Genomic DNA, 72,089 nt, shown 5'->3' on the forward strand with positions numbered 1-72,089 from the left:
TCAGAGGACTCTTTTCTTCTTCCGTTGCAAGTTAATGTATTTCATAACTGCGACTTTCACTACTTCGGACCTAATATCTGGATCTCCAATATTTCGAAGACGATGCAGTTTTTGCTCTTAATAAATACAAGACACTTGGCACTGAGTGACACAGTATCTGGGTAGCCAGCTTCTAGTTTACAGCTTTACTTGTCTCTGAACTCAATTTCAGTTTAATCTTCTTTACATCTGTTATTGGTGGTGGCAACATTCCCTCCTGCTACGCCCATAACTTTGCTCGGCAAGTTCTGATTTCTAGCCCAATAACGTCTTCCTATTCTACCTGTCACTCCTTCATTCAACCCTGTCTTACCTATATGTCTGTCTCACAGTGATTCAATCTTCCTGAGGCGTTCTCACTTTATCAATTCTTTCTTCACGTACCAACTCTCAAATTGTAGTCATTTCTGAAACCCAAATATTTTGCACTCACGAGATCTTTGTATTAACATTATCTAATTCATTTCAGCTTACCACTTATATAAGTGAAAGGCTTCCATGGTTTCTTTCCCGATTCGGGCCCAATCATTTTCCCATAAGATTTTCATTTATTTTGTCATCATGCTTCATATTCTTAAGGTCATCAAGTTGGTCGATCTATTGATATTACTAACCCCAGTTCTCCTGCCACCAAAATGGCCACCGACAAACTAAAAGCAATAAACTGTCATATTACCTATTCAACTGCTCAAGATGTAATAATGCGGGGTGACATACTGAAAACAGCATGGAATGGCAAGTGTACGCGTGGGCTAATAATAATAATAAAAAAAGTGCTGCAATTTTTCCTAAGAACAACACGGCTTGAGAGAGAGAGAGAGAGAGAGAGATGAGAAGAGAGAGAGGGACGGAGAGGGAGAGAGAGAAGAGAGAGAGTAAGGAGATCGAGGAGAGAGAGAGAGAGTAATGGATAACAGCATTCCTATAAAATTTTTCGAGCTATTTGGCACATGCCTAGTAAATCAAGAGGCTGCATACTATGAACAACTTGATACAATGACTTCAATATAATGACTTGTGGCTTGATTTACAACGAAGCACCTGACGCATTAACTCTAGTAATTAATGCCAAAGCAGTCGTAACATATGAATTACCTCGGGTTTCAAACTTCAGAGGGCGAACGGGATAAAAGTCAGGCTATTCGTAGAGTCTAAAAGACGGGATGATCTGCTTTGAAACAAACACTAATACGAAATTACGACGATGCATGAGAGAGAGAGAGAGAGAGAGAGAGAGAGAGAGAGAGAGAGAGAGAGAGAGTACAACAGCAGCCTCAGAGTCCTTTCCTTGAAAACAACATCGTCGCGTTTTGCACCACTCTTGGAATTTCTCTCGGACAGGGCGTCAACACATGTCTCAAGTTCTTATTCAAATTAGCACAGCTCTAATTTGATGTTACATGAGCGGAAAACAGTCGTCGATTCCAATTTCCGACGTTCAATTAGACCCTCTGTTTGATGAAGATTTTAAGTTCTGGACAATATCAGATTCCCGAGCGAAAATCAAGCAACGTCAAAAAGAATGGAATTGTATATCAGACTCCTGGACGGTGAGAAACGTAACTAGTTTCAAAATGGATAGGTTACAGATACTAAAAAAAGAAAGAAAAAATAAAGACATGACACTTATCTTCATCCAGATGAAACAGGGTTAAATGAAAAATTCAAAATATAAATTTCAAGGTTAGTGACCACTCCGTCACTATACCAGATGATCATACTAATAAAATAATAAGTTGAACACACCCACGCGGCCAGTAAGTGTACTACAGCAATTACGAAAAGCAATACTATCAACACGATAGATACACAGTGAACCATACGGCAAGGTCCTGCATATGACCAACCGTAGATTATCAATTCCTGACAGTGTTTCTATGCCATCTCCTACGACACAATGTCATCACCTACGTCACAAAGATACGATTACATCAAGTGGTCCGAACTTTGTAAAAAAAAAAAATAAATAATATTCACAAAAAGCAAGAGAATTGGAAGTTTTAAAGATTCAAATAGGTATTAGAGGCATAACTCAATGTGCACGATCTCATGGTCTAAATATGTAAGCATCAATCTGTAACTTAGAGCATGAGTTTACACAAACGATGACTCTACACACACATACACACACACACACATACACACATAAATACACACACACACATACACACATATATACTATATATATATATAATATATATATATATATATATATATATGTATATATATATATTATATGAGTATACAGTGTTAAAAAAAAAATTTTTAAGATATACAAGAGGAATTACAGCTTATACGTGGATCTGACCCGGGTCAGGATTCAAACCGCGGCATTTGGTTCAGATATACAACGATATATAGTCGATGACCGTCATATATATATATATATATATATATATATATATATATATATATATATATATATATATATATAATGCCTGTCTCTTACTGTACTTCTACCAACGTCATTATCACCCAAAATATATTTCAAGAGAAATTAGACAAGACTCAAAGTTTCTCCCCGATAAATTATATAAGTCTCCAAGTTAAAGGTCGATCTCACGATTCGACATGCGGCGGTTTAATTGTAACTCGATCTGGCACGTCAAATGCAGAACCAGAATCCGATTTGACACCATAAATTTTAACGACCAATTCGAAATCTAATCGATTCCACACGGGTGAACTTCTATGAAGTAAATCCTCACTCCATTCGGATAGAGCCTCTCTCTCTCTCTCTCTAAACATAGAAACAGTCGAAGATATCTAAGCTACAACCCGATCCTTTTCCTGAGCCATATTTTCCTCTTTCCCTCTACTCCCAGTTTTTTCCTTGCTCCAAAAGTGTCAATTACAAAGGATATAATTAAATAAAAAGGTTCGTCCAAGCCTTCCTGGTCCTCTCTCTCTCTCTCTCTCTCTCTCTCTCTCTCTCTCTAAAACATCATCCAGACAAAACAGAAGAGATAATTGACGGAGTACAGAAAGTAGACCAGCAATCATCTCCCAAAATCACACACAAAGAAAGAGAGAGAGAGAGAGAGAGAGAGAGAGAGAGAGAGAGAGAGAGAGAGAGAGAGAATGGGGGGGGGGGGGGGGGGGGGGAATGTCGCGATGACCAAGGGTGTAATGTACAGCTTCCTCCGTCCTCTTCGAAGGGAAGGGAGGAACATGGGAAGAGGGAGAGAGTGATAAGGAGGGGTTGGAGGGGGAGGGGGGGAGGTCAGATGACTTTAAGGGGGACCGCCCGGGGCCTAGATCAGAGGAAGTAAAGTGAAGTGGAGGGAAGAAGGGGTGTACCAGGACTAAGAGGTAGGGAGAGGGGGGAGGCAGATAGAAAGGAAGAGAGGATGTAATGACAGAGAGAGAAGAGGGAAGGAGGCGATAAAGGATATGGATGTAAAGGAATGAACCCTTATAGGCCAGACTACTGACACCCTCAACAGTCCTGCAATGGCTTTGCTTCCAGACGATCTTCCTGTAGGCTGACTGATTGATTGACAGCTATCTGGCGTGGCATATACGAGGGTCACTGACACTTGATTTCCTTCCGAAGGGGACCTCATTCTCCATGTATTATTATTAATATTGTTATTATTCAGAAGATGAACCCAATTCATATGGAACAAGCCCACAGGGGACATTGATTCGAAATTCAAGCTGCCAAAGAATATGATGCTCATTCGAAAGATGTAATAGAAGGCAGGATTGGTGATTTTTTTATTAAAAAAAAAAAAATTATAATTTTAAATTAGTGGTTTATTTGATTTTTTATTTATTCGATTTTATTTATCAGTTTTTTTTGTTAGACGTTTTTTCAATCCTCTTTTCCCTCAAAATGTATTTTATGACAGAATTACTGTTGATTTATCTTTTAGGTTTCCAGTTTTGGTCGAAAGATGTAAAACAGAAGGCAGTGTGTGTTTTTTTTTAATTTTTTTTTATTTAAAAATAAAAAAATAAAAAAATTGAGATTTATTTGATTTTCTATTTATTTGATTTTTTACTTTTTTTATTTAGAAGTTTTTTCAATACTTTTTTTCTTCAAAATTATTTTATGACGAATTACTATAGATTTATTTTTTAGGTTTCCAGTTCTGGCATAAAGTATGTACTTGCAAGTTTTTTACATCAAAATAAATAGATGGAGCACATTTATGCTCAAGTTTTTAGTAACCTCCAACCCATATTTTTCAATTTGATTGCTTTAAAAAAAAAATAAAAAAATTAAAAAATCAGGATTTTTTAAACGAAAAAATCACGATTTTTTAAATGAAAAAATCAATGATTTCATCATTGATCAAACAGTTTCATTTAATCATTGCCAACCCTGATACAGAAAGAGATCAGTTATAAGAAAAACAGACAAATTAACAAATTTATGAATAAACTAAAATAAAAAATGTGCAGAAACGAAACCAAAAGCTGATAACTGGGGAAAGACACTATTCACAAAAGCTACTTGGGAGAATATGACAAATACACAATGAAAAGAGTAAGGTTCTCTCGTCGCAGATGCCTGGGGGAGACTACACAGGTCCACACAAGGCATCGTATATGCCTCAAAACACCTTGTTCCACTTTACGGGCAGCCCAAGAGTAAGGGCCAGTGCTGGCAAAATTAAAAATACATCAAAATTTTAATATCGAAAACTCACTAGAACACATCTAAAATTGAAATGCTTTTACTATACACGAGTCCTGACAGTATATATGGAGATCGTTATTAAATATCTGATTTTTGTGAGAGAACATAAGGGAATAAATAATTCGTGAAAAAATCTGTATGAACTTGAGCAAAATTATTTACGAAATAACCAATATGAATTTTTTTTTTCCCACCAATTTGAGAACGCAGACATTGCAAACAAAGGAAATCTTATTCCAGGAAATAATAAAACAATAAAAACTTCTATCCGACAGAAAACAAAGGACAAAAGATAAGCACGACGGAATTGCGAACCATGTTATCTAAATCCACGACTCGCCTCGCACGTCATACATGAGCTGCCGGAATTCACTTGGGCAGATGCCCAGCTGTCCAGTCCACAGAAACCCTAAAAGAACGACAGCCGGAACCTTCCTCCTGTCAGGGGGAAGGAATACATGGCGGACGGGGGAATACCCTTATTGCAACAGAGAGAGAGAGAGAGAGAGTAGTCCCATCTTTACGTTTTTTAATTTTGTTTTTAAAATGCTTGAGAGAGAGAGAGAGAGAGAGAGAGAGAGAGAGAGAGAGAGAGAGAGAGAGAGAGAGAGAGTCCTCATCTTTACGTTTTTTAATTTTGTTTTTAAAATGCTTGAGAGAGAGAGAGAGAGAGAGAGAGAGAGGAGAAGAGATGAAGAGAGAGAGAGAGAGAGAGTTAGCTACATTTTGTTATTTAATTTGTTTTAAAATGCTGAGAGAGAGAGAGAGAGAGAAGAGAGAGGGAGGAAGAGGAGGAGAGAAGAGAGCGAGAGAGAGAGAGAGAGTAGAGAAGAAAGAGAGAGAGAGAGAGTAGTCCTCATCTTTATGTTATTTAATTTTGTTTTTAAAATGCCTGAGAGAGAGAGAGAGAGAGAGAGAGAGAGGAGAGGAGAGAGAGAGAGAGAGATCAGTCTTGGTTATATTTGCTCTCCAGCTCCTGAATATCAAGGATCTATTTCCTTTGCCTTGCAGCTCCTCCCCTTTTGAAGGAATCTTGGAAAGAGATTTTCTCAAGGATGGAAGGAATATGGAAATATGGCCAAAAGGCCAAGCGCTGGGACCAATGACGTCATTCAGCACTGAAAGGGAAATTGAGAGAGAAATGATTTTATATGTAACAGGAAGGAAACCTCGCAGTTAAACTAAGAAACAATTGTAAGGAGAGGTTGGAAAGTTAGATAGAAAAAATGGAATAAGAACGGAGGAATGAAAAGTTGATAAAAGGAATTACAGCTAGGGGCAAAGGGACGCTTCAAAGAACTTTAAGTAATGCCCACAGTAGACCGTATGAGATCCACTGACGGCACTTTCTCAAGCTTGGATAATTGTAGGTTTCCAACGTTCCTTTCTCTTAATTATGTCTTGGTTGACTGACTGGAAAAACCGTGCAGGCTGCAGCTATCTGCGGATGAGTCATCCCAGGTCCCAGGTACCAAGTTCATTCGCCTCAGGCAGGGTACTGACCCTATAACCAATTTTCAATGAGGTTGTACTCAAGGTGCACCCATGGTCGAAATTTATTATACTTCGACCATGGGCGCACATATATGGACGTCGTGCCATGACTTCCCACGGTGTTATAGGTTTAAAATTCAATACTCAAGAACGAGTATCTTTGTATTTATTATTCATTATTTATTTACTCATTTTTCGGAGCTTTTAAAATTACTAGGTTGTCTTACATGCTAGGCAGCCAATGGAAAATATATAGATTTTTTACTATTGTATTGAATGTAACACGTTATTATAATGTGTAAAATGTAATTACAGGAACTTGTTGATGGCGTATGGTTAAATTGGTTTTGTTTTAGTTTTAGTACAATATATGTGTAATTGAAATTCATTTAGTTTGTATAAGAGATTGTACAAAATCTACTGTACTTAATTTTGTAATTTGGACCAAATACTCTTTTGTAAAATTCATATTATTTTGTATTGTGGTCAATAAAGATATCTATCAATCTATCTTTCGACAAAAAACAAAAATATCTGCAACTGGCAAAACATGAAAGACCTCTTCCCCCATCAATGGGGTATTTCCATCTTCAAACGGACCATCAGAGAGAGAGAGAGAGAGAGAGAGAGAGAGAGAGAGAGAGAGAGAGAGAGAGAGAGAGAGAGACCTCATGTCTGTCAGGAATGCCATTAATTAATCCTGGTCCTATGACAGGAGCAAGCACAAATGATTGTGTCTAGCGAAGCCTAATGAGACTCCCCTGGGAAAATACAATTGTTACAGGAGGGTCAGAATATGGTCAAGCTCCTACAATGACCCCTAATCAGTGTGTACGAGAAATAATTTATTCAGGCGTACCGTACGTAAATCCATTTACCGCGCATCTCTTTATTCATCTTCTATACTCTCTGGGTATTAAAAAAAAATGAAGCACGAACAAAATTGCAAGCACAATTCCAAGCCACAATGTAGCATTTTTTTTCTGCCATCTAAATCCATTAAAAAAAAAAACACACACTAAAATGCCACTAAAGGGGGTCGTGGGAACAGAAAAAAACTATTCAAGACAGTTCAGGGAGAATAAAAAGGCTACTTATAACAGTTCTGAGAAAAGCAAAGGCTACTTAATACAGATCTGAGAAAAGAGAAAGGCTACTTGATAAAGTTCTGAGCAATGAAAAAGCGATTTAATACAGTTGCGAGAAGAAAAAAGTTACTTAAGACAGCTCTGAGAAAAGATAAAGTTTACTCAAGACAGTTCTGAGAAAAAGGCTACTTGAGACAGTTCTGAGAAAAGAAAAAGGCTACTTAAGACAGATCTGAAAAACGAAAAAGTTACAAATACAGTTAGGGAAAGAAAAAAGCTACTTAAGATAGTTCTGAGAAAAGAAAAACGCTATTTATGACAGTCCTGGGAATAATGTTAATTAAGACAGTTTTGAGGGTAGAAAAAAAGCCACTTGAGACAGTTCTGGAAAACGGAAAAAAGCTACTTAAGACAGTTCTATGAGAAGAAAAAAACTACTTATTAGGTTTTGAGAAAAGGAAAGAAAAACAAATTATCTAAACTTTCAAATGAAATCGGTGCCAACCTCCCCAGCGTCTACTCGCCCCTACCCCAAAACCTCGCCCCAATTTAGTGGTTATCAGAAAAGAGAGTAGGGCGCCCTTTCCGCCACTTTCCATTCCAGAATGCATTCTCTCTATTCCTGCTTCATAATGGCGACCCTTCAAGGTCATCCAGGTCAGTTCACCTCCCGTTCCACATCCCGCAGATACCTGTATGAATATCTCGGTCATCGAACATTTTTTGTGCATCTGGGTCACGTGATAGCAAAATCCTTTCCGAAAGCAGAAATCCCCTTCTCGGGATTTGAGGAGGAGGAGGAGGAGGAGGAGGAGGAGGTAGGAGGAGGAGGAGGAGGAGGAGGATGATCCGTACCTGAGTCAATGTCGAGGATTTCGTCCCTGCATTCGTCCTCGTGGTCAGAGGAAATGGATCGGAGGAGATTGTGAACATCGTCCTCGTCAGACTCACGCTCTCGCTTCTCTGCAAGGCGCGACCCCGGGCCTTCTTCCTGCAAAGACGAAAAACATTACAGTTACATATGTACACACACACACACACACACACACACACACACACATATATATATATATATATATATATATATATATATATATATATATAATATATATATATACCGTTAATTACAGCAGATCATGACAACAACTTCACAAATGTTTCCTAACCATGTCAAGAATGCAAATAAAAAACAAACAGGCACTCCTTCACTTCTTTACTGAGAGAGAATTATTAAAAATCTTTCTGCAACAGAACCATAATATCCACATGATAAGTTATCACATTAATGAAAATCTCGTTTCAGGTAGGCGAATTCAAAACAAGCATTTACAGAAATCAAAACATGTCAACAAAATAAATTTCAAAGTCATTTTTCTGACAATTTCGGAGTAATTTTGCAGAGTAAAGACATTGGTCGTCTCACTTCAGGACGATTAGGCTAATTTAAAATAAACGTTTACAAACAGATATCAGCAAATAAATCTCAAAGTATTTTATCAGCTGAAAACAGACCTTCGTTAAGGCAGTCTCAAGGGACAGCCAACCTGCTCCAAGGATTACTTGACGCAGTCGGCAAGCTTTATCCTATAGACTATAGGCCTAGAAGCCCAAGTTTTTCTTAAGCCTGTCCAGAGCCTTTCCAAGTTCAACGGTGAAATATCCATTACCTATCACATTCAGTGGCAAAAATTTTCTGGATGGAGAGAGAGAGAGAGAGAGAGAGAGAGAGAGAGAGAGAGAGAGAGAGAGAGAGAGAGAGAGCTGATAAGTAAATCAACCAAACAGCAGCTGACTTCGATTTAGTTAACTTGGCTAACCAGTAACCAATAACATTTCGCATCTTAAGCATTGTAGGCTACGAACAAAATCTTAAAATATGTTTCAAGTGAAAGCTATCACATATTATAAGCTCGTTACGGCGTTGTTAGCAAGATTATACCGATTAATGTTTGATATTCCACAAGAACGGGTTCAGGGACCTCAACTGTTTTCCTCTTTTACTGACGAATGATTACTGGCCTTCCAAACAAGAACCCAAAACTGTAACCCTTACAGCAATTGAAGTGAATTGAAAATGAGGCAAAACTACGACTTAATTGATCAGTTGATCTTTCACTTTCTTCCTTTTCCTCAGGACTTCAAAAATAAAAGTTCAGGCTGCTGATCTCTCAAAGTGTTGCCGCTTCACGATTCATACTGCACACGGGTACCTATGTGCTGAAATCATCTTAAAAACTTTCAGATACTAGGCATTACAAATAACAAATGGCTTTCCTTTCCTCAGGACTCGAAAAATACAAATCTAATGATATCATATCAGTGTCAAAAGGGCCGGATCTTTCCTCCAAAATTAACTATACTGTTTTTTTTTCATCTGTCCATCCGCCTGTGGTGTTTTTGTATGGTAACACTGCGTCCCGGGCTTTAGATAGTTACGCTATTTGTAAGTTTTAGGTAAATAAAAGGATATCTGGGTGTACATTTGCAACTGAAAAGTGTTTTAATAATTTACTGTATGCGAATTACACCGTTAATATAGTATTCGAAATTGGATATTATTATAATCGTTGAATGTAAGCTGAATGTAACTAGTATCTAAAGCCCGGGACGCAGTGTTACCATACAAAAACACCACAGGCGGATGGACAGATGGAAAAAAACAGAGTAGAATACTTATCATCACTGAGTGAACTGGAGGTTTTCATCTTTACAGCGGTAAGACAATCGTGTTTTGGACCCTCACCACGAAGCATGGATGAGCTCTATTCGAGCTGAACTTACTTATTGTCTCCTACCGTGGTGCTTGTGTTTGCCAGGAACCAGTGCGTACTACTCGCTTTGCAGAGCACCACCACCTCCGGTTCATTCTAACGAGGTGCTACGTTGCCACACTTCCAAATACCAGATGTTTTTCTTATCTTTCACTGTTGAACGGTTTTCCTTCCTAGCGGTTATCGACGACATTTTGAGACCGGAAAAACAACATTACAATTGACTTATATGAAAGCTTACGTACTTCACATATTTATTCTTCTGGTGGTTCAATCATAGCTTTTTCTCTTTTCCCCTCAGATGGATATTAGACATTCTATACTCCCAGGATCTTGATCTGCAAGTCAGTGGCCTTTTAGGCTTATTCTACGCGCAGTTTCCTTTTAGGATAACACTAATAATAATAATAGTAATTCACTCCGGCATTTCAAACTTTATATGTGACTATGCCTCGATAGAAAAATAATATTAAATGAATAAATATACGAATATAAAAGAAATAAACTAAAACAAAAGCTATCTCAAAAAATAGAAAAAAATCGTATTAAGACAGAAAATATGTCCTACCTTATCCAGTATTATACAAGCTCAATGAATGGCCTCCTAACCCTTACGACCTAGTATAATTAAGAAAAAGCCACCACCACCACTGACATCATTAAGCCTACGGCCAAAGTAAGAAGAATCCATAGCTATTCATATTTTCTCGAGGATCTCACTTAAAACACCAAGTACGGAGGCCTGGAGCAACAGAAACGCCCAACTCGACTGAAGAGACGAGGTATATATAGGAAGAAGCAATAACGAAGAGAGTTGGGGGGGCTGAGAAGGAAATACAACGACGTAAAAGGAAACGAAGAGGAGGGAGCGAGGAATGTTAAGTTACAAAGGAAGATCATTAATAAGGAGAAAGAAACCTCGTCTAAGACATTAAGGCAACGTTAGACTTAATTAAATTCCAATCATGCTGCGTGAATCGGCTTTCCCATAATCAAGCTGATATCACATCACGAGGCCTACTATCCGTCTGCCTCGTGGAGACTAAGACTCCTCTCTCTCTCTCTCTCTCTCTCTCTCTCTCTCTATCTCTCTCTCTTCCTTCTCTCATATATATATATATATATATATATATATATATATATATATATATATATATATATATGTATGTTATGGCCGTTTCGCCGTCATTCCTTCCTTTTTCTGCTCTCCAATAAGTTATTATTTATTTTTTGTATATAAATATATATATAGATATATATATATATATATATATATATATATATATATATATATATATATTCATATATATATATACATATATATATATACATATATATCTAATAAAAGGAGCCCATAAAAACACCAAAATGTAGAGAGAAAAGTACTATATTTCAGAGACTGCTGTCTCTCTCTTCAGGTATATGAATGAGAAAAGTTTACAGAAAAGGTGGTATTTACCAAGAGATTCGTCCACAAGTAAGCCAATTTAGGTCACCCCCGCTGATAATCTTCCTTTAAATCTTCTTAAGCGTTGGTTGAATGAACACTGCGTCGACGATGTCGGATGTGACCAATCTTACCATCGGATTTACAAGGTAAATCACTTCCCCAGAGATTAATACAACACAAACGGTCAGTTAGGTATGGACAACAGAACTCGGCTATTTTCAATCATATAAATGAACATAACCATAGAATAAACTGGAATAGTCACGTGTAATTTATAGCAGCAACTGCCGGTACAAGAGTCAAATGATGGAATCGGCCTTAATAAAAGAGAAACAGGTTAATGAACATCTCAAAAGGGAATTGGACATCCGACATCGTCGACGCAGTGTTCATTCAACCAACGCTTAAGAAGATTAAAGGAAGATTATCAGCGGGGTGACCTAAATTGGCTTACTTGTGGACGAATCTCTTGTATAAATACCACCTTTTCTGTAAACTTTTCTCATTCATATAGCTGAAGAGAGAGACAGCAGTCTCTGAAATATAGTAACTTTTCATCTCTACATTTTTGGTGTTTTTACTAGGCTCCTTTTATTAGATGGAATTCTGTTGTTACATGAACACTTTTACCAGTCATACAGTATATATAATACATATATCTATACATATAGATACACACATATATGTATATGTATATATATACATATTTCTTATCTTTCCCCTTTTTTACTTTAGATTTTGTGCATAGTTTAAATTTTTTTTTGTACTTTTTAAATTTTCATGTGCAATTCAATGAATTATGTATTTTGCTTATAGTATTATTATTTGCAGACTGAGGATGTGCTGACGTCACCACGAAAGGTCTATTTCTAAAAGTAACTATGACCCTTGTCCTGTTGATTTGTGTTGGGGGCTTTCTGTGCTGTTGTTATCTTGAAGATTTCCTGACGAATATATATTATATATATATATATATATATATATATATATAAAATTATATTATATATATATATATAATGTATGTAAAGATAAATGCCACGAAAGGAAAAATATTTTTCCTTCGTGGCATTTATCTTTATTTATGGATTTATCACGTTCCTAACTTTCGTGATTCTGTTATACATATATGTATGTATGTATGTGTGTGTGTGTTTGTGTGTGTTATATACATTTAAGGCATGTTATTGCCTTTTCATCATGACATCCCTAAAGGTGCGTTCACACGGTCGAACAATGTCCGACGGACAAACATTGTTACCATATCATAGGCGAAGCAGAATGACGTCATAAGCGTTGAAACGATGGAAGTAGATCTGGCAACATACAAGGATACCAGATGAGGTTGTGTACCATTGTTTTTACTCTGCTCACAAGGCAAAGACCGGCAGACAATTGTTAATTGGTATTAATGTTTGTCCGTCGGACATTGTTCGACCGTGTGAACGCACCTTAACAATGACTTTTAAGGAGCACGTAGGATTATCCACAGATAAAATCTCTATATAGAAAGGATCCCAAGAAAACAAGAATGGAATTGTAAGAACGAGGTGAGAGGTAATAATGCAGAGTCAAAGCTTGGTGGAGTTTCAACTAAATAAAAAAATAAGCCTAACAGTCAGAGGTGTTGATCTTAGAAAAATAAACAAGGACTGAATGTTTTTCACTCGAAATATTTCTACGTTGCAGAGATGAATGAATACAGGCAAAGCCATTCGGAAAAGACGAAGCCTCGCTAGAGCAGTGTATAACCGAGGGCAAAAAATCTCGAAATGATACTACTACATATCCAAATATGACTGCTGACAACGAATTTCAGCTTCAAGAAACGTTCAAGATCAGAGTTGATAGATGAAAGGGAGAGATTACGGACTGATAGGAAACACCATAAAGATTGGGGAAAAGGGGAGGGTGGGGGGGGGGAGGGGGTACCACAAGACATACAGCGCTGAATAATCGACAACAGAAAAGACAGACTTACCGAAGTTATTGAAAGACTACAGATACAGAAAATGAAAAAAAAAAAAAAAAAAATCAAGAGAAAGGTCAATGAGTTTAAAAGTGTCTACACGTGAAGCTAGAAGTGAAGAAATATACAATATTATGCACAACGTTACTTGCTGAAACACTCTAAAGCGTCTGAAACTATCGAAACCCCTGGCCAACTTCCCAGGGAGCGGTAGTTTTTCCTGACGGAGAGGTGAATCTCTACCCACCTCGATATAATGATCCCTTCCATTTATTTTCTATTTTGTCGTGCGCTGTGTTATTACACCGGGGATTTACATTGCCAGTTCCCTTGGAATAAAACTCGTCCTCCATATTTCTTCCAATCTACTCCATTTCAAACCTCTGCCCAATTTCCATATGGAAAAATAATGGTTAGGCCTACAGTCCACACGATTCTTCCTCCCGACCTATTCCACACTATCGATTTTCCCCTGCTAAAACCCGAGTATAGTACTGCCACTTAGGTCTAAATGCCAGAGCTAAACATTGGATACATCGTTATTTTCAAGCACAACAAATGCTTTGAATAATCAAACACACAAGCACGAATCCACCACACCGTTGTGACATATTCATATATACATACATATATACGTATTTTATATATAAAAATAAATAAATGTTTATATATATATATATGTGTGTGTGCGCGTGTGTGTGTGTAATATCACAATAACACGTGATGTTTATATGCAGGGTTGATATAGTGTTTCACTTTCATGTACGTACCCTAGTAAGGAAGCTGAATAGCAACAAAATCAATAGAAAGTTACTTTCATCTGGATATGCAACGATAAAATACGTTTGATAACAATGAAACACAGATAGCGTAGGCCAGCGTAACACAATTAGACGTCCAATATAAGGTTATGGAAATCGCTATAAATAAAGTTAGAAGAGAGAGAGAGAGAGAGAGAGAGAGAGAGAGAGAGAGAGAGAGAGAGAGAGAGAGAGAGAGAATGAATCTAATTCATTCATATCGTACACATCAAACTGTCATCTAGTCTTTCAGAATGGAAACACGTATTGGTGCATCCGTGAGCGATAAAATAACTAATTTCAAATAACAGACTATATATTATATATATATATTATATATATATTATATATATATATATAGATATATATATCATATATATATATATATATATATATATATATATATATACATATATTATATATCTATATTGTAATAACGATGGTGACGCCGAGAAAAAAAAGGAAAGAAAAAAAAAAAAGACCCATCTCACCTAGATGCTCTTAGAATCCGTATGATATTTTCATACTTAGGAGGCCGGTGGGGGCGTAAGAGCCTGAAAGCATCGGTCCGTTTGACGTATATCCGGTCCATCCCTTCCGACAGAGAAACGGCCTCCGAATTCTCTCCGCCCTTCTTCTGTTCCTCCTCTCGCATATCGTCGAGGTCATCGTCGGTGTCGACGTACTCGTAGACGTACCCTTGGGCGTCCTCGTCGGAGAGATGATCAGGAGCATCGCCATTTGCATTATCCTCACTTTCGTGTTTCCTTCCCTTCTCGGGGGCGTCTCCGTCCGTCACTTTCTTCCCGACGAAGGTGAAATCGGTGCTCCCGAAGACCTCGGCTTTGGACAAGTTCTCAAACACTTCGTTCTCGAAGTCGCTGACGGCGGAACAACCGCCGCCGCTTACGTCGTCAACGGCGACGGAACTTCCAGGCACGCCCAAGACTGAATCCGAACAACTGACGAATCCTTCGTCCCCGCCCTCGGAGCTTCCAGCGGTGAGGACCCGGCTGGAATGGGACTGGATGCTATCTAAGTCGCCACCTCGAAGGGGGATCGTCGCCAAAGCAATACCGGAATCACCGAGGTTCCTCAGAACTTGACCCTTGTCGAGATCCTTCTTCCCTGCGCCACTAACGTCTTCCGAGCTGGGGGATCTCATCCCGGCCACCAATGAATTGGCAACAACGAGAACGCCACTTTTCACGTCCTTACAATCGTTGTCCGTCATGTTTGCGAAGAACTGGAATTCACCTGTGCTGTCTACAGTCACTGTAATAATAATGGCTACACACAAAAATTCACAGCATTCCTGGTTCTTCGATCTGTAGGTGCGACATATAGTACTGTACCACGGAAATGATCAACGCCCCTCCGACTATTTTGGAGGTATTTTTTTTAGTTACTCCCACAACAGACTACTTCAATATTCACACTACATCATATGCACCAAGATTGGGAACGCCACCAGAAATGTATGTCTTTTTACAAAAGACAGTTCTATTGGTGGTCTTAAAGTGAAAAATTATCAGATGATCTGGACCATTTAACTTGAAGGTAATTATTTTCCCGATGATTTCATACAGCGTTTCTTAATTTATGTGTACCTATGATTACACAGTATATATATGCGCTCTCGAAAATAAATTAACAAAAACAGCCGGTTTTATAGTGATGTGCGTGTTTCTTTTCTGTGTCTATATCTTAGTTCCAAACCTTGCAAGAACCTCAGTTACCAACAAAACATCACGAAGAGGGAGACACTCCTATCTCTGCTACTGCGAAATTAATTGTTGTTTCTTGTAAGTTTAGCAAATCTAAGCCCTCTTCTAACTTGTCTTCGTTGAACAGGTCTCATACAAAGAGACGGAAAGTCATGGAAAAACACTCCCATGAAGTTCTCTCAGCATCATGAAACAGCCGGCAATTTTCATATCTCGGATGACTGGATACGACCAAGGTCACCAGCAATCTTTTCACTTCACGTAGCTCATCAAGATTTTCCAATGAGCGAGTATTAATATCTTCACGATAAGCACGAGTGACTCATCTGACGAAATGTTATCAACAGCTGATTAGATTAACGTTAGCAAATCCCACATTGGTCACCGGTATTCAGGGCAACTCAAACCAGGTATCAGCTCATCCAAAGCTATCACTCGGAGGCCTCTCACGACTCAGGGAAAGGTCTCCCTGAAATAGAGGTTAAAATCACCAACAACAAATGCTCAGATCTCGAAAACAAGTCTAAAGCCTCACACCTTTGCTCGAAGCACGGCAGCAACTGCGAGCATTGTGCGGGAGACACCTCTACACTGACGGCGTCGTGCTCGCCACACGGCGACTACACACGTAAACCCTGGTTGATAAAACCTCCTGTGATAAGAACATTCTCCTTCATTTCCTGAGTAAACGATGAGGCAACCGACAAACACTCTATGAGTCGAGAGGCTCATTCTATCGCGTAGAAATTCCAGGATATTTCTGGTCCTGTTTCCGCTCCACATAGGGGCGCAGACGTCAGATGGATGATGTCACGCGCCAGGTTACGAATCATGAATAGAGGCGTTCATGAACAAAATCCAAACTTCGCGCAAGAAACTCATTTTCATAAACATGAAACCAGTTGACCGTAAACATAGGAAGTTACTATTTGCACTGTTGTATATTGGGGAAAATTTAGCAGAAAATTACAAACAATCATTCAAAAACAGAAAAAACAACTTGTTTATTTTGCACACAACCTTTCATGGCAGAACTGCTGCACTAAAAATAACAACATGAAGTACGGCATAAACACGTCAACTCGTAGCTAAGTAAAATAAACAGGCCTAGCGGTTGGTCTGCATCTCTACCTGACAACACTCTTGAAGCCAAATAAAGCAGAGGAACTAAATGAAAGCTCTAAAATCACTCGACATCATCTCCGATGTAGAAAAGAAGCAGTGGAAACACTACATCAATTGCTTACTAGAGCATAGCCTGTAAAAAAAATCGTTACATGTTTGAAGACAAAAACGAAAAGAAGAAAAAAAAAAAGAAAAAGTTTTTCTTCACCCAACAAGAGATGCCGGACCTAAACATCTATAGAACAAAAACCGCCTGTACAGTACACATCAATAATAATTACTGAGCCCGAAGCCGCACACCCGAAGCAAACAAAATACTATATAAACACGAGGCATAAATTCCCTGAGCCCCACTGCCATCTGCGTTAACACCACCGACCATAATCGATAGGCCCAGAACCCCACCTATACAGGCCAGAACATCACGGGCTAACACAGACGTAGTCTTATATATTTATTCAATTTTTTTTAAGAGAGGACCAGAGTGGTGAGCAACAAAGAACACGTATTTAAAACTGGCCTGAAGAAAAAGAGAGAAGATTTAATCCCGGCGAAGCGACAGAATATAGGAAAACAGCTGAGTCACGGAGGTACTGGCAGAGAAAAAGTCAACAAACAATAAAGGAAAAATTCACCGGCTAGAAACAACATCCTTTTGAAGGGGGTGAATCCAGCAGGTGTTGTTGCTCTTCCAGGTTTCCATCCGGCATTCCTGGGTGGTCACCCATCCAATCACTGACCAAATCTATCCACTGCGCACACAATAACTAGTTCTTACATAGAGTATTTATCTACAATACTGTTACCTATATTTAAAAAAAATGTTTGTAATTGTACGACTATAGTAGATTCACATCAACCGTGCATCTGATGTCTAGGCCAGTCCCTTACGACGCTCCTGATTGGCTGTTGAAAAGCCAATCACAGGGCTGGAAACTCTCAGTCTCTCTTGAGAGTTCACATAGGCAGGATGTATGTTCCACCTCCCTTGAGGGGTACTTTTGAAAGACGTATCCCTCAGGAGAAGTGGAACATACATCCAACCCATGTGAACTCTCGAGAGAGACAGAGAGTTTCCAGCCCTGTGATTGGCTTGTCATCAGCCAATCAGGAGCGTCGTAAGGGACTGGCCTAGACATCAGATGCACGGTTGATGTGAATCCACTATAGCCAACATGTTACTGTTGAAGCTTATGAATTACAACTTGAAATTCGATAAGACGATGTAAAAGCATAACTAGGCCTAATCCATCAACTATTGACAATATCAAGAAAGTTTCGAGGCAAATGACGTCTCCGGAACCGTAGCGCCAAAATCGATTCCACCAGGAGCGAAAGAGGGATAGGCTGATCTACAGAAGAATAGAGGGAACGTCAGGTTCTTTGATGTAGCCCTGTCCACATCGACTGAACGCTTTGTATTGCAATGAAAAGCATTAAAACGTAAACATGCACACATGGTCGTCAGAAATGAAAGAGAAGCCTACTTTCTTTCATTAAAAGACTCGTCTATTGTGCGTTCGCTTTTATATAATAAAAGTATTTAAGAAAAAAACAAGCACAATCCTGAACAAGCACAATCCTGAACAGTCCGGTGGTATAGATATAAATGAAAGAAATGTGAGCTACAATCAACAAAAACTGGACTAGGAAAATAATTGGTCATTTCTACCAGACCGACTACAGTAGTCCTTCAAAGGCATACATTCACTTCCATTTCGGCACATTGTCAGAAATATTGTAATCAGATCAACGGGCACAATTAATCACTAAGAGTACAGCTCTTGTATCAATATGCTTTTAGATTCATTCTCTTTTATCATCATAATTAACATCAACAACTCAAAAATATAAACTACACGTTCGTGCACTCTCCGTAAAACCTGCGGCAACACTGAATGAATAAAACATTTAATACTTGGGATGAGCAGAGCGCAAGTTTTCGAACACCACCAATTTCAGTTTTAAATAGTCTTTAAACTGCAACATTCTGCTGTGTTTTCAGATTTTCATTTGATAATTTACCTAATTATTTTTTCAAATGAACTCAATAGTGACAAAGATGATTTCATTTAAACATGTCAATATAAGTCACCAAATATTTCATTCACAAGATTTTTGGCCTCTTTTCATGAGAGAGAGAGAGAGAGAGAGAGAGAGAGAGAGAGAGAGAGAGAGAGAGAGAGAGAGAGAGAGAGATATTAACAGCTGCATCCATCATTTTCGTAGCAAAAGCAAAATCAAATATATCCAGAAGTCTATGCACTTTCTGCTTAATTGGTTGGAGCACCTGTGCCAGTAGACTATTTGGGATGGCTGGGAGATTCCAGGTGTTGCTTCGTTTATAGTATAGCTACTTAGGCTTGGTGGTGATCGTGTAGCCCTGAGCTGTGCCACAGACACTGTGTAAAGACATTTCACAGCCTCAGGTCACAATTCTTTCGCTAAAGGGCAAACTGTAATGTAAGATATTTTCCTTCATTTCTCACCAGAAACGACACCTATACCCTGTTTTTTTTTTTTTCATCTGTCCATCCGCCTGTGGTGTTTTTGTATGATAACACTGCGTCTCGGGCTTTAGATATTTACAATCAACGATTATAATAATATCCTATTTCGAATATTAACGGTGTAATTCGCATACAGTAAATTATTAAAACACTTTTCAGTTACAAATGTACACCCAGGTATCCTTTTATTTACCTAAAACTTACAATTAGCGTAACTATCTAAAGCCCGGGATGCAGTGTTACCATACAAAAACACCACAGGCGGATGGACAGATGAAAAAAAAAAAACAGTATAATTATTCACACAATTCTGTTCCGTCTAACTTACACTTATGAGCACTATGTAGTCTATAATAACGTATTAATAGTTTGATGAAAATAATATTTTTTTTATTAACCAAGTTGTTTAGTTCAGAAAACTTTTCTTTATCTTAATATGGATCAACTTAGTTATTTCAAGTTACTTCTATTTAAACTGCCATACTTTATCCACTACTTCAATACTGAGACTAGGTGAGCAATGCAAATAAATATGAAACATTTTTAACCATTATTATTCAACTCGAGACGCGCACAGATGCACGACGTACATAATTACACTAAACAAAATTTAAAAAACTATATAATCTCCGTTAACGAACAAAGAACAGCAAAACAAACGACAACTCAGATCCTGCCGAGCTAATGGGCTTAATTCAATATGGTTCCGCGACATCACGTACAACAAACAGAGAGCTGCAATTTCGGCTTAATATCGGGAGGAACTCTATCCATCAGGCGCAAGCACGAATCATATCCAAGGGCAACCTTTGAAGTACAGTTGCCACCATAACAACACTCTCTGAACACCACCTCTTTAAATCGCATTGCAAACACGATGATGATGATGATGATGATGTTGAACAGATCTGTTGGCTCCCCTCATCGACATATTAAAACAAATGAATACGATTCCGTGTATCCTTTGGCAAAACGCAAAGTATTCGTAACACATCAGAAAATTAATTCTAAGAGAAGAGATATTAACATCCGTTATTCTATGGAATGGAAATGAATATACAATTTCTGCTTTCAAAGGCCAAACGCTGAGACCAATTTAGTCATGAAACGGAAATTGGGAGTAGAAAGGTTTTAAATTTGTAACAGGAAAACCTCGCAGTTGTAGTAAGAATCAATTGTTTGGAGAGGGTGGATAGCAAGAAGGAAGTAAGTTTATGTATGGAGGAGGTATAATAACATGAATGGACGTGGTTGCAGCTAGAGGCCGGAGGGATGCTGCAAATAAAGCTTAAGTAAAGCCTACAATTCACTACGTGAGGTGCACTGACGGCACTACCCACCTCAGAGACATTCTTTATTGAGTCATCAGAGGAGAACCAGACTAAAGTATGCATCCCAACTCAAAAGGTACGACTCAAAAACGCAGTGAAAAACTCCGTCCAAGCTCTTGGTGTACAACACGATTACTATGATGGTGTAAACTAGACCTAATCGCAATAGGAAGCATTTATACCAGGAACAGAATGCAGCACGAGACTTGAAAACAACTCTGCCTAACAGTACCTAGTACGAACTCTTGCCATACGCAGGCCGTACCCAAAGTTTTTTTTTTTTTTTTTTTTTTATGGGGGGGTGGTCGATTTTATCATAACTAGACCTTTTCTTCTATAAATGTCATTGCATATATAGGTCTATACAAGATGAAATCCTTGAAATTTTTATTTTAGTTATATTAAACAAAATTGGGTATGTGGTCCATGCACTTCTAATCGATTGGATGTTATTCAAAGTACATACTGAATCTGGTTAACAGAAAATATAGAATTCCAGATTTTTTTTTTCTTGGGGGGAGGGGTCGTTTCGTAAACCAACTCGTCAGTTAGATCGTGTGACTACGACGCGTATAGGCTAATGCCAGTTCAATCGATTAGTTCACACAGGTTTCCATTACAATGGTTTGCTCATGTATCTCTGCCACCTTTGACAAAGCGACATAAAAAGAAATAAAATCATTCTGCTCACAACTGGAACCCCACATAACTATCAATATTTTACTTATTTTACTTTCCGGAGAGAGAGAGAGAGAGAGAGAGAGAGAGAGAGAGAGAGAGAGAGAGAGAGAGAGAGAGAGAGAGTTTCAATTCATCGATTAACGCTTTCTCACCATATATGAACTAGCACACCTCTGGATTTATCTGCAACGATCTGTTGTGTAAAAATACAAGTATACATTCACGCGAGGACAGAGGATGTCCTTATATTAATAAGCATCCACTGTTTATACAATTATTATCGATTTGCCACTCATATAACTGAAAGAATGGGGTGGGGGACAATAGGACTCTTTACTTAAGGTCCAATTGGTAATACTACTCCATTTTTTCTGAGAGCATTAAAGCAATTGCAGTGCTTGGTAAACGCAGCAGATTAAGTAGCCTCGATCTTAAAAAACAAAAAGAAACAAACACTAAAACAACTTGGCAAACCTAGAGAAAAAAAAAAGGGGGCCATTTACCTACATAGCGATCTCATTCAAGACAAAAAGTGGAGTAACAGAAGTCAAAAGTGTCAGAAGGCGACCGAACGCTGACCACAGACACACCACCCACTAGGCCATGACCGACCAAACCCACCTTGGGAAACAAGGCAAAAGCCATCACCACTTCCATCAAAGTAAGTCGGTGCATCCAAAACACGTACTAACGTTAACTCCATCAAACCAGGCAATTACTTAGAATCTTCTTTCTCCGCACCTTTTCCCCACTCTATGTGGGGTCGATGCTTCTGACAGCTTTCTTCCATCTCTGGCTCGGTGAAATACATCGTCAATTGACAATTTTTGGACTCTCGTTGATGCTTTAACGACACCCTTCTACCTTCGCCTCCTCGGTCTTCCTCTCTCTCTCTCCCCCACCAGGCAGCACCTCCGTCTAACTGCACCACTCTCCTCCCTGCATCTGTCTCATCCCTTCTCATCTCACATGGCCATACCACTGCAGTCTTCCTTTCTTGGCATATTACTTAAAATGATGTCGGCAAACTCTGAACTCCACAAATGACGACAGCTTGAGGAGTGACAACCTCGGGGGTTGCATTAAAGGACCGGTTACACCTGCGTTCTGTGTCGCAACAATTGCTTTTCATTATGCTCGTCAACATCGACCAGTTACTACTTTCTTTTTCTGTGCCGGCATTCAGAAATCATGATACTCGTAAGCATGACACAATTATACATAAAAAAGATCATTCTCGCTTAACGGCTGTTATCAAAGTGGGAGACCAAAGTTTTAATGTGGAAATGCTTTCTTTGAAATTATTATTACAAATTACACACACACACACTATATATATATATATATATATATATATATATATATATAATATATGCACACATACACACACACACACACACACAACACACACATATATATATATATATATATATATATATATATATATATATTTACAGGACATAAACCCGTACTAATAGGAACAAGCCTACAGGGCACCTGACTTGAAATTCAAACTTTCAAACAATACAGCGTTCTTTTGAAAAGTTATTGAAAATAACAGTAAAAAACAGAAGAGATCAGTTATCAGCAGAAAACAATATAAAATATAGAAATTAGTAAAATACAGGCTGAACTTGTCTTGGGGTAGTAATTCATTGCATTTTCGTTCGATGTTTTACATGTAATACGGTTCAGGAAACAACACATCACGAAGCTTTGAAGACACGATTCTATTTTCTCTGGGGCGGCAACTGATATAGAAAATGGCCCAGACTTACATTGACTAGATATACATCCATGGTTAGGTTGTAATCCGTAATTACCACTGCTACAAATTTTAGCAAAAGTTATGAAAGGGGGGCCGTCCCCCTAAAAGTTATGAAAGGGGGGCCGTCCCCCTAACAAGAGGTTTTATGTGGCGTCCTGTAATTTCTAATACATATATTTCAGATTTCTAGTATTTCATCATCTCGCTTCTCCTCTTGAGAATTCTTATAACTACACAATCATACACATTTCATTCAGCTCCGGGTAACCGAACAGATAATTCAATTAGGCATCTACGACAAAAATTCTAATGGTGATCATGAGCAGGTTTTTACCGTGACACGAAAAAGCAAAAATACCGATGGCAATACTTCTTAAAAACGGGGTAAACGTTTTAAAAATCAATAACGTTCATATCTTTATATCCAACAATAAAATTTATCTTAAAGAAATTTAACTGGAAGTCTTTAAATCTTCTCCCGAAAAGTATTCTTGAATCTTGAACGGTATCTAACACAGATGTTAACGACAAAACACTTTAATGAGAAAATAATTCTGCTAAATGACAAACGCATGCAGTGAAAATAGCATTAACCACCTACTTTTTCAAGAAGAAGTCGATGTTGACATAATTCGAGTATTTGGGAGAATCGGGAGGATGTTCAGGGGCTGGAGATCCCCCGGAGGGCGTGGCCCCTGAGGACGCACCACCACCTGATTTACTTAGTCCGCCTTCACTCGATGCGCCAGAGGCGGCGGACTTCAGAGTATCTGTTCCATTGTATTCAGAACTCTTATCCGACAGCAGTACATACTCTCCGGTATCCTCATCTTCGTCAGGAGCAACAGTATCATATAAAGGTTCATCGTCCGTCAGATTTTCAAGTGACGCCCCAGAGGCAGATCCTCCCCCGATTTCGTCCTCGTCTTCCCCACAACGCGAGGACGACACAGATGAGGTCTTGCTCAACCCTACTCGACGGGATGGAGCACCACTTCCGGCACTCGACGATGCGCTGGAGGACGACTTTGAGATGCATTTCTTGCCAAGACTGCCTGTGGAGGATGAGGCGCTAGAGGGCGACTTCTGCAGTTCCTTAGAAGCAGATGGGGACTTCTGAAGATCCCTGCCACTTTGAGATTTGGAATCTTTAGCGGCTGGGCGATTGTCACTCGATGCCGAAAGTGTCTTCTGCAGCGGCATTTTTGCGGATGCAGAACTGGAGCCATCCCTGACGGGGGAGGGATGGCGTGGCCGCTGTGGGGACTTGGGTGTAGCATGAGGAGGGCGGGAAGCACTTGGGGAGGACGGCATAGCAGCTGCAGTTTGAGGTTTACTGTCAACCTCACCGTCATTACCTGTAGATCGCCTGAAAGTCTTAGGGGGCGGGGCCGGGGGCACCTTCCTGCCCCGGGCGTCTTCTCCTTGTCCAGCGCCATTGACAGAAATAACAGTCACAAACTGTGACTCCTTAGATGTAGGGGAACCTCCTGCTGATGGAGCTGGAACAGACGTCGATCGAGAGTAAGCAGGAGGTCGTCCAGCCCCAGCTTTTCCTTCTGAAGCAGTAAAGCGACGAGCCAGATCCTTTACGGAACTGCCGCCAGAAGGGGGAGGGGCAGCTAACGGCGTGATGGGTACCTGTGGGGCGTCGTCTTCATCAGAGAGCGGGAGAGACTTCAACCCTTCTGATTTCTCACTGTCGCCTTTAGAAGGAGAAGTCTCTTGACTCTCCCCTGGAGAAGCGTTTCCACGACCAGGATGCTGTTGACGTTGCACCATCATAGTGTTTATTGCTTGGGTGACAGCGGAGTCTATATTACCACTTCCAACACACCCTGCCCCTTCACTACCCTCGCCTTGTCCGCGCTCTTCCTCTTGGACAGTGTCTCTCTCGTCTTCTGAAACTACTCCTTCTCCCTTTTGCCGTTGGACATCGCTCAACAGACACTCCAAGTACTCCACGTAAAACTGTTCCTTCTCCAGTTCCTCCTTCAGCAGCGCAACCCGGGCGCGATGCTTCGTTAAGTTTGCCCTAACATCCTCTTCCCATGCTGCCGGCAGATCATTCCCTGGGAATCTGGCACGCCAAGCCTTATGGAACTCGCTAAACACACTCATGACGATGCCCGCTACCACATCCCTCACCAAGGAAACACTATAGCGAACATCATTAAAATTTTATAATATGTCACTACGAGCACTCACATCACACACTCAAGAACTGTCGACAATAAACCTTCGCGAACACAGTCTCATCACGAACTGAGGTAAACAAAGCGGATGAACCCTCACAGTCACACACCAACCCCCCAACGACTCGACCACTCCCGCAATCTAGGAGGAACAAGCGTCAAGCGAGAATCTATTGCCATCACCTGCTTTTCATACTTCAAAATATGCGTCTCCATATACATATTTCTTCAAAGTTCTTTATGAATTATAGAGGATTACTAAGATTTAGCATTTTTCTTGACTGTATGTAGTTCGGTTTATAATTTTAATGTTGTGTATGAGTTGAAAAAACAACAAACCGATGAAGTGCAGAATGCTTATAAAACCTTAAATTGTTATATATTACAGTCTACAGAATTATAATTATAAATTATAAGATTAATCTAGGCAAAAATGATTAAGGTAAAGGAGAATTCGGAATTATTGACTTCAAATTTCGTTCATCAACGAATGTCAATAAAATCGAGATAAATTGAGTGAAATGTACTATTTACTAATAATATTGCCACTAAATAATTATATACATTAAAAAATTAGTTCTATGATTAAAAATCATCATACATTTCAAAAGTTTTAATTTTTATTTACGCCGATGTCGATATTAAGAGTTTCTCGTCTTGCCGACAGAGGGCAGAGTACGAGTGCGAAAGCAGAAGGCAGGAGTCGACAGACCAAAGGGTTAGGTCACCACTACAAAATCTATACAAAATGTTTGCCAGGGCTGCCCTCACTGCTCGCAGTGGAGTTATTTCACGACGTGAGTATGATTTTATATAATTGAGGTTAATGCTGTTGAGAAATATAGAATTTAGTGGACGAGGAATCAGATCGAGGGTTCCGTGCAACCCAGCTGAAAGTCGGTCGATTTCGTCATTGCTGTAGCTATCTATAGGATAGCTGGGTACATTCATATCTCTTGAGTTTTCCAAGGAAATATGCTTCTTTCCTAGTGTAAATGCGTATTTTTAACATCTGATTCAAACGTTTTATTTAAATATAATGAACTACGATTAGTATATTTGGTTAGATACGTGCCAAATTGCATTGCCTCATCGAAGTATGCAAGCTATAAATATCTTATCTCGGCTACGTCAGTTGCATCCTACGTGACTTGTTTGTTCTCTCATAACCTTAACCAATCTGTGAGAGAACTTTAGTTCTTCATAGTCAATTTCATACATAAATTTAGCCTATGCTAGGCTAATCTTTTGTGGAGATATGCATACCTAGGTTAAGTGGGTCAGTGTAGGGTAATCGGCCGGCTTCATCCCAGAACAAATTTAAATTATTTACTAGGTACCTAAATCATATTATACTGCCAAGTCTTAGGATATTTCACCAGTGATTAATAGATTAGCCTATATGAATTATCATCTATTCAAAGTCGACTGAAGTAACTAGGTATTTCACTTCATCCGATAAGGTAAAGTGCACTGTATGCATTACTTAAGGTACTTTGTAAGTAGCACCCATTCAGCCCCTAACTGCAACCCCTTTCATTCCTTTTACTCTACCTCTGTTCAAGGTCCCCCCACCACCTCCTGCACCTTTAAAATCTTTTTACAATGTCTTCTTTTCAGCACTTGGCCTTTGGCCAGGATTGTATATTCCATTCCATTCCATTATTTTACTTTATAACCGGCACTCTATGTGATTTGTTGTATTTATAACCTGGCCAATAAGAACCTTAAGGAGCGATTCCGCGATTTGTTAATGTTATAAATAGAGGTAGAATTACCTAAGCAAGAGCTCCGCATCGGATATTACTACTTGGAAATTGATTTTTGCTTACTCAGGGAGTAAGCCTACAAACTATGTTGTTGTTGTTGGGGGTTAGGAAAGCCCCAAAAAACGTTTTGTAAAGGTGTTTCACGTTGAGTTAAAGATACAGAAATTTGAGGATAGGATATTTATGAATTATTTATGGGAATGAAAATGTAAAAAATTATTCTTAAAAAAATAGGTTGTAATTTTTACATTTTTGTTGGTGAAACAACGAACTATTTGAGCATAGATGTTGTGTCCTTTTTATTTGATCCTTGTCATTAGTATGAGTAGTACTAGTTATGAGTATTAAATATGAAGACCACTCCACATTAAGTTAGGAATATAATATTTGCAACTTATGTGTAAGTGGAAAATCTTGCACGCATCCCGAGTAAGCTGGAAGCCGGATTACGCCTTGTTCCTATAGTATTTTGTTTGTGTATTAGGAATTTACTGTCATTTTTTGTCGTTCAACTGTAAATAACCTGAGAAGTTGTTTGCTGGCCATCCAGGGATGCTATCATGCATGCGCAACGTTATAGGGGGAGCTTTTGGTAAAAAAAATTTGAGTTTCCTCCCTCTGTAACAACATTATTTCAGTCCAGTTCCCCCAACTTTTTACCCCCATGCAAAACCCTGCTTTCCCAAATGGTTCCCAAACATGTTGGGTAGATATGAGGTTAATAAAAATTGACCGATAGTAAACAACACCAAATCCTTCATTTAACAACACTTAAAATTTTAGGAAAACTCCATTTCCAAAGTGATAGTCCATGAGGAGCTGTTGCTTAGAAAAACTGGAGTAGAAGAGTCATGACTAGGCAAATATTTTGTATAAATTAAGGAGATCAAGTTAGGATAATCAGTACGTAGCCATATGGGAGTACTATCCTAGTGGTTTGATGACAGGAATCTCCTGTGAGAGTAATGCTGAACCCCGCACCTCCAGAGGTGCGTTACTTTTGGCTGCAAGATGGGGTGGATGTAGTCCCCACTGGATGACACGTTTGCTTCATGTTTTAAACTTATGCATTATTAGAATATAGTAGAAAAGTGCGGGAATATTTTATTTGACAAATCCGTACCATGGCTAAGCTGCTAGGAAGGACTTCGACGACTAGGCCATAGTCTCCTTCACATTCTGTTGCCTTTATGGCATCTGGTGAAACATTTTATATGAAAAAACACCTGAAATATAGTCTACTACAGAGATGTGTTCAATTGGAAAGCTGAATCCTCTTAAGTATAAAAAAAAAAACTCATCATTTGTATGCTTCTCATGTAGCTGAATGAAATGTTTATATTTACTATTTTGAAAAGTACTTGGGAGCCATGTAATCTTTTCTTCAAACCCACATGGGTACACATTCAGGATCATTCATTTGTTTTTAGAATTAATTTTCATTGGGAAAATAAGGAATGTTTAAACTATTTTAATCCATGGTTTTTTGTCAGCATATATTTCTCTCTGTATAATATCTTAACTTGGGTTACTGGATCATCTATGCAAAGTTGTTGAGTCCTCCATATTTTGGTTTTATCATAGGCTTGTGGGACCTATTCTGAGTAATATTTTCAGGGTTATCTTGCAGATAGTTTAGCCTAATCACCTTTCATATCTGGAGTACCTTTTTATGCATGTGCAGAACCAGTCCATTACTAACAAGGCAGATACCCACACATAGGTGGAAGGATATACCCCTTCATTTGGCTTTCCCCCATTGTCTTTCAGCCACGATCATGTCTAGTTGTTTTGCATGTTTGCTGTCTCCAATGAGACCATGACCTTTGGGGTGTTGAACTTCACTAGCCTTCCATAAGAACTTTTCAGTCCAACAGGTAATGAAGGCTGTAGTCTGGTGGAGTCAGACCACCTTCTCCCCTCATTCTGTTTGAAGGGTGTTGCTCAAAAATCTGTAAGAGACATTCTTGTTAGGGCCTATGGTAGCAGTTCAACAAACATTGATTATTAGGAAGCCCCCAGGACTTGGATGTTTAGCAGTAGTGTCGCGAGGAGATATTATTAAAGATACCACTCCACATAATTTCACACTGGAAATATTTGTACCTGACTACTATCTGGACCCAAATGAAGACAAAGTAATTACTCTGTGAGCTCCTGTTTTAGAGTGCAATCCTTGGTCCCTTCTGTAACAATGGGAACAGGGGACATGGTGGAGTTATCTCCTGACCAACGGTACTTTCTCCTCAGAGGGGTTCCAGGTTCTTCAGAATTTAGTGATGTAGTGCCTTCAATTGGTATGGGGGAAGGGGCGGCATGGTGCCTCCTGACAAGGATACTGGGGCAACCAAGTGTATACTGCTAAGGATTGCTGGATAAGTACACACTTACTTCTCAGCCAAGTGAAGTACCTTCCAGACACACTTAAGAACACTCACTTTCTTCTCTAGCATTACCTCCCTCCTAATCTGTGAGTCTCCAGATATAAAAATTGAGGGTTTGAGTCCCTGTAAGACCATGTGCCACATTCTTCAAATAGTTGTGTACGTCTTGTGAACGAAAGTCTAATTGGGAAAAGTTGGATGAAGGACATATCCTTCTCCCCACCTCCATGGGCTCTCCCTTGTTAATTAGTGCACAGCCCGGTCCAGTGCATACACAGAAAGGTTCTCTTACATATGAAAGGTTCAGGTTTGCATACCTAGGAAAAGTACAGATAAATTTAAAATTGGTATATGAGTATGTGCTTAAGTTTTAGCTGGCAATGATGTATACCGTGTTCTATTTTTGATTAAGTATCAATTTTAGTTTACTTTTATTGGTTAGTGCTGCAACAGGAGTCAAGATGTTTGTGTGTGTACATTATTGACTGTGCACTTGAATAATTTGATACCTACAAGTCAACTTCTGTTGCATTTTTCAGCACTAGCCAGAAGGATGGCATATGCAGCAGATCACACTCCACCAACCATGGCAGACTTACCAGTTCCAAGTGGCTCTTGGTCTGAGGCTCATTCTAAGAAACAGACTAAAAATAACCTCCATCTTCTGTTTGGAATTAGTTTTGCTGCTGTCACCTTGGCGGTTGTAAGTATCGTATGGTTTTATTGTACCTTTGACATTAGGAGTACAGTTTTCTAGAAGTGTTCCGTCTGTATAACTATTTCTTGTGTATTTTTTATTTTAAACAAGGTGGGTATAGTAACACTATGCTTTATTTATCTATATAACTAAATAACCCTTAAATATGGAGTCTAAGCTAGCTGGAAAAAACCTTGCTGTGGTGCTGCATCATTTGAATTTGAGTTTAATTTGCTCTGAAAAATTTAATTTATATCGTTACATTTTGATGCTGTATATAAGGGTTAATATTCTCTTTGTAGCACTTTACTAAAATACGATTGGATGAATATTTTCAACATTGTCTTTGTAAAATTTTTTAAGATTGTTTGAAGCATACAAAATGACAGCTCAAATGTTTTGGCATTTAAATATGGAAGAAAGGCTATTTTATTTTTTACTACTTGAATCAGCAAGTAGGATTTCTGGATGTTAGATAAGTTATACCATTGTTTAATGGAAAATTGGTTATTGGTACTTCTGGTTTTCTTAAGTAATTTCTTTTATGATACTCTTTTATACAAATATATCAGACTGTTCTTGACAATGTCAGTCTGTTGCCCTGCAGGCATTACTTGTTCATACGTGAACAAACCTTCGGTCTTAACAATAAGATCATTTCTAGCGCCTAGCAGGATCTGATTAAATCGCAGATGAAAGCAAGGAATCTTGTGTGATGTGGCAATGCACGCGTATATCGGGTGAAGAGTGTCATGGACCACAATCTATGCCATCACATCGGTCTTTTTTTAACCATATGGGCTAGAGTTGTGGTTGACCCCTCTCGCCCTTTACCAGGTTCATTGCCCATTTCGATTGTGTTTAGTGTGTGTGTGTGTGCTGTTGTTATGGCTTCTTCTGCTCCTTCTTGGCCTCGTCAACGTGTGTGCCCCGGAACTCCAGGTTTTCCGTGTTCTCGTTTTTTGGCTTCGGCTGCGACCAACCCCCACATCTCTTGTAGTAGGTGTCGCTGTAATGTATGTACAATAACGAATCCTGGCACAGAATGCCATGCGTGGCCTAAAGAGTAGTGGAAGTTGTTTTATAGCAAGAGGGACCATTATAGGGTTTCTACTCTAACTTTGTGGGAGGGTTTATCTTCTCTTCCCGATGCTTCAGGCGCTAGAAATTATCCTATTGTTAAGATGTCAGGTTTGTAGCTATGAAAAATACAAATTGTCTTAGAAAATTGTCATTTTAGCTTCTTTGCAGTGTCTCTTCAATTTTTTCTGGTTGCAGGTCCAGCCCCCAATTTTCTTGTCTCCTCTGTTGTATGAAATCAGCACCCCTCAAGGGCATTTTAACATTGAATAAAATGAAAAGTGGCTGGAGGAGCCAAATCTGTAGATGGTTGAGTTGAGGACCATTAATCATTTGGTTGCACTGTTACTAAGTCAGGGATAAAGTCATATCATTGAGCAGGTGGAGTGTCATGATACAGCTCCAGACAATCCTCATTCCTTAGTTACCCTACTCTTTAGAATTGGCCTAATGCAGCTTTTCCTCTGAAGCTGCTGGTGATTGGGCATATTAGATACCAACCCTATCAGTCGAATGTTATCTTATTCTGAAGAGAAGGCATCATGGGTTTCATGATAATCTTCAATGTATTGCCTGTGCCAATGTCAGACTGGATATTGCCTCATTGCATGTAATGTAGTGAATTAATTTGGTTTTCTGTTTTGTCCCCATTGCCACTGAACTGTAGTCTTAGCTTTGTCATTTGTGTGCTCATGTTAGTTGCTGTTACAGAGTTGTTAACAGTCATGCTCATGAAAGTTTTTGTTACAAAGTATTTTAACAGTCATTTTGTTCATGAAACTTACCTGACAGATATATATATAGCTGTATTCTCCGAAGTCCGACAGAATTTCAAAATTCGCGGCACACGCAGTGGGCGGCCAGGTGGTAGTACCCATTCCCGCCGCTGGGAGGCGGACATCAGGAACTATTCCCATTTTCTATTCATATTTTTTTCTGTCGCCGGTCGGTAAACAACTGTTTACAGACCTCCGCCTAGGATTTTGAAACTTCATTAGCCGCTTAAGTATCCTAATTATTCTTTCAATTATTGACTTGGATTTGTGGCTAGGCATACGCTATCGTAAATTTTTCATTGCATTTGATGTCTGAAGCTAGTTAGCCTAGTTTCAGACTTTGTTGTCTGCTTGGGGTAAGGTGAAGCTACCGGAACTTTCGGTAGACACTCGCTTAGGATATATGGCGTTTTCATGTTTTCTTTGCATAAGTTCAATGTAATTAGTGTAATGTGTGACTGATTACGGAAGAAGTAGGATTCATGTACGCATTTTAGAGCGTGTTAGAATCAGGAGTTTTCCTCCACAGTAAACAGAAGTTAGAAATAATGAACCTTCTAACCTCCTGTAGATTTTATTTTGCCTAACCCTGTGGTATGGCTTACGGGCCTAGAAGAAGTGTCTGCTAGAGGATTACATCAAGTAATCTTAGACTAAAGTGCTCGCTCTCCAATCAAGTGTTGTGAAGTGTAGTGCCCCTTGTGTTGTGGAGGGGGCGTCAGATCGGCCCCATAATGCCTCTAGGCCTGGACCTCTGTCGGACTCCCAGGACTCAGGGAGAGGGCATGTCGAAAGCCGCAAGAGGGTTACGGGGGCTCCCCACCGATCTGGCGTCCCTTCGGCAGAACCTGTTGACGCTTCCCAGGCTGCTAAAGATCGTGCACGTGCACGAATCTTGAAGGATTGCTTCTCGTCCTCCGAGGCGTCCTCCCCACACAGGGGTTGGAGCTCTCGGAAGGACTCGCGCCTCCTAAAGAAGCTTTAGAGAAGAGGACGCTTCACGTCCTCTCTCTCGTCACGAGAGGATGAAACAGTAAAGAGACCACATTTACCCTTTTCGAAGAATGCACTGGCTCTTTTCCTAAGGGACATATTAAGGAGGCTCATTCATCTTGCCAGAAGAGTGATTTGAGCCTCCTGCGAGTGAACGCTCGTTTATACATTATTAAGGAGGCTCATTCATCTTGCCAGAAGAGTGATTTGAGCCTCCTGCGAGTGAACGCTCGTTTATACATTATTAAGGAGACTCATTCATCTTGCCAGAAGAGTGATTTGAGCCTCCTGCGAGTGAACGCTCATGAAGTTAGAGCTGTTTCAACCTCGCTAGCATTCCAAAAGAATTTGGTAATCAAGGACATTCTAGATTCCACCTTTTGGAGGAGCAACTCAGTATTCGTCTCCTCTCCTCATGGCGCTCCGTATACGTTATGTAACGTTCGCTTTACTTCGAAAAGCAAGCTGATAAGTTTGACGTCCGGCAAGCTGCTTTGCACAGTCAAACAACTTATGTCTCTGGTTCGGCATAAGAAGGGCAATTTAGAAGTGAGGAAGCTTTTGGAGGTGCTCGACGTCCTATAAGTAGAGACATTCTCCAGGACGCTCGGCAAGCACCTTGCGAGGGTGTCTTTCGGACGCTCGGCGTTCCTTTGCTGAGTGCGTTTCTGGAGATGTTCTTTTGCATTACTAAGACGCAAGTTGTCGCACAGGCGGCCACTGTCTTTGTAAGAAGGTTTGAAGGTCTTTAAGGCCCGTCTTGAAGACGAAAGCCATAAGTCTTCCTTTAGTGTTCACACACTTCAGGAGCGACTTGCGGCTCTCCATGGAGACTCGCATGAGGACGTCCCTTGAAAATATTCAACGTCATACGCAAAACGCGGTTCGTCATAACATTGAGATGTTGGCAAGGTCGCTCGCCAGGACGCCTCTTGGCGGGCCTTGCATGCATCAGGGCGCTCAACGAGTTCCTCTCTGAAACGTCGTTCAGAAGACTTGGTGTTCTCTGCTCAGACACGCTCGTAGCTAAGCAGGACGTTTTTTGAGGACGCTCAGCAGGACGCTAAGCAGGACGCTTTTGTGGACATTCGCCAGGACGCTTCGGTGGAAGCTAGGCAGGACGCTTTGCGAGAGAAAAGACTTGTAGAAGGCGTCTTATTTGCTGTTCAGGACGTTTCTGAGGACGCTTGACGCTTTCTAAACGCTCGTCTAGAGGAGGTTTTTTTTTTCAGGACTCTCCACAGGACATTCCTTTACAGAAATTTTTAAAAAGGATTCGGAGTTAGCGGAGAGACATACCCGAATTTTTTCTTCGATCCCTCTTTCCTCTTCATCGATTTCTCTGAGAATCGGGAAGATTATATACTCGGATTCCTGGGTGACTTTCGGTCATGTTAAAGGGTTTTCCCCTATTAGCAAAGTGCTAATAGTTTTGTCAAGTAAGGACGTTTTCCCCATTGTCAAGATACTAAACGTTTTGTCATTTAAGTGGGGGACCCCTCATAAATGGGGTAGTTCTCATTGACATAGATTTTAACGTTTTTTATCGTTTAAGCGGATAAACTCATTAACAAATTTCGGAAGAGCTCTCATTCATTTTCAGAGGCTCATCCGGGGAGTAAGGAAAGACTTGTAGACTAGATCCAGGAAGTCTTATGTCCAATATCATAAGAACATTGAACGGTCCTTTTCGATCCTCGGTTCTCTCTTGATGATCTCTATTCGAATATTACTCCCTTTTCTTGGCAAAGAGTCAAGGAGTTCTTTTAAAAAGTCTCATTCATTAGAACGTGGACAGTCGTTTTCCTTTCTTTCTCTCTTCCTCGTCGAGGAAAGATGTAGTTGAGAATTCGATGTTCAAAGTACTACAATACTTACGTAGTTTATCTTTGCGTCATTTTGCTAACGCATGGGTCAAGTCATATACGCATATCGTATTGTTACGACAACACCAACTCAGCTTCTGTATTTAGCGAATTTTGTTTCGTTTAAATATGCCTGCTTGGAGAGTTTTCCTTTTGCTCGATAAATTTCATACCTATTCCCTTCGTAAAAGGGAGTAGCTGGCAACTCAGGCAGATAGTGCGAGACGATGAACAAGGCTGCTGTTACTGTGATCTACGCAGTTCCGGCTAGCTCGGTGACATGCGCGGTTGGTTACGTCTGTTTCCCTTGCGGGAATGGTTGAATAAGCCGTCTCTCTGCCCTACATGGATTTTAGCCTCGGGTTGAGGAAATTTCTAGTAATCTTGAATGAACATGCCTTCCGTTTACTTAGAAAATTTCAACAAGATATCTCTTATACTTGTTCGGTGCGGGTTTACCGCACGGTAACAGAATTCTGTACGAATCTACCGCGGCATAGCACTATAATAATGCTCTCCTGCTTATGCAAAGCGCAGCCTTATTTAGGGAAGGAAGCAGGCTGAGTGAGGGAATGGATGAGTTTGCTGGGGACCATTTTCCTCGCTGGAGAAGCTTGTTTTCCCTGAATAAACAGCAATTCGACCTCTACAATTTTTTCCTCACGAAGAAATTGGAATAGCATCGAAGATCTAGTAATAATTCTAATTTTCTCTCAACGGCTTGAGGATCACCTCGGGTGATAGCGAGAGGATGCCAGACATCCGAACAGAGGAACAGATGTTCTGGCACATTGTCTGAAAGAATTGGAAGCCAAATTGGTCAGCTCTCCAGTTCCTCGAAGGGTGAGTTTGGATCGAGTGGCCCAAATCATCTCGGATAATTTCTCAGCTCTCTCATAGCTCAAGAAGAGAGAATTAGTTATGGGCTTGGGCACGGAACGTAACGATCCTCAAGAGGTTCGTTAAACTAGTGCACGTCCGTGCGGGTCTTCTCGATCGAAGGCAACAACTACTGACGTCTGAGTAATCCTCACTTAGAAGTATGTCGAAAGTGAGGAGAGACTGAGGCGTCCTTTCGTTAAGTTTTTCGTGATATTGAAGATGAAGGAGCTTCCTCTTAAGTTGTTCCCTTATTCATGATCCTAGAGGTTAGCTTTAGTCGCCACATTGGTTGGCCTCTAAGAGGTTGGATTCACAGAGGTCAGGTAATTCAGAGAATTGTCCAAAGACCCTTCCCGAGAGAATCGGTGTAATCTAACATCGTCACTTAGTGAAGTATCTAATATCTCTCCTCTCGGAGTCTGAAGGCGTTCAGACTATCGAGAAGCGATAAGATCTTCAAGATTATGGCAGTCTCTTGGCCAAGGCAAAGCAGTGCTGCCTATTTTCAGTGTTCAATCGGTGCGGGCCGTTTCTGGAGATAGTGAAGGGAAATGACTGTTCCTCCAACTCTACCTCTGTGAATTTCTTTATGGTTCTATCTTTCCGTATGAAGTATGAGATAAGATAGTAGTCCTAACTATTGTAGAATATGTAAATATGTTGTTGACGGCCTCTAGGCTCAGAGATTTGGTTCTGTCAAACAACAAAGCTTCACGATCTTTGAGGTCTGGGGAGATCTTGAAATTCTTCTGGATCGCAGGTTCCGGCATGGAACTTAGACGTAGTCTGAGTTTCTGATGCCAAAAGCATTTCGAACCTATCCTTTCTGCGAACTTAATACACGTGACCAGAAAGGCTAACATTCTAACCGCTCTAGCCACGGCAAAGAAGGTTAGTGAGCTTTTAGCCATCATCAGAGGTTTTAGCTTTAAATGACATAATGCGGTCTGTCCTCTAAGCCTTCCGTTCTTGATAAGAACGAAAACCTGTCTAACCCTTGACCCGAAGGCTTGGAGACCAAGGGTATGGCACAAATTATTGGGCAAGGGCATTAGAGAGTCCTGTGCCCTGTCGGGTCTCTCAAGTTTTATCTTGATAAAACTATAGAAAGTCGAGGTCAACGGACAATCTGCGTGTTCCGTAAAAGACAAGACTAGTTCATGTCAAGAACACCCTGGCATTATAGTCAAGGAGTTCTTTTAAGAAGTCTCATTCGTTATGTTTGCATAAAGATTTGAGATTTTTTCTTAATATGAATGCTCAAGAGGTGAGGGCGCGGCCTCGGAAGCATTTCAACAGGGCATGACACTCAGTAACATCCTGAGTGCCACGCTTTAGCGAAGCAACTCTGTGTTCGCTTCACACTCCCGACGGATGTGAAGACGCATTTGAGATCTGTAAGTCGCTAGGACCATACATATCCGTAGATATATTATTAGGGGCAGCAAGCAACACGAATCCTATCCTATAGAAAAGGGATAGGTGTGCTTTTAACTTTGAAGGGTTGGTCGCTTGAGGCGCGTTCCTTTTCTTTAGCCTAGAAGTTATGGAACTAACTTTGATAGGTTAGGTCAGGTGGTGGTTTTTAGCTTCGTTGCCCTCAGAAGTATGGTCATATGGTCTAGTCACATTGTGGTCACGCCCCCGTTGACAGCATCATCTAGAGCGCACCAGCATTACAGGTCTCTACCTCGCTGGCAACTCTAGTAACGCAGAAGCAGACTTTGGTGACAGTAATCACGAAGTCGGCTATGCTAACAGGTGAGGAACCAAGATGTATATCATCGACTTAATTATTTAGTTTCCCAAAAATCCTATTCTGTCTCTTCCCACCATCCGAAGTGAGATTCAGCTATATATATATCTGTCAGGTAAGTTTCATGAACAAAATGTTATTGTTATAATACAATTAAGTTTGTTCATACTTACCTGGCAGATATATATATAGCTGTATTCTCCGAAGTCCGACAGAATTTCAAAATTCGCGGCACACGCAGTGGGCGGCCAGGTGGTAGTACCCATTCCCGCCGCTGGGAGGCGGACATCAGGAACTATTCCCATTTTCTATTCATATTTTTATCAGTGCCACTGTCTCCTGAGGGGAGGTGGGTGGGCACTTTAATTATATATATCTGCCAGGTAAGTATGAACAAACTTAATTGTATTATAACAATAACATATTTGTAGACTAATGTGGCTAGCCTGAAGGATTTAAAACCCAATGGGGGTTTAAATTTGAAACTATACAAAGTGAATACTCAGATCATGTTTGCTCTAGTGGATGATCTATGAAGCAATTAGATTTTAAGAATTTATTATTCTTTCTCAATGGCCTTATGGCATATTTGAGAACAGTGCTTTTGCACTCTGGGCCCTATTGGAGGGCAGTGATTTGTAAAATTGTATATAAATCTGTAGAAACTTATAAATCTGTAGATACAAACCATTGTGTAACAGGCTTCATACCTTTCCTTTGGATTGGCTTCATCCTGTATACAGTGCTGAGGGGGGTTTGGATATTGATTCAGTCAGCACATCAGTGAATGGTTTTCCTATCTTTACTCAATGTTTGCTTCTAGATAACCATGCTGGCAAAGCGATTTCAATGTGTTGTGGTACTAAGTTGAAGGTAAATGAGTTGGTGAAACAACTGCTTATACACATTTTTAAAAAGATATTAGTGGCTTTGAAATGTTTGAATTTTTTATATGTATTTGAGAACTATTCTATTTTTTCTTGAATGTCTTGGTGGAGTGTCATTTTGGGGTTTAGCTACACAACCAACCATCATAATTTGTGCCTGCAGTAGAATGTCTTTAATCCTCTGATGTATTTGGTTTATGAACAGCTCTTGCTTAGCTTTTTTCATGCATTACCTTCTTAATATTACACATGAAAAATTAAGAACTTTGAATTTTGGATTTCTCTTGGCATTCCAGCAGTGGTTTGAAGTCTATGAAAGGTATGTTGCCATATTGTTGTTACACTCCAATTTGGAGGTTTCAGGTCATTTGGTTTAGATGTGTACTTGTTATTCATGGTTATTTGCAATTTTGGTTCATCAATTCGGCGCTACAACATTTCTCTAGTTCCCTTCCACTGAATCATGTTTTACAATATTATGAGACTTCGGTATAAGTGCTAACTACCATCTAGCAGCAATACACAAAAGAATTCAATACAATTGAAATGGATATCATAGGGATGGTTCACTTGAGGTTTCCAGATATCGGTTTAAAGAAGGAAATTGGCAATTAGAAGCACAAGTCAACATAAATTTCATGATGCAGAAGAAGCGTTGTTAAAATAATAATTTGTTTAATCCAGACCACTTCCTCACTTCTAGGCCCTCTTAAAGCTCTCCAGAAGTAGAATAAAGCAATACAGAGGCATAAATATGGAGTTTTAATACCAGAAGGTGTAAGAGAGATAACATTAAATAGAAATGAAACTAAATCTCTACTGAATTTATGAGACTAAGTATTGCAAATCCATAACAATAATTCTCATTAATAAGGAATAATGTAATTACAGTTAATGCATTCCAGACTACATACAGAAGACAATAAGAAATAAAAATACTAAATGACTAATTAAATTAATCAATGAATGACTCTTTCCTTTATGGAAGACTTATCAGCATATGGAAGACAGAGAGGAGGGGAGAGGGAGGAGGAGTATTCCCCTTCCAGAAGGACTTCAGGTATCAGGGACCTATCTGGGGCTTACATCTCTTTGTGATTACCTGCACTGTCTTGGGTTACTTCCCCTCTTCATTTTTTACTGGCACTAGGACTAGCTTGAGAGTCACCGGACCCCTGTTATGCAACAAAACTGTTCAGAGACATTTGTTTCTGGTGTCTTTAAAATTTGCCCAAAGTGAAGCCAGGCATTGTCATTCATCATGAACGAGACATAGATCACGTCTTTGTTGGGATGATAATTTTCCATAATATTTTTTATGTCGTTCTGTTTTGCAAACATGCCCTTAATCACTGAAGTAAGCTTATTATATCCCCTCTCTCTTTCTCATCCTTCTCTAATTCCTCTTCTGCCATCTGTTTAAGTTCCTGTGGAAGGTCTTGCTGCTCTTCCTTGTGGGCATCCACTAACTCTCCACATCCAAGCCCATGGACTTCCCCAGAGACACAATAGATTCCTCAACAGCCTTAGGGTCTTGAGGGTCAGCCTCAAATCTTTCAAAATCCTTCTTGAGGTAACATTCTGCCCACGATTCTCTCCAAGCAGAGTTCATTGTCTTGGAAGTCACTTCCTGGCAAGCCTTATCTATAAGGCATATGCAATTGAGAATACTGAAGTGATCCTTCTAGAACGCTCTTAGGCTAAGGCCCCACCGAATCCGTCGCGGCGCGTCACATGCGTCCAACACGGCTACGCGTTTTGTGCGTTTCGATCAACTGTCATAGTTCAAACACGAGTGGCCCCACACGGCGCATGAGCGTGCTTGGCGTCAGGTGCGTTACCGGACTAGACGCACAAGGAATAAAACATTTTGTTTTTAGCCGCACGTGGACGTGCGTCTCCGAGCTTGGGTCTGCATGAAGGAAGAAATTGTGGTAGACCTACAACAACCTGCATTTGAACCACCTGCCCAACTTTGAGTTATAATCAAATGGGATGATTTGTGGTTATGATAAAGGATTAAAGTATTTTTTTTATTATATTCTAATGGATGCTTTTATGTAAATATCTTTGTTTCAGAAGATCCTGTATCAAAGTGTTCAGTTCACACACAATTCTACGTATCTTAATTTTTGTATTAAATAAAATAAAGTGCAACTTTACAAATTTCGAAATCAGTAATCCTTCCCTCAGAGTTACTACAAGTTTCTTACGTTGATACGGATCTTCTGTAATTGGTATCAAATTTTGATATTCGAGATATAATGCCCTCGTGAATTAAGTCACAGGTTTTCGGCGTTATCCGACAATAAAAAAAAAAAAAACTTGTCTGGACGCTATCGTAACTTATGAAAGAGTTTTGCATATTCTCCACTCTTTCCTCTTCTAAATTTTTCGTACGTCCAGATTTTCCTACTGTTCAACCCCTCTAATTTGGTTGACAGCACCGTGTCAGAGGAAAACCTCGCGCGCTCCCTTCATAACGGCAACTACTGCTGAAGTTTGAATTGTCCGTCTTATAACCGTCACTCGTGTGTCTGGTTGGGCCACACGCGCAGAAGACGGAGACGCTTGTAGACGGATAGCCGTGTTGCACGCACGCGCCGTGCCGCGACGGATTCGGTGGGGCCTTAGCCTTAGGGTCAATTCAGTGTCTGAGGTCACTTCAAAGCATCTTTGAAGCAGTGCGTTTGTTTACTGTTTCTTGAATTATGAAATGATCTGTTGGTCCATGGGTTGGATGAGAGGAGTGGTATTAGGGGGCAATAAATGCACTGGGATGAATATAAATTCATCTAACAACTGGTCTTCCAAGCCAGGAGGACATGTAGGAGCATTGTCCATTACCAGGAGGCACTTGAGTGGTAATTGATTTTCCTGGAGGTATTTATTCAATTTTCCAGATCAGCCTCTTCTGGCCTGAAAATCATTCGCAGCAGCACCTTTTGTAGGCATTTTCTTACTGAGATCGACATGCAACATCTTTGCCTTTTCACAAATTGTTGCCTATGACATTATCTCCCTTTCACTGTTTTTCGTTGATCCACACCAAAAACAGCTTCTTGACATCTTTGACCAGTTGAGATCTCTGCCTTGTTCTGCAACATCAGCTGCCTTGACTTCTTTTTTCTTAGCTAAGATGGAGTTGACTGTTGAAATGGGCTTGCTGTACATTCTAGCGAGATCAGCGCACACATGCGACTGTCATATTTTGCTAAGAGTTCTTTCTTGAATTCCAATGTTTCTCACATTTTGTACAGAAGGAACTTTCTTTGGCCTCATGATGCATGTATTTAGCGGTTGCACTCAAATAAAACGCTCAAAACACAACGAATACATGGGGTGATGCCTAATACTAACACTCAAGTTGATGCTTATTTACCAAGAAACGAAGGCAGAATGGGTCACTAGAGAACAGAGGATACTTTGGTTAGGTGCTCAGTACAGGCCTAGTCATGAGCTGGGCCTTGGAAGGAATGTTTCCTGGTGTATGTTCGAAACCAGTCAAATTTTCTTCGAAAGATTACGAAAACCAGGGAGTACGAAATCTGAAGTTATGGAAACCATTAATTTTCTCCATATATTTCTGACTGTATGCTCCCAAATGTATTTTCCCCCTTAACTGAACATATTCTTTAATATCCCCATTGCATGAAGGAAATTATCAGTTTGCCTCTTACTAATGGAGAGTGACATGACTTTTTCTGAAAAGGTTTGGTTTGTATGCTTTATATATTGTGATTTGCTGCCTAAATTGTGTTTTGGTGACTTGAAGATTTCTTGTACGAATAATTGGCAAATTATTTTTGTGAAGATTAAATCTCTACCAAAGGATTTTTTTAAATCTCCACCAAAGGATTTTTTTTTTTTTTTTTTTTTTTTTTTTTTTTTTTTTTTTTTTGCAGAATAACTACTATAATTAGTCTGTTGTGCCTTTTATTAAGACAATGGCATATAAGTATAGTAACTTTTTTTTTTTTTTTTTTTTTTTTTTTTTTTTTTTTTTTTTTTTTTTTTTTTTTTTTTTTTTTTTTGCAACAATGTCATCTGAAACCCATTCCTGATTGTTGTATTTTTTTCTCTTCTCATTTTGAGTGTAAACTTTGTAGGTTTCTTGTATTGTTTTACTGACATGCAGAATAGCTACAGTAAGAAGTTAATGTTCATGGTGTGGAAGTTCTTGAGGCCCTTTAGCCTATCCATGTTGTCCAAGTCTAGGACTGCCAGTGTGGATGTTTTCAGGATCCAAAATTAAGTTGAAATACATTTTTCCCACTGCCATATTTTATTAAAAGTGGGAAAAATGGCATTGTTTTACTTTATTTACTTTGAAAAGTTCTACCTTGTCTTTTACCATGTCTTATTTTGCTCTATGCATTATGAGAAGCTTAAGATTAATAATTCATATGTAAGGATGATGAATATTAAGTTAGTTGATATTTTTTATTACTTTTGTAACGAAGCATGCATAAAATTACCTTGATTACCTTTAATTTGATCTGTAATTTGTTTACATTCTGATTACACAGGACCTAAGCCAAAGACAGTCATGTACTTCATGTTTTCATTCTTCTGTTTCAGGCAAAGAACTCAGGTTTGGTTGAGCTAGGTTTGGGCCCCAAGATTGGCAAGTAATCACGTAGCGAATATCCGAATGGCCAGCAAAATACATCTTCTCTTGTAGTCTTGTTTATCAATAAGATTACTTGGTGAGCAGTACTTGTCTGGCAAGTTTCCAAAAATTTTAGTTATGTGCTGTACCTCTGTAAAAGTTTTTTGTAAATAATTAATGGCAAGTCATGGTACTGTTAATGCTATGTAATTTATTTTCATTCCATGTTAAAATTAAAACAGGGAGTTACAAACATTGTTTTTTATCCTTTTGCACTTTCTGATTGGAATCATCCTCTATGCTGTGCAGATACATTTTATAAAACTAGATGTCATACAGTACGCTGTAATGTATTAAGTTTCCTTTTTAGGTAACTGTGTTGTATTGGCAGAATTTATCAAGTCTGGCAAGTTTCATATATATACAGCAAGTATGTGTAACCCTCTTAACCAGGTTTGTTGGCCCAACCTGTTACTGTAATTTAAAGAAGGCACATTTATTTTAAAAACGATTTTTTTTTTTCCCACTAAAATACACATCAGCCATCTGTTTTCAAGTATGTCACATTATTCCAGTTGTTTACTCTAGAAAGGATATATACAAAAGGTTTGAAATACTGTATACACAGTTTAGAGTTCAACATACAATTTAATATTTGTACTGTACATTTCACCAATCAAGGTCAAGGGATGTAATGTGAACCCAACTTTTAAGATGGAAAGTAGTCTTTGGCAAGCTGTGTATATTTCACTGTCATCACCACTCAACTATCTTAAATATTGTTAAAGCCATTATGGCCTTGGGATGACAGTGCAGTCTCATTTGGCCACCACCAGACAAAGATATAATATTCATAGTGTGGAAAACATTCTGTAAGTTTCCTTGCTATTATTCATACAGAATGGAAGAGGTTTCTTGAAAGGGATTCTTCACCAGAAACAATTCATGTTGGAGAATGTCTCGGTACCTTTTGAATGAAATGCAGTACATGGGATACATTCACAGCTGCGATAAGTCTTCAACAAAATTCTTTAATAGGGAACAGATGGAAAGTAAAAATCAGAATGAGAAGAGGATGTTTTTGCTGGAATGTTCCATGATGAAGCTATTATAACTAACAACTTTTTCTTCCCCAATTTTTGAAGTGTAGTTCTCTAGTGTGGTCTTCTGGCGTTCACTTTAATCTCGGACTCTTGGATAGAGTTGTCATCAGTCAAGTTTATTTTGCCATCTCTGAATGTTGACTTGTGGTGTAGAGGTAAAGTGATCACATTAGGTTTGTTATACAAAATGGTTTACACTTACGAACATTCTCTGCGCTCTTCCTTACCTGATCAAGCTGTTTTTGTTTGCAAAACCAGGCAAGCTGCTGCTGCAACGCCATTTTCTAATGTCAGCGATAATATCACTCACTTTGGTAGTTTTACTCTGATTAAACTAAAATGTGGAATAGTTTACCTGGTGTAGTTATGGAATCTTCAGACCTCTAAATGTTTGAAGTGAGGAGCAAATAAACTTCATCTGCGTTCACACATAATTCATTAAACAGTCTACTTGCATGTCTGTGATGTAAAGTTCAGAACAAAAATTTAGTCTAGCTCCCTTGAGTGAAGATATCACTCGAAGTTTATAATTTTTCACAGGTTTTCACACAATTGAATGCATCTGCTGCTTTTTTTTTTTTTAACCTTGTCATTCTTCACTGGTTTAAAGAGAATGAGTGTATTTTGTTTATATTATCATTATTTATTATTTCATTAGATGAAACCTGTTCACATGGAACAAGCACACAGGGGCCATTGACTCCCAAATAATTTTGGTTTCAACCTCTCACCGCGACCCCACACTGCGGTAGTAACTGATCATGATACAGACCCAGTGATTTTTCATCGCCTCTGGGGAGGTGTGAACCCGCGACATCTGAGTGGCATGCCACATTGCTAGTCACGATACCATATTTCCTTTTTGTGTTGTACTGTGTATACATTTTTTTTCAGTTGTATAGCGCTCTGCTCTAGCAACAGTTAGAACTTCATAGCTGCACATTTCTCGCTTTTTCAGTTACTGTGACACATACTGGAAACAATTTGACATATGAATTTTTATTTTTTTCATGTACATTTAGTATTCACAATTCATTCTGATAAAGGAGAGTTGGCACAACTTTGGCTTCCTCAGACACCAATGCTCTTCAAACCATTTAAGCACACTCGGATACCTTCCTTGGTTCACCTATTCATTTGAGTCATCTGTTCTCTCCTTTAACCATAGCCATTGCATGTAATCATAAGTTCATGTACGAATCAACAGCTTTCATACTGTCAACATCCATATTAAAGTTCATTGCTCCATCTACCCGTTTTCTGTCCTTAAAACCTTACTCTTTTTCATATTTACTTTTCAACTTCATAAACTTGCGAAAGAAATTGAAGAAGTTTGCATTAATACGAAGTCTTTTCTAGTCCCATGTACATCATCTGCAAACATTTGCCATTCCTTACTGCATCCACGACCGTTTCGTATCCCACAACCTTACTCGTACATCTAATGTACTCTTGGCTTCTCACATCACAATTAAAAGACGGGCTCTGCTTTTATTATGAAAACTTTTAATTGCTCAGGAAAGCGTACATACAAACAATGCTTAAGATCACTAACACCCATTACATTGCATCTCGATCAGTTACATTGTAAACTTATCATAGGAACATGAAGGCCACGAACAGTTGTTCCTCCTAATTCTGAAAACCCTCTTACGTAACTCTATATAAAAACTTCCTCACGTTCCTCACACCCTCCTTATCGAAAGTCATTCCGTTCTTTCCTAACAATTCCTCTGTCATTTACTTTCTCAATCAACAAGCTATCGTACATGTTCTCCGACATATACTAAGTATTATTATGCACTTATTCAGTAAGTTTTAGTCTCTCCTCTTTCACATATGCTTCACTTACAAACTCATTGGGAAGCCTCCTTTCATCAAGAAACTCACACCCGGACTAGCCACTCAATCACACCACTACTTTACATCAGCTTTTCACTTGTAATCCCATCAGCTCTTAGTGTCTCTCCATTTTTCAGTTCCTTGGCTGCAACCCTTTTGTCGTCAAAAACGTATACTTCAGGAAAAAGTATTGCTGCTCTTTTCAGATGGACATACTATTTTGTTGTTTTCTGAGTCAAACTATTTGGCAATTTATCTGTTCATCACCTTTGGCAGATTTATTTATATGTTTAGCCATCTCATTTGACTTTGCTTTACCATCATCCCTGTTTTTTTTGTTTGGTTAACCCTTGAAAGCTCCATGGCATTACAAGCGGTTAGAAAAGATTTACAGATGGTTTTCCCTGACATCTCTGCCATGCTTTTGTTCCGATAGTAAATGGCAGTGTGATCTAAAGAGACATCTTGGAGGAATTTACTGTCGTTCTACTGAAGAATCTGGAGTCGCTGAAGAGGCCCATATAACAACCAGTAAATAAAAAGAGCATTGGTCAGTATTTGTAAAGTGTTCGAACAAAAGGAAGAGAAAAATTATTTTAACTGGACTACGTACGATAAAATTTTGCTGTTATCTGGCGCCACGATTAATTTTGATATTAAACTGATGTACTAGCGAAACTGTGGAATAGGTTTTTCTTCGAGAGATTGGCATACATATGGAATGGTGAGTGTTTTGTAATTTAGAGAGGTTTTTTTTCTGTTATAACCGGCGTACGTGGAAAACAAAACATTTATGTTGATATAAATTGCCATACAAATAAAACGAGAATTTTTCTGCGTTAGGCTGGCGGAAGAATTTGAAAAGGGAATTGATGAGGCATAAGCGCAGGATAGAAATAGATGGAAACGGCGACCCCATATAAAAATGGGAAGAAGAAGAAGAGGCTGGCGGAAGAATTTGGCGCACAGTGTGAGTAATTCATGTACTGTACGTTAATTTACCATACAAATAAAAGGGCGAGAGCTATTTTTGTCTATTAAACTGGCGGGCAAATGAAATAGGCTAGCGTAATTTGTTATATTAAATTGGAGAACAAAAAAAAAAAAAAATTCTATGATGTTAAACTGGCATAAAAAAAAAGTTGTAATATTTTTTTTTATATTAAACTAAAAGAGTTGTAATATTTTATTATATCAAACTAAAAAAAGTTGTAATATTTTTTAATATTAAACTAGTTCCAAGGAAAAGTGTGTGGGTTTTGTACACCACAGTTAAACTTTCCCCTTTTTACTTTGATGTAAGTAAAATGTGGAAAAGAAGAAGAGAATGAAAGACTTTGGCAATTACGTAACCTCTTTAATCTTCGCTGAGTCATGCATTGGAAGCGTGTGTTCTTTCATTTCCTTACTTAGGTAAGGCGGTTCACAAGGTTGCGGGGAAGCCTTACTACAGTCTCGACTTCATCTCTATCTTTCCTCCTTTACCTTTCCAAAGAAGTTTGTAAGTAGTGCTTCTCAGTTCACGTGGATAGCCATGCTAGAGAATCTGTACTGTTTCCAGTACATTTGAGAGAGATGAGACGATACCTTTATTGATTGATTTATTAATTCTTACTGGCGTCGCAACGACGAGGTTATTGACGCCGACGATACCTTTAATGTTGCTTCTTCTGTTTATGTGAAAACTAAGTGAGAGCAATATAGTATTAGTTTTCCAAAGTATGGAGGAGAGGTGGGGTAGGTTGTAAGCACAACCAGAGCGGCAGCTTAGAGATACAATACATAATCTAGCAAACAACCTAATTTAAGAAGGTAAACTTGGTGAGTTATATTTGCTCATGGCTGGTAATATGTCCACAATCCACCAGGGGGCGGGTGGGGAAGGAGCACCATCGGTGCACCTCGCGCAGTGCACTGCACGCATTACCCAAGGTTCTCTGTAGCGTCCCCTCGACCCCTAGCAGCAACCCCTTTCGTTTCTTTTACTGTGCCTGCGTTCATATCTTCATTCATCTTACTTTCTTAGTTAACACCCTCTCCTATCAATTGTTTTTATAGTACAACTACAAGTTTTTCCTCTTGTTACACCCTTACAACCTGTTTTACTCTTTCTCTTTCAGCGCTGAAGAACCTCATAGGTCCCAGTGCTGGGCCTTTGGCCTAAAGTCTATATACACCTCAACTCATATCTTTCGTTCATCTTACTTTCTTCTACCCTCTCCTAAACAATTGCTTTTTTTAGTACAACTGCAAACCTTTCCAGCCTTTTTACTCTGAGTTTCCCTTTCATCGCTGAGTTATCTCACGGGTCCCAGCGTTTGGCATTTGGCCTAAATTTTATATTCCTATTAAAATATTAAAATATGTGTATAATACATTGCAACTACCTGTAATATTGCCAGTTAAGGAAAGTGTAGTGAGGCAATTAAGTCGTGACCACTCGCACTACTTTGGTAGCTGTGTTATCAGATTGTTGTGAAAAACTACAACAACTGACCTATGAATACCAAACGATAAGATAAGGATAAGATACCAAAAAGACGCGCTTTTCTTAACACTTATCAGTTCTCCACTGGCTTGTGTTAACTCAGTACCTTAAAAGGAAGGACCCGCTGGGATATATATCTTTGAAACTTCTTTAAGGTAATTTTGAACTTGTTGTGTACAATAGTTTCCGAAAGTTATTGTATTTTCACATAAATTATTGTAATCTCAAGAAAAGGAAGGTGAAACGACATTTTCATTATAAGAATTTTCGTCCCTTCTATCTCAAACGTCAGTAAAAATTTCGGGTTAAGTATGGGCTTAAAAAAAAGAGGGGGCGGGGACCCAAACCTCATTTTAAACAATGACACAACAATAACTTTAATTCATTTTCGAAAACAAATGTAAATTTACTGCATCTCTGGACAGAAGCACATCAATGCCCACGAAGGCATATACTGACGAAAAGGGTGTGGCATTGTTCTGTTGACCCTGAAACAACAGACGTAAAGCTGTCTTAAATATTTATTGTAGTCTCCACACCTGGTATCCTTCTGGATATGAGAATCATTTATTCCTGGTTGCAAAGCTTTGGCTTTGGGGCAGGAAAAAGGGACCTCGTATTGCAGCTACCTCTAGCTGCAATACAAGCTAGCTACCTTGGCAACATCTTGCCAAGGTGCAGCTCCACATTAATAAGATCAGGCGGTCAGAAGATGATTTCAAACCTTCCCTGACAGAACTTTGAGCCGTATTCCATAGCTCTTTTTATTTATCTATCGTTAGAGATGTTCAGTCTAAAAGGGATCAGATTGTCCACGGTAGCTATAGTAGATTCACATCACCGGTGCATCTGATGTCTCGGCAAGTTCCTTACGACGCTCCTGATTGGCTGTTGATAAGCCAATCACTGGGCTGGAAACTCTCTGTCTCTCTCCTGAGGGATACGTCTTTCAAAAGCATCCCTCAGGAGAGGTGGAACATACATCTTGCCTATATGAACTCTCTCGAGAGAGACTGAGAGTTTCCAGCCCTAGTATTGACTTATCAACAGTCAATCGGGAGCGTCGTAAGGGACTGGTGTAGACATCAAATGCACGGCTGATGTGAATCTACTATAGTGGTCTTTACAGCTCTTGCTTCGGAAAAAGCGACAAGGCGTGAGTGTGATCGTTAGTTTGGAAGGCAAATAGAAACCACTCTGCTGAGGCAACCGAGTTACGTGCAAAGCATGAGCAGTAATGCTCTATGAAGTCATTCTTTCATTTACTCATGTCGAACGCAACTCAAGTCAATAATTAGTCAGTCACTAAGTTATTTTTGAGAGTTTGTGTTAGGTTATACGTTTATTTTGAAGCCATTGGTATTCTACTTCATTAACTGCATAGTAGTGTTTATTGACTGTAAAATGACAGATATTAAGTCAATTATAACAGGAAGTATAATAACGCTGACTACTTCACACGCCTATTTACGTGATAAAGATGGACACATCATCCTCGTCTTATGTAAAAGGAACTTTGTGAATCTAATTTGCGGCGGGTGTTCTTCAACCCAGAAACAGGGCAAAGTCTCAATTTGCTGTCGAGGATAGCTTGTGGTTTGCCCTGAGAGTGCAAGCCAAAATGTTTATGGCAAAATGTACCAGGTACCGAGAACAGATGACCTAACAGCTTATTCGTACAAGTAGCCATAAATATAAATCTTTTATTATCAGCTGCCACCACTTACAACATGCGTTCTCTTGAGAGAGAGAGAGAGAGAGAGAGAATGTTGCTCCAAATGTGCCATTGTGTCCACTATGTGAAGTAATAATATGATTTGACTGAGTAATGTGTATAAATTACAGTTCATCGAACTGCCCTGAAGGTAAAGTATGAACCTCCTTCTCTTTCTCTATGAAAAGGGTCATTACCCAATTCCAGCAGTTTACCCATGCGCGCGGGAATGGTGGTCAAAAGAAATCACTGGTCCATGCACAAGTAAACTTGGAAGACTAACGTCCATAATCAAAAGAAGTTAGTGAAGATTGATGTATTTGCCGTAGATTGTATTTGATAGCTTTCCAACCCTATACAGGTGTGGGCCTTTTAATGTTGATCTGTGCAGTAAATCTTTTTTTTTTTCATCTTCTTTTGGCTTTGACATAGTATTATTTTAGGAAATGATTTAATATTTAATGTTATGTTTAAGATACGCTCACACAAACAGACATACACACATGTATATATAATATTTTAATATACATATGTAATATATATCTATATATATATATATATATAGTATAATTAAAAGTCACAAATATGGTTGTGATTTGATATTCAGTTAAAGATACAGGAATATTTTTAAATTTATAGAAATGGTCAGACTGTCAAGTACAACACACACACACCACACACACACACACACACACACACACACACACACATATATATATATATATATATATATATATATATATATATATATATATATATGTGCTACTTCATTCAGCTTTGACGCACTCACATTACGTATATTTCCATTGAAATTTGAGAGAGAGAGAGAGAGGAGAGAGAGAGAGAGAGAGAGAGAGAGAATGAATGCATAACCAAGATATTATCAGTTAGGTAATATTTCCACCTAAATACACCAACGCCGGGATTCACACGATAACACGGCTCAAGGCTGAATGAGTTGGAATGCTGAACACTATCTTACTGTCCTTATCTTACAGCATTCTTGGGGAAAGGACTTACTACTTAGTCATGCTTAAATTCAGTCTCGTTCAGGGATTAATTTTCCTCACTTGTATCTTACAGTTTTGCTCTCTCTCTCTCTCTCTCTCTCTCTCTCTCTCTCTCTCTCTCTCTCTCTCTCTCTCATTCGCTTTTTGTAAGGGGAAATTTTATTATTTGCGGTACCACTTGATGAGTTTATGGCTTGTTCGGGAGGCAATGAACACGTCACGAATAATAATAATAATAATAATAATAATAATAATGCAGTGACTAAATAATCTTTTATAAGTGACGTAGGAAATCTTTGAGCCCGATTAGACAGCGACACCGAAATTAGCTGGGCCAGTGGAAACTCAGCCGTAACAAAGATCGTAAAAAGGAGTTTCCTTTCCGGCAATTTTCTAAAAAGTGACATCGCCAGATTTCTTCTTCCGTGGCGTCTCAAATCTTGGTTGGCCCAGCATAGTGAAATGTGTAAATCAACGAGAGGAAAATGCACGGTTATACAGGATGGATGGCAGGGTAACAAGATGCTGGAACAATTACGCTGCAGGGAAAACTGACTCTCTTATGATTTCCGTACGTTTGAAGAGAGAATACATCGAATAAAAAGCCGTGAATAAATTAATATTTACGTCCTGAGACACGCACACAGCCGAAGGGAAAGCTGCTGGCTAGAGAATTCCTCGCAGCTGACACCAGCGAAAGTAGTAGACGCATGTCTCGCCAGTCATCGTAAACAGCAGGTCTCTTTAAGGTTGAAAATCCCCCGTATTATCAGCCAACTGTGAACTCTTAGGTGCTCATGCACGAGGCTTTACATTTCGAGAGCACAAAAGGGGGAATATGCGGAGTTTTGAGCGGCCTGCCGTAAAACAAACGCCAGAACATAAATTTCTTATAGAGAACTGGCGATAATTGTTCTTCTTCGGTTAGGCGGGCAGGCAATGTAGCTGGGAAAGCTCTTGCTGCTCTGTTGCTTAACGACAGGGAGTTTGTGTTATGAAGTTGGTGAACGTCCATTAAAAATCGCCTCTTAACCACCAAAATACACTTATTGATATTGGCGTGGAGAGAGATGCTCTCCCGCGTGACGCAAGTCTTGAAAGTGAATGTACAGTCAACACCAAAGGAAAATGTTGTTATGTTCTTGGCAATGCAAAATCCTTACATAAATCTTTTTTAAAGTGTAGGCGATGCAGTTGTGATGTTTAATGAACATGGTCAGTTATAATCAACCGATCCTTGGAACGCAAAGTATGGGGCAGTAAGGGGCCAAATCACAGTGACCTAAATACATTAATACATGCAAACATGCATACATTCCCATATGGTATATACTACATATGTATGCAAATACACATTATGAATGTGTGGTGTGCGTTTGTGAATAGATATATATTCCCTCTCTCAGTTTGCTGAGAGAGAGAGAGAGAGGTTATCTTGAAATAGGGTAATCAAAGGATTTTATTTGTAGAATCCAAAATAGAAAGGAAGTGGATTATATTAAAACAATGAACATTTTCCCGTCCGACATTCTGATGCTGAGATTGAACACATGCATTTGGTTGTCACCGGAAATTATAAGAAAAAAGAGAGTCCTTATCAGTTGATAAAACACCCGAGGCTAAATTCCACCTCCTTCCAAAGGAAGCTTATGTAGATTAAGCTGTGTTTTTCATGTTTTGTTTGTATGGTGGTTTTACGTTGCATGGGACCAATGGTTATTTAGCAACGGGACTTCCGAACCACACGTCGAGAGTGAACTTCCTTCACAAGAAATACATATCTCAATGGAATGCCCGAGAATCGAACTCGCAGCCACCGAGGTGGTAGGTCAAGACCATACCGAACTGCATGCATTCAGTCAATTAACCATTTAGCAAAATGACATCTTGAACCAGAGTGCTGCCATCATTCTTTCCTTCTCTCTTTTGTGATCAAATTTCCATTAGGGTATGTGAGACGATAAATCATATTCATTTGTTAATAATAGGTTTGATTAAATTTTAATGACAACAACAAGCTTTCTTTGCAAGTCACTAGGATTTTGGACTGGTTTCATTCGAATGTTTGCTCATTTTGATAATATTGATTATTAGTACGATATGTATATCATATACACCTTTACTTTTGGAGAGAGTGTAAAAAAAGAATGACAACAAATCCCCTTTATGACGTTTGCAATGTTAAATGTGAATCATTTAGAAACGATGGGAGGGAGAGATAGAGAAGAAGAAGAGAATAGAGGAAGAGAGAGGAGAGAGGAGAGCTCGATAATTTCTGGAAAGTTTTTTGTAAGACAGGTATGGCAATGATATTGCTTTAATATCCAGAAAGCGAGAGAATTTATATATGTTCGATAAAGGCGAGTATATCGGTGCGCGTTGGGTGATCGATATGTTGCTGATGAGTCTTTCGTGTAGGGGCACAATAAGAGCTAATGTTGTGGAAGTGTTATGTGGGTCGGTTTATACTTGATTCTGTATTTAAGGATGAATGTATTAATGGTTATTGTTATTGCTTCTTCTCTGGAGTAATCCTCTATCAGGAAACACGTCTTACCTCATATATATAATATCATATATATATATATATATATATATATATATATATATATATTATATATATATATATATATATATATGTGGGTGTGTGTGTATTATATACATATATGTGAGCAATAGAATACACAATACACTATATATACGTACATGTGTGTGCCTATGTCCGTGTGTATATGTGTATAACACATAACACTCTATATCCATATATATATCTATATATATATCCTATATCTATCATGATATAGTATATCTATTATATATATATATATATATATATATATATATATATATATATATATATATATTTCTTTCACCTCATCTACTTGCTTGCCACAACTCACTTTGAATCGTAATACGGTGATGAAATATTCATTCGGTTTCACCTTTAGAGTACATGACTTTTTTTTATGAGTTTTATGAGTGAGTATATTCTCATTTTGTGTCCACTTTACCCATGAAAACCTTAGAGAAATATATCGCATCCGATTTAATATGCCTTGACCCCTGGAACAGTTATCTATACATGATTTTTCAATTATGAATGAAAATTAAATTCAGGGCAGTTGTGACAACCTACATTATTTTGAAATACGACCAAGGCAGACTGATTACGTTATTCACACTTTCCCATGATTATCAGCTGTGCAGCAAGAAGCCGCTTGCATGCAATATCAAGCAACATGAATAGATTTGTAGCTCCATTGCTGTAGTATTCTGCTTGTGGAGTTGAGATACAAACATATGCCTTAATAGTTTCTGTATTTTGAAATTCCGAAGAGCGAGCTTCGTTGGTAACGTGCGAAGTTCTTCGTCAATAAATAAATAAATAAATAAATAAATAAATAAATAAATAAATAAATAAATAAATAAATAAATAAATAAATTTATCAAATAGTGTGTGCAAAACCGTAGAGTTTATTTATGCGATGCCTTTTGTTTTATATATAAAATCACTGCTTGCAATATCGATACACTACTCATCTGATATTTTTAATTTTGTTTTGCAGAGAAAACACTGCGATTATCTAACCTTATTTTTATACAGATAATGAACACCAGAAAAACTGAGTGATGGCCACAAGGCGGTCGTTATCTTCCATAACAATGTATAACAACATCCGTTAAGTCAGTTATCTATAATTTGCATACCTTACAGTAAACTGAATACCTCACATTAGTTCCAGAAAGCGATTCAATCTCGGTGAACAAAAAAGAAAGAAAAGGAACCGCTATATGACAAGATTTGTCGTTTCAAATGTGTTTTCTCATTATATATATGAATTACATACCGCCTAAGAGGCGTGGTTGGTATGGCCTTGGCTTGCCACCTCGGTGGCCGCGAGTTCGATTCTAGGGCATTCCATTGAGGGGTGAGAGATGTGTATTTCTGGTGATAGAAGTTCACTCTTGACGTGGTTCGGAAGTCACGTAAAGCAGTTGATCCCGTTGCTGAATAACCACTGGTTCCATGCAACGTAAAAACACCATACAAACAAAACAAAATGTATGAATTACAGTAATAACCTCTCTCTCTCTCTCTCTCTCTCTCTCTCTCTCTATATATAGATATAGTATTATATATATATATATATATATATTATAATATATATATCATTATACATATCAAATGTATATATACATATATACATGAAATCAACGTTTCAAAACGTCTGCCTGTTCACAAATCACGAAATAATAGAAAGGAGAGAAGTCCAGCTTTTCCCAAGGGAATATTTCGAAACGAGTGAATAAGTGTCGAAATAACTTGATCTTTACGGAAGGTGTGGCCTCCCATTCGACTTATCTCACTTTAAAGAGAAACCGGCGAAATGACAGTCGTCTTTTTTTCCCTTTATGTGTTAAGTAATGGACATTTTATTCTTACTATTGTGAGAGCTCCGGACTCGTTAAGCTCTGCAATTGCTCAAGATTCCCGTAGACATACCGTCCACATTAACTGTCACGGCCAAATCTCCTGAAGAGCAGATGTGGGAACCAAACCTCAAATATGTCTCCGGCAAAAGGAAACCGCCTTTGCATATAAAACACCTGTCAATTCATTACCCACACAGACAGACAGAGCCCTGGAAAGCAAGCGAAATCGCCTCCTATATGCAAGAGAAGAGTCTTTTTCAAAGAGTTCCGGGGGAATTTTCGGGGCGTGGGGGTGGGGGGAGATGTGGGTGGAAGGTGGTGGTCTCGAGAGCGCATGGAGGGGTTGGAACTGACTGACTGACTGTTCGTGTTTCCAGGAGCTCGTTCACAGCAGCCAACCTCCGGCTCGGCCTCAGCTCTAGTTACTCAGTGTTGGCCTGGTGCTGGTGCTGTTCAGTGCTAAGAGTCGGGTGGTCCGCGGTTCGTACTTGGTCCCGCTAACTAAACTCTCTTTCTCTCTGCACCTTGGACTACAATAATTTACCATGAGGCAACTACATCAAGAGAATGCTGTCCCACAGGTAAATGGGAAATATTTGACCAAGTTTGTTATTCCTGAACCGTAATGTAATCCTGTATTGCGATTCTGAGACTCGGGAGACATCTATACGTAGATTATGCGGAAGATGCTCGATCAAATCGAGATGAAAAAAATAGGGTTAAGTTTTATCAAGGAGAATTAACCGTCCATGAAAGCGTTTTAACTGCCCAACGATTGACTTTGCTCTTTTCATTAACTTCAAGGAGAGGACAGTCTTCATTTCTTTAAAATGTTATTATTTAAAGATTTACATACACTTTTTTTTTTAAGACTTCATCTTGTGCACTGATAACGTTTTCCTCCAACACTGTGTATACTATACAATATAATTTAGTCCTGGGTTTTCAAAATCTTGAATGAACTCTCCTCTCACTTAAAAAAAGTTTCTGCACTGATTACTGGTATATTTTCCATTATCTTTATTGTCTTGGTATTATGTGATAAACTTCCTGACCGGCAGGAATGAACTTATTTGGAGATAAGCAAGAAATGGAGATTGATTAAATTAGTACATTTATTCGAGATAATTGAAAACTTTTTGAAGAGCAATGGATAAAATTAGTTTGTCTATTAACATACCAAATTTATCTTAAACTTCCACGATTACAAGGGTGGTCATATTCATTTTGGTGCACACTCACAAACGTACACAAACGCACATAGGCGCATTCACTCTCATTTATATAGTATATATATGAACACAAACTTTAACTTGTAAATTAAGAATTTTACGTTCCGTATACATAATATTACTATAATTTCATGATAATATTCGATCTTTCATATCAAGACAATAAGTGATAGGCAGCCAAAGCAATTTTATAAAAACATCTTCAGATAATATTGAATTCGTTTAATGTCATTAATTTCTAAAGGTATTTATGTGTAGGATATGCATTCATAATATTATATATATATATATATATATATATATATATACACACTAAAGGTATTTATGTGTAGGATATGCATTTATAATAATTATATATAATATATATATATATATACATACATACATACATATATACATACACACACACACACACACACACACACACACATATATATATATAATATATATATATATATATATATATATATATATATATATATATATATATATATAATGTGTGTGTGTGTGAGTGGGACTACTCATGGAAACGTTCTTGACCACCAGTTGATCAGAAATGTCTTGACACACTCGTCCTTCACAAGTAGACTCGGTCGGTAATCAGCATGGAAATCAGAGGGTGGGTTCCTGAAGGAAACTAGCTTGCCTTATTAGCGGTTAGAAAGTAAGTCATTAGATTAATGTCTGCCTGAGTGTCGCGCTGGCGACGGGAGTTCCTGTGGCATAGAGTAACGGGAGAGAAAACGGTCACGGGTGTTAGTGGTTCGGCTGCTGTTTAAGACCATTATCTCTCTCGCTAACCTCCGCGGCCGTTACGGGCGCTCTTTGCATACACACTCGCATGATCTTCGTCAGCCGAAAACATTACCTGGCGGAGTGGAGTATACATTACGTAGCACTCGCCTGAACAGTTAATTTCTCTTTTTTTTTTCCTCCTTCTCTGGTGTTTGTGTTTGTTTATAGTATGAAGAGCAATGTGGCTTGAGATGTGTAAATTGAGAGTTGTTTGTCTTATGCAAATTGTTACAACGCACTTGTAAAGCAGGGTGAATGCTATTAAGTGGATGTTAATAGTTTTTGTCAGCAATTTTGTGTACTGAGCGAGACCATATTAATTCTCTTCCACGCCGGATGTCAGTAGACAAAATATTAAAATATGCACACACACACACATACCCCACGGTGTCGATGACCTTAAATGACGCCAAGCTGTGATAATCGTTGAATAAATAAATAAATACATGAAGAATGAACAACACAAATCCCATACACAAAATAATTCCCTTTTATAATTCGTGACCGTAAAGTTCGTCGGCATCATAAGAGAGGAGCATTTTTGCCTTGCACTCATCATTTTGATATTTTGAATGCTAACATTTTTTGTGGTCCCTCGTCCGCTTTAACTATATCTTCCTGCTCTCTCTCTCTCTCAATCTCTCTCTCTCTCTCTCTCTCTCTCTCTCTCTCTCTATATATATATATATATATATATATATATATATATATATATATATATATATATATATATATATATATATATATAGATTATAATCACTTTTGCGCGTGATTCATTTATCACACTATTCACAGGTTTAAAGTAAGAGGCGGGTGTAGGTCCTGACCGGTTTCGACTTTTGGTTTATTTCCAAGCCATTGACGATGGCTTGGAAATAAAGTTGAAACCGGTCAGGACCTACACCCCTGTCTCTTATTTTTCACCTATGGATATGTGATATATATTAAATTTATATAATATATATAATTATAATATATATGTTATTATATATAATAATGTATATTATATAGATGTACTTATAGGGTATATGCATGTATAAATATTTCTATATATTTATCAATACTATTTCTTACTGATTTACCCAGTATGTTTAAATTCTTATGGGATTCCCGATTCATGAGGAATCTAGGAATGGCTGCTAAAGTTTGCTATAATGGTGTACTAATTTCATCTGCGGAAAGTGATCGATTTGTTTCTTAAATCAAAGGAGTAAGTCAGGTGAACATAAGCAGGGAAAAAATTCCTTAACAAGAGAAAAGATGCCTCTACCCTTTCATTGGCAATGAACGACCACCCATAGCTGTCACAGTATCTACCGTGATAATCATATTTTCGTTAGCGATGCTTTCCCTGACAATATTGCAAGGATACATCGCTGTAAGTTTTAAGTTAGGTCTTCTAGTGGGGCGTCCTTTATAGTCAATTGTCAACCATCAACACACCGCCCCCCCCCCCCCCCCCCCGGCAATGGCTTCTTTCCAGCTCTAGAGGCAGAAAGGGTTAAGTAAAAAGAAAAAAAAAAACGTGTGAAAAAAGGAGCTTTGCCAAGGTATAATCTGGTCAAGTTGTCTTTCAGACTTTTTTTTTGCATTCTTATGAGTTTATAACAGGTTGCTAGAAGCAATACCTGTTTTGCTTTCGTCTTTATTACCCGCTTTATCCAAAGATAGGGGTCAGTAATGTGTACAGAACCAAACTGAACATTTATGAAACTAGATTTTAGCAACTAAGACAGAGAATACTAAGGCAATTCTTATATATAATTTTATACATTATAAATAATGTTTTCGATACATTTCTATACTGAAGTTAGGAATCGTTTACATATCACATTTCCTTTAGTAGTAAATATTTTTTTTTAATTCACATCTCCAGCAACTTTACTTTATATTATGCAAGTTTACAGAACCCTTCAGTGTGCCTTTTTTAGAGAGAGAGGAGAGAGAGAGAGAGAGAGAGAGAGGATAGAGAGATGAGAGAGAGAGAGAGAGGAGAGACGATTTGCGAGGAGAGAGAGAGAGAGAGAGAGAGAGAGAGAGAGAATTTGTCGTTACCTAAGGGGAGACAGAAGCCCATTAAAACTTGTAAACCTCTCTTTCTCTCTCAAGTTCCTTATCGTGGCCGACTGGGAGAAGGAATAGATTTACTAGTTTCGGGAGATGGGGTTGAAGTGTTCTAGGATTGTTTTGTTTAGGAGTTAGATTAGGAATTTTGGAATGGCCTACTCTGTGTAGCTTTGTGAGTTCATAATTCCTTTTTTCTTGTAAGACAGTGTTTATTTAAAATCATCAGTTGTAAGGTGATACTCGATATGTGTGTAAATATATACATATGTATATGTACAGACACACACATTATATATATATATCTATATCTATATATATATAATATATATTATAGTAATAATATTTTGTTAATATATATATATATATATGTATGTATGGGTATGCTATTTATATGTGTGTGTGGTGGGGGCGGGGGATGGGGAAATCTGAAAAACACGTAAGTGCAAAACTTTACCTGTTAGCTTCATTGCGAGCAAAGTTGTTTGGGTGACCTTTGCGGTTACGGCAATTTGTCCTTTTAGAACAAAAATCTTAGTTTTCATTTTGCACTTCAACTCACTGGAGTGAACATGCATCTTCTTCCTCGCTCTGCCTTCGTTTTATATTGATGCTGTATATTCGTTATTATTCCGGATACTTTCAATTACTCCTTCGTATTATTTCCTTTCACACCGATAGGCGCGAATGACGAAAGGAAATCCGAATATGGCTTCCTCGACAAAAGAAAAGAATATTCTTTTCGTTGAATTTGTCAGTTCTATGAAGTAGACTCGTATTCTCAAGTTATAAGATAAAATGGACATTTATATATGTATGTGTCTAATATATATATATATATATATATTCTAATATTCTATATATGTATATATACCCGTATATATATATTATATATATATATATATATATTATATATATATATTCTATATGTGTATATATACACATGTATCTCTCTCTCTCTCTCTCTCTCTTCTCTCTCTCTCTCTCTCTCTCTCTCTCTCTATATATATATATATATATATATATATATATATATATATATATATATATATTATATATACATATATATATATATATATTATATATATTATTTATATATATATATATATATTTATTATTTATACATATATATTTTTCATTCAGTATTCAAAAGCTCTACACACTGCAATGGAAGGTCATACGAAGTGTCGAATATTGGAACTAATTGGACAGTATCAAGTATTGTACATGTCTGAATTTCATCTTCAAAGGAAGAAGATGGTGCTAGTAGACGGAGTCTCAGAGAGAGAGAGAGAGAGAGAGAGAGAGAGAGAGAGAGAGAGAGAGTAGTGTCAGTGTTTCAGTTCCAGGTGCCACATCCAGTTGCCTTAAGCCGGGAGGTGGCACTATAATCACATTTTTGGCCATGCCGGGACCTTCACTGTCTTTGATCTGGGCTCTTCTGCGTGAATTTCGTATTTTGACTTTTTTTTATCTTTTTAATGGGACCCCCTTATTATTTAGCAACCCTCCTGTGTTATAGCTACTTGTCAATTTTACGCCTATCTTAATTTTCTTTGCTAAGGTTTTTCAGCTTTTAAATATTCTCATCTTCCTATGTAGAAGTTTTACTATCTTTTGTCTTGTTTTATTTTATAATAATAAAAATAAAAAATATAATAATAAAATAATAAAATAATAATAATAATTAATCAAATTAATAATAATAATAGACACGATCCCAAGATCCCTGAGAAGGAAACTGGAAAAATTAAACGCTGAAGTAGCTCCAGGAATCATGCAGAAGAGTATGCTCCTGGAAACAGCGCACATAGTAAGAACAGTGATGGATTCCTGAAGAGGCAGGATGCAACCCGGAACCCCACACTTTAAGACCACCTATACTCTGTTTTTTTTTCATCTGTCTATTCGCCTGTGGTGTTTTTGTATGGTAACACTGCGTCCCGGGCTTTAGATATTTATGCTATGTGTAAGTTTTAGGTAAATAAAAGGATATCTGGGTGTACATTTGCAACTGAAAAGTGTTTTAATAATTTACTGTATGCGAATTACAACGTTAATATTCGAAATAGGATATTGTTATAATCGTTGAATGTAAGCTGAATGTAACTGTCTAAAGCCCGGGACGCAGTGTTACCATACAAAAACACCACAGGCGGATGGACAGATGGAAAAAAAACAGTATAGTCGAATAGGATGACTGATAGAAATAATAATAAAAATAATCTTGTCTATGAAGACGGCTGAGAGAGAGAGGAAGAGAGGAAGAGAGGAGGAGAAGAGAGAGACGAGAGAGAGAGAGATGATAGGAGAGAGGAGAGAGAGAGAGAGGAGAGAGAGAGAGAGAGAGAGAGAGAGGAAATTTGGACTTCATTTTATTCTGCATCTAGGCTTATTTAGCCTAGTCATGCTCAGCTTGGCAGGAACATAGAAAACGACTGTGAATGATTGAGGGAGATTGTGGGAGGGCACTGAACAAGCTGGGCAGCCTGTTAACTCCCTATTTTCAAAGGCTGGATCTAGAAAAATAAGTTAGGTTATAAATGTCTGTTAATGAGGTCTGCGAGACAAAATACCTCAGCCTCAGCTGGTGATGGGCTCCTGATTAAATTCCTCATAATGATATAACCGTTTGCAAAGTTATGAGACAACAGGTCTGAATGAGATGGTGTTATCGACTAGACTAAAAACAGTATGAACTCGACAAGACAGTTTTTTAATGCCTATGAAAGGGCCCGGGAACCTAATTTATTAAGTGTGATTACCTTTCTTCCTGGAGATCCTTCCCAGGGCCTTTTAGTCTGGTTACTGTGTCACATGAAAGGGTAATGATTTCTCCTCTCTACTCTGGCGTTTATTCTCTCATTTGATTCCTCTGCATCTTGACATGCTGGCACGAAGTCTTTTCTGTTATGTGGAGACATTTATGTCCGCTATCATAATTAAATCCCCTGTCACCTCGTTCCTAGACTGCTCACTCAATCCTGTGCTGTTGAGTGCCAGTGATAGTAGTAGGTGTCAAGACGGCTGAAATGTCCTCGTCTTAACATTATGACCCATTGGAAGTCTCGCTCTGTCTTTCAGTTGCCGAGGAAATTGTCACAGAATCTTAGTGGGTCATGAGTGACATTGAAAAATTTGGACCCTGTTGTAGGGGTGTAAGAATACTACTACTGTAGGTCCTGCGTGACGTCAAAGGCGACTAAAAGGACAGCTGCTGCCTTGCAATCTTACTTTTTAGTCAAAGGCTAGGCCCACCGCCAGTAACTGTGGAAACTGGTACCTTGCAGTGGACTTTTTGGTCAAAGGCTCGGCCCACCGCCAGTAACTGTGGAAACTGCTACCTTGCAGGTGGACTTTTTGGTCAAAGCCTCGGCCCACCGCCAGTTACTGTGGAAACTGTTGCCTTGCAGGTGGACTTTTTGGTCAAAGGCTCGGCCCACCGCCAGTAACTGTGGAAACTGCTACCTTGTAGCTGGACTTTTTGGTCAAAGGCTCGGCCCACCGCCAGTAACTGTGGAAACTGCTACCATGCAGGTGGACTTTTTGGTCAAAGGCTCGGCCCACCGCCATTAACTGTGGAAACTGCTACCATGCAGGTGGACTTTTTGGTCAAAGGCTCGGCCCACCGCCATTAACTGTGGAAACTGCTACCTTGCAGGTGGACTTTTTGGTCCAAGGCTCGGCCCACCGCCAGTAACTGTGGGACCACACTGCATACATTGCAGGTGGACTTTTTGGTCCAAGGCTCGGCCCACCGCCAGTAACTGTGGAAACTGCTACTTTGCAGGTGGACTTTTTGGTCAAAGGCTCGGCCCACCGCCAGTAACTGTGGAAACTGCTACCTTGCAGGTGGACTTTTTGGTCAAAGGCTCGGCCCACCGCCAATAATTGTGGTTGATGACAGCGAGGGCATGCGGCCGTAAAAACCCTTTTTCCAAACAACAAAACATGACTGATGCATACAGTGGAGAAGGTGCATCAAGCGACCGTACCGTTAATGTAGGGATAACGGTGGGGAAGAAGGCTGACATTGAACAATTTCAGCTCATGATAAATAACAAACGCCAGAGGAAATGGCTGATACTCTTTCAGGCCTTTAGATGAACTCTGATGGTGGAACCGTACTACTGACAAACAAATCGATTCTCTAGTGCCCATAAGTTTTAATTCCTGAGAAGGACCCTATGCTAATGGACTAATTGACCATAAACGATTACGTATTCTGTTTATTTTATAAAGATGGTTATTGTCCATAGACCTTCACTTTTGATCAAGGCAGGAGAAATTCAAGCATAAGATTTACTCGTATATCAGGAAACAAAAATTGTTTTGGAAACGTAGATTTTATACAGTTACACGAGACCTATTTCCGAAAGAGAAGCGTCTTCTTGAATATGCTAAAACAATTTCTCTTGCTCCTGTGAACAAGGAAAGGAAGGAGGCCGAACGGGAAAAAAACAACGAAGTAGGAAAAATTTTACATGAAGAAGACCTTCCCGAATTCACATAACTGTGCAGTAACAAGCACTTTATTGGCCATTTTGAGCAGATGATGCGCAAATTAAACGAAAGGAAAACGGAAAAAAGAATGAATAAGTATGTGATAAAATAACAGAGAGAGAGAGAGAGAGAGAGAGAGAGAGAGAGAGAGAGAGAGAGAGAGAGAGACTCTCCCTTTCAAACTTGAAAATCCATTTCACCCTCGCAACGGATGGAGAATCTTAAAACGAAGTCATAAATTGAAAACGAAGAGAGAGATACTGCCATAATTAGTACTACTGACATTTTTCTTTCTCATCATCATCATCATCATCATCATATAATTATTTATGATACCCATCATCAATTTTGTTATTATAAAGATTATGTAAGGAACACAGAAGAGAAGAAGTGGCGAGAGAATAAAGTGCGAGGCGGAAATGCCTATTCCCAGCCGGATGCAGAAGGGACGAAATCATTCCTTTCCCAAACTCGGTTGCCATTCGCCACTATCTTAACACCGCCAGCGAGCGACGCATCAGCCAGTGAACCAGCCTGTGTAATATCGCGCCTAATGCAGGACAGAACAACTATGCAAATACGCCTTTGGCCCGCAAGGTGACGACAAAGCAAATTGGAATAATGTTTCTCTCTTTATGTCGCGTCGCGTGGTACCTGCTACTCCGCTGGGCATAAACGCTAATCGGGGTATTTAGTCTCCTCGTCTCGGGTGCAATACCTGTGTCACGCCGTGGCACTGATGCCTTTCCAATTAAATCTGCGCCGGTGTGGGTGCTACTACTGGCCTGCGGTTTGGTGGTATTGATAAGAGTGTTCTGAAATGAAAGCATTTTTATAGTAGTGCTTGAAGATTCCACTGAGCAGATGTGGAAAATAATGTAAAAATACAATTATTTAATACGTCAGCCACGGAATTGCTATACCACTTCTCGCTACGTTTAAGCATTACAAAATGTCGCTTTCAGAAAAACACTGTATTTCATTGCAGGTTTGGTATTGAAAGCTCTGTTTTAAAACCATTACTCCCGCAGTGCATGAAGATTCCACTTAAGATGTGAAAAGTGAAGAAATATATATATATATATATATATATATATATATATATATATATATAATATATATATATATATAATCAAAGCTATTTTATCAGTTAGCCACAAAATGACTACCACTTTAGGCTACGTTTAAGCATTGCAAAAGGCCATTTTCAGGAAAAAGGAAAAAACGCTGCATTTCAATTATAATAGTTACATCATAGCACAGAACATTTCGCAATGAATTACGTCCCGCCACTTTGTATAATTCTGATTAAAACACTAGACTGCTGCAACCGGAAGTGGCGAAACTAGGTAGACTACAACGCGTGGAAAGTAACTTAAGTAATGGAACCCGTCAGTTCAGTATGTCAAGCGAGCTTAGCCTGTCCGCCGAGCAAATGAATGCGGAGTAAATTCATCCATAAATTTTCGAATGCCAGAATGGACGGAGGGACCGTGGCAGCCGAGCCAACAGCTCCGGCGAAGAGGAGTCGAACACTGGCGGTCACGAACACCTCCTGGCTTACGGGTCAGTGGTGCTCTGACGGTTACTCAACAGTAAATGGAGCTCCGCGTTCCGAGTGTTCTGCTGCTTGGATGGTTATATATGGTGCTCTGGTTCTTTCTGACTGAGGCACGCGTGCGAACACTCTGGTAACGGCCTTTTGGTTCACTAGGCTTATTGGTTCACTACGTCTTTTGGCTCACTGTGCGTTTTCGATCACGAAGCAATTTTGGTTCACTAGGCCTTCTGGTTCACTAGGCCTTTTGGCTCATTATGCATTTTGGTTCTCGAGGCCTTCAGGTTAACTAGGCATTATGGTTCACTAGGGCATTCTGGTTCACTAGGTCTTTTGGTTCACTAGGCCTTATGGTTCACTAGGGGATTCTGGTTCACCAGGTCTTTTGATTAACTAGGCCTAATGGTTCACTTGGATCTTTTGGTTCACTAACTATTTTTGGTTCACTAGGCCTTTTAGTTCTCTAGGTATTTTTGTTCACTAGGTATTTTGGTTCGCTTGGCCTTTTGTTTGCTAGGCCTTATGGTTCTCTAGGTCTATTGGTTCACTAGGCCTTTAGTTTCTTAGGCATATTGGTTCACAAAAACAAAGGCTTTACTGGGCATGGAAGGAGGAAATTAGTCATAGCTTTTAAAAAACTTGCTTCATTCTCTCTGCTTCCTTTCCTCACCTTTAGTCTCAAGTTCTCGTCACGGTCCTTCGGGCTGCTGGTTCTTTTCTGTCGTATGGTGAAAGTAGATAAAGGTTGTGCTTCTTTTGTTAAATATGATTGAAAGAAAGAATTTGAGACGTGGTTCGTATGAGAAGACACTGACTTCCCGTTGCAGTCTCTCAGAATTACATGAAACTTATAATTAATTTGTAGCTCGCGTGTTCGTCCCGTTCACCTTGATTTCACTTCACTCTAATGTTTGTGCTGGGTGTGAGAGAGAGGAGAGAGGAAGAAGAGGGAAGAAGAGGAGAGAGATAGAGAGAGGGAAGAGAGAGAAATCCCGAATGCATGCGAAGAAAATTCCGTGCATCAAAATTCGTAACGACTTTTCCAGGATACTTTTCCAAGAAGTTTAGGGAAGACATAAACTTTGGTGATGTTGCGGCTTCATTGACTTGAAAACGATTGCCACTGGGGGCCCACTTTTATTTATTCTTCTTTGAAATGTTTGTTCGTTCTTCCATCTCTGTTCAGGGATGCGAGCCAGTGGAGAAAAGGTGTTTTGCGTCGATTCTAACATTAACTTTTAAAATCTAGTTAGACGATCAGTCAATTGGCGGATTTATAAGGAATTTTTTTATTTATTGTTACGTTTTTTAAAATAGAATTACTTAAGACTATTATGCGATATATATATATAGATATTATATATCATATTAATATATCTATATATATATTATCTAATATATAGTATATACTATAATTTTTATTTACCGCTCATAAACCAAATCATATACATTAATATAATATATTATATATATATAATATTATATATATCATATTATATATTAACTATATATATATATTATAATAATATAATTTGACACTTTAGGAACATAGCAAACGTTCTTCAACGTAGGTATAATAATGTGTGTATGAATATAATAACCTTCTGGCTAAAATATCCAAATTAGATCAGTTAAACAATGGACTGCTTCTGTGCTCAAAATTGTTAAATGAAATTTTCCAAAGGTAGAAGAACCTAACCCCAGAAGTAACTGACCCAAAAATATACACCCATTGCCCCGCCACGATCTTTTAAGCCTATTGTATTCTCAGTCAGGGCGTCTGGTCAGCCGTATGGTTTTAGTCTTTAGTCTCTTTAGAGAAAAGAACAAAGGACTGACACGAGACAAGTTACTGAAAAAAAGAGTAAAATAGCTGGTCGCTCTTGTTTTCATCGTTCATGTAGTGTTCCTTCTATAACGATATTGTCATCGATACACAATAACAGCATTGCATATTAAGATATATAGCGTTGTGTGGTTGTTTAGGAAGTCACGTATAAGGAAATCTGTCGTTTTCACGGCTCCGAGCAGATGTAGGATTATATATCAGTCTACCCTGATATCTGCAACAGACATGTAATTGTTTTGACTCTTTTGCCAAAAATCTCCAAGGAATAACAAAGAGGCGCGTTATCATTGGCTCCTGATGATTTTGATGCTTTGTAAAGGCACAAGTCACTTGATGTATGTTATGCAGGCATTTGTCTGTGTGTATGCTTGACAATGGCCGATACAATCCCAGTAAGCTTCAACTTTTCAGTTATTTGACATCCTTGAAGGATATATAAAGAATATTCTTTTGACGATGTATGACATCCTTGCATTTTTTAACACAAACATTATAATGAAAGTAATGCTTTGATAATGACTTAATGACTTCCATTTAGGGTTGAACCTACCAAGTTGGCACTCCTGAAGGTTATATTCAGAAAATTCTTCTGGCGTTGCGTGGCAGAAGATTTTTCTGTATACAACCTTCAGGAGTGTCAACTCGGTGGGTTCAAGCCCAAATGGAAGTATATAATTCATTATGAAAGCATTACTTTCATTGTAAAGTACATGATATTATCATATAGTATTTGTCTGTATGGTCTGAACGTGTCTCCATGGTAGCCATCGAACTTTCAATCATCATACAGTGACACTTTCCAGTTGAGTGGAAACTGGCATCCGTCTGCTCTTGTTCTTCTGTTTTCCCACCTCCCACCAAAGCACGAGGTCACCCACCGCCCTTATCAGGGTTTTGAATTTGCATATTTTCTGTGACAGCGGTGCTTATTATTTTTTGTATCTAGGGGCTCTTAATATATCTGTACTCCCAGGGAAACGCGATATGGTGCTCTGACTTGTGAGCGTTGATAGAGAACCATACGTTAACCCTTTACTTAGGTTCTCTTAATGATATAAAGATTTTATATCCAGTGATGGAAATTTTATGTATAATTGTCTGAATTCTCCCTCCTTGCTGTGTACTGAATCCTTTGCTTCCTTTTGCCGATCACTGTGTTGTTGCTACTCCATGGCGCTTAATTTTTTTTAAATTAATGACTCAGGTAGTCTGTCTGTTGAAGAGTCTCTCCTTCTGTATCCTGCTTCCGGTGATTAGACAGACTATATACTTTCACTCTTGATTCATTCTCTCTCTATATTCATCTTCTGAATTCTTCCTCCATGCCATTCCTTGATGGTTTCAGACCACGGTTTCTGATGAATTTTTTTTTTACTTACATGCTTTTGAATACATCCAGATCATAACAGGTTTTTTTGTGTGTTTTTTGTTTCGTTTTGTTTTGTTTAATGTGATAGAGCTGCTACGACCATCAAGAAGGGCAAATCAGCCTTGTTAACAGGAAATCCTGAAAGTTGATGACAAATGATACAAAATGGCGTAGGGAGGTCTTTATGTAAAACGAAAATAATCAGGAGCGAACGCTCACATCTAATTTATTCAAGTAATAACCGCTTGGCAATAACTTCGGAACTGGGCATAATAGCTGTGGATATGGAGTAAGGTATTTACTGATATTCTCTCTCTCTCTCTCTCTCTCTCTCTCTCTCTCTCTCTCTCTCTCATATATATTATATATATATATATATATATATATATATATCATATATATATATATATATATATATATATATATATATATATATATATATATATATATATATATATATATATATATAATATATATGTTTATATTTATAATGAGAGAGAGAGAGAAAGAGAAAGCATCAGTGTTACGACCCCTTTGGCCGTAATACAGGTTCTTTTATATTTCAATAATCACAGGGATCGTAGGCAGTAAGAAAGTACACAGGGTATGAGGAATGTGGACACAAAACACCAGAACAAAATTAACAATATTTAATTACAAAATACACTTAACACTAAATAAGCCTTGTGAGGAACCTTAACATTAAATACACAAAATACAAGGAGCAAATACAGCTCACAAGGACTCCTAATACTGAAAGCTAACCCTAACAAAGTAAAGGAAAGGACATAAACATGCCAAAGGCTCAAATAATACTACGGGACCAATAATGAAAAAAAACCACTAACCTATATTATAAGATGAAGGAAGACTAGAGAAAATAAAGACAGGAAAAACCTTAAATCTCCTACCTAACAGTGTGGTACTAAACTTAAAACTAAATTCAAATAATATTCTGAGGGACAGTAAATACCCAATACCGACAACTCAATACAACATACATATATATCAACTATAATTGATATTTAAATACGCAAATCCTCGCGTATAACGAAGTGCACAGGAGTTCACGGAAGTTGCTTCAACCTCCCAGCAGAGCTATACGGTGGAGCCCACAAATTGTCCAGGTAGACCCAGGGGTCGAGATAATTTCCGAGGGACAACACAGGATAATCACCTCTTACTGGCAATGCCTCCCTACGAGCCTCCATCACGAGCCCTTAGCTCTCCTGACAAGCAGCTGAAGACGGACAGGACAGTGGTTGGCGTAACGCCTCCTACGTGGCGGGACAGCGACGACCACGTCTTCCGCCAAATCCTCCGGCGGGAATCAGGAGTACAGGCGTCGCAAGTGACGATAACCTGCGCTATCACAGCCGTGATCAATCTCCACAATGCACATACGCCGTAGATGGCTCAGCACATCTACGGAAAACCACTTCCAAGGGAGGTCCGTCGGAGTATTCTCGAAAAGGCGTGAGATAAATCTCCGGAAGGCTGCCAACAAAAGAGGCGTACGTCCAGAAGCTTATACAGGCCCAAGAACTATTTTCGGCCGGCCTCCACTCACAGCACTACAGTTCCATTCCAACTCGAAACAAAATAAAAACAATCGTTAACACGATAGTTAGGTAATTCACAACAAGAGGAGGAATCACTGAGCAAAAACACTGAACGTTACGTTAACGTAAAAACAATACAGCTGCTGAACTAAATATAAAGAGAACACTTTAAACTAAGTTACAAGGCTCATTTAAGAAATAAACAATCAATAAATTACGTTAATTTGACACCTTCCTCCCCCTCAAAAAAAATATTCAAATAGAATACATTTTTTTAGTACCCACAATCATATTACATACTAGAAGATAACCATATAGACAACTTAATCTAAAACATCCTGCAAGGAAAAAAAAATAGAACTTAATCTAAAATATCCTGCAAGGGAAAAACATAAGGTGAAGCAAAACTCGGAACATAATGAAACAGACTTAAGACAAAGCCCGAATCCATACATCATTTTTTTAAACATGATTAAAATTGACTACCTTAAATATAATTTTCAATACAAACCCCGAAGGAGAAATGAGAAGGCGAGGTGAGAAGAGAAATAACCAGACTTACATCCTAGAAAGGGCATCAGGAATACAGTTATCAACACCCTTAACATGCGTAATACTTAAAGGAAAACTCCTGCAGCTGAAAGAGCCCAACGCAGAATCCTCTGGTTAGAACCTTTCATTCTTTCGATGAACACCAAAGGGTTATGGTCCGTCCAAATTTCTACGGGAAAGGAAAAATTAGTAACATATGGTTTTGAAATGAACCAAGGTACGAATTAAAGCTAGTGCCTCCTTCTCGATGGTAGAATACCTTCTCTCAGCATCCAGCAACTTACGACTAAAGTAGGATACTGGACGCACTTCACCATCTTCATGTCTTTGAAAAAGTACTCCACCTATACCCACACTCACTGGCATCTACATCCACAATAAAAAAACGGTTTCTGAAAGTCAGGAGACATTAGAATGGGGTTAGACATCAAGACAGTTTTCAGTTTAAAAAAGATCCTCACATTGAGAAGACCATACAAACTTTTGTCCCTTCTGCAATAGTTGAGTAAGGGGCTGAGCAATGTCAGAGAAGTTCCGGATGAATCGCCTATAATAACCCAATCATACCTAAAATTCTCCGGACCTCCCTAACATTGCGCGGCCTTTGCAAATTTAATAGAGCCTCGAGGTTAGCTTGTTTAGGAGTAACCGACCCAAACCAACCTCGTGACCTAGATAACACACCTGGCTTTACCAAATTCACATTTACTCAAATTTACA

At 38.8% G+C, this 72,089-nt stretch overlaps 4 protein-coding genes across 5 annotated transcripts in view; 2 read left to right on the plus strand and 2 right to left on the minus strand.

Annotated features, from left to right (window-relative positions):
* LOC135196449 (breakpoint cluster region protein-like) overlaps positions 1-8,260 on the minus strand; it is a 239,950-nt gene extending 231,690 nt beyond the window's left edge. The window contains exon 1 of the mRNA XM_064223291.1: positions 8,125-8,260. The gene's annotated coding sequence lies outside the window, so the exon portion shown is untranslated. The remainder of the gene's footprint in view (positions 1-8,124) is intronic.
* Positions 8,261-23,995: 15,735 nt separating this feature from the next.
* Positions 23,996-25,519, minus strand: LOC135195984 (uncharacterized). Its single transcript, XM_064222484.1, has one exon. The coding sequence runs from the start codon at positions 25,517-25,519 to the stop codon at positions 23,996-23,998; it is 1,524 nt and encodes a 507-aa protein (XP_064078554.1).
* Positions 25,520-26,253: 734 nt separating this feature from the next.
* On the plus strand, positions 26,254-43,547 carry LOC135196451 (uncharacterized). Its single transcript, XM_064223292.1, has 3 exons — positions 26,254-26,390; positions 30,286-30,449; positions 43,264-43,547. Exons 1-3 carry the CDS (start codon positions 26,342-26,344, stop codon positions 43,315-43,317), a joined length of 267 nt encoding a protein of 88 aa, XP_064079362.1. The 5' UTR covers positions 26,254-26,341; the 3' UTR covers positions 43,318-43,547.
* Positions 43,548-48,798: 5,251 nt separating this feature from the next.
* Positions 48,799-72,089, plus strand: part of LOC135196452 (low density lipoprotein receptor adapter protein 1-like) — a 43,728-nt gene continuing 20,437 nt past the window's right edge. The window contains exon 1 of one of the 2 annotated variants that reach the window (XM_064223295.1): positions 48,799-48,882. Coding sequence is in view for 1 of the 2 variants with exons in the window: in XM_064223293.1 (XP_064079363.1) it covers positions 56,431-56,466 (36 nt within the window). In the remaining variant the exon portion in view is untranslated. Of the gene's footprint in view, positions 48,883-56,286; positions 56,467-72,089 lie in introns of those variants that run through there. The other variant, XM_064223293.1, reaches the window with a different exon arrangement.

Source organism: Macrobrachium nipponense, chromosome 17 (genome assembly GCF_015104395.2).
Source record: "Macrobrachium nipponense isolate FS-2020 chromosome 17, ASM1510439v2, whole genome shotgun sequence".
Taxonomy (NCBI): Eukaryota; Metazoa; Arthropoda; class Malacostraca; order Decapoda; family Palaemonidae; genus Macrobrachium; species Macrobrachium nipponense.

Bases quoted from the DNA above. Each gene is read 5' to 3' on its own strand.
- LOC135195984 (XM_064222484.1), bottom strand. From the start codon at position 25,519: ATGAGTGTGTTTAGCGAGTTCCATAAGGCTTGGCGTGCCAGATTCCCA.
- LOC135196451 (XM_064223292.1), top strand. From the start codon at position 26,342: ATGTTTGCCAGGGCTGCCCTCACTGCTCGCAGTGGAGTTATTTCACGA. The intron at 26,391-30,285 runs GTGAGTATGATT...TGCATTTTTCAG, and splicing joins CAGTGGAGTTATTTCACGAC to CACTAGCCAGAAGGATGGCA. The intron at 30,450-43,263 runs GTAAGTATCGTA...CTTCTGTTTCAG, and splicing joins CTGCTGTCACCTTGGCGGTT to GCAAAGAACTCAGGTTTGGT.